We start from the raw sequence: 71425 nt of genomic DNA, 5'->3' as shown, positions 1-71425 counted from the left end.
ACAATCAGAGTCATGATCTGAATGCACTGTTGTGCCAAACACATATGCTTTTCTGAGAAGAGCTCTATAAATTTACTATAGGCTCTTGTCGGTGTTCCTTTCTTTTCTTATGTATTTAGTTCATTCATTTCCATTATTATTCACATGAGTACATGTGTAATATTATCTGTCTATCTAGCTATGAAAATATTCCAACAAATTATGAAACAAAGAACTGAAAAACACTTGAAACATATTTACAAATATGACTTGATACAATCTTTGGTTCATATGGTACTATGTCATGTCATATTTACTCTCACGTCGTGAGGCACTCTGTGTGAAACTTCAGAAAACTGTTCTTCTGTGCTGTGAAACAGAGGTGCACATTATACAGCAACTTTTGTGATCTTGTGCACCCAGGAATCCTGCATCTTCCCTTTCCTTGTTCAGTTCATTTCAGTTTTATTTATTTAACTCCAAGTCACAACAATAGTCACATAAAGGTGCTTTATATTGAAAAGTAAAGATTCTACAATAATACAGAGAAAACCCCAACAGTCAGATAATCCTCTATGAGCGAGCACTGGCAACAGCGGCAAGGAAAAGCAGGAATAAATCCCTTGCCTAACCCGACTCATGCAGGGGAGACATCTGCCCCAACTGGTTGGGGATGAGGGGTTGTCATATATTGTTTACTTGTATTGTCTAACCGGAGATCCTGATTTGGAATGGGAGCTGTGGGTCTCTTTTGAGATATCCCAATGTTGGGCTGCCATCAAGAAGTATCCCTTATTCCACAATGTTGCCCCGAGGAAAAGAAATCTGAAATTTTTTAACATGCAAAATAAAAGACTCTTTCTAAAACCTGAAAAGCTGCTTTCTACAGCTTCACACACACAAGTAATTTTTATTTAAACATTGATGCCATTTTAAATATGATTAGTAGGACAAATATTCTTACCTTCTTCTCACACCTTGTGGTCTTTTGACCATGTGTCAGAAACGGACATTCCACTTTTAAATCCAGCTTTATAGTCACTTTAAAATCTTAATGAACTGAAATGTGATATTTTTTAAAACACTGATTGGTTGGCACCATTTAAGTTGCACTTCTTCTATTTGCCGGTGGTACCTGCTGTCCAGTGGCCTGCCCTTCCACGATGCTGTCTCTTCTTCCAGAAATGAATTTAAAGTGCTTCTCATCACATGCAAGATCTTGAACAATCAGGCTCAGTCTTGTCTTAAAGACCTCACAGTACTGTATTACCCTAATTCAGCACTTTGCTCTCAGACTGATATACGTGTGGTTCTTAAGATATTTAAATGTAGAATGGGAAGCAGAGCCTTCAGCTTGCAGGCCTCTCTTCTGTGGAACCAGTTTCCAGTTTTGATTCAGACACCTTCTCTACTTTCACGATTAGGTTTAAAACGTTCCTCTATGACAAAGCAGATAGTTAGGCCTGGATCGAGTAACCCTGAATCTTCCCTTAGTCACACTGCAATAAGCCTCGGCTTTTGAGGGCTTCCCATGATGCACTGCATATTTCTTCTTCACTCACCTTTCACTCACTGTGTGACTGTGTTTACAGACCACTTTGCATTTAATCCTTTGTTATTATTAATGTTGCACTCTCTTCCACAGCGCGTCTTTTGTCTTGTCTTCCTCCTATTACTCCCAACTACTCGCGACAGATGGCTGTCCCTCCCTGAGCCTGGTTCTGCTGGAGGGTTCTTCCAGTTAAAAGGAAGTTTTTTCTTCCCATGGTTCCCAAGTGCTTGCTCATTTGTAGTGGATACTGTGTAGCTGTATGATATTATATCTTTACCAGGTACACTTTGGTTCAAATTTTTGGTTTTACTTTCACGGCTCAACCACCATTGGCTGTGGAAATAAAGTCCACATTTGGCTGACTATGGTGCAGTTTTCACAGTTAACACATATTCTGTTGTTTTAAATTTGCCTAAATGTTGTGCATTCAAAATGCAAGATGGACCCAGTTTTACCAGCTGCAAGATTTATGTGAGCTAGGGTCACATCAGTAAAACTAATTTATTATTGTAAATAAATACTGTCCAAAAATCTTGAATCCAACTCTCTTTCTTTATATTTCGCTTCAAATGTTCTTGTAAGTTCTTAAACTGGCCTTGAACAATAGTTCTCCAGGCTTTCTCAAGGTCTTTTTAAGCTTTTGTTTTGACACCGGCTTCTTTTTCCACTCTTTTTCATTCTAATACTTGTACCTGTGCATACCTACCACTTGCATCAAAATAAAAACTTTGTACCTCAATAATGACTTGTGAATTCATTTAAGAATGTATTTTTTAATTCTGTTATTTATTTAAACATTACTAAATTAATGTATTGTATAGTAACTTTATTTAAACTAGAAACAGAAAAAAAGCAATATTTCAAAATGAAATATCCCTACTTAATAATTACAAAATAGTAAATTAAATACCCTGAATAAAAATCTCATTTCAAATAACATTTTCAAATTTCAAATTAACTAACAGATTTTCAAAATCTTTTTTTTAATACAATTAATAAAATTACTAGCAAATGGATTGGCTTTTAGATTAACTAACCTAATTAACTAACTAACAGATTAACTATCAGAGTAGCTATCCCATTTAGCATTTCTGCGATTCCCGCAGTACTTGAAAAAGCAATGCAAATTAGTCACGCCGTGTGATTTAAGTGTCTCTCTGACTGGTAGTGGTGTGCGGATTAATATTGAAACATCACTTCCTCCAAAACCAGATATTTATGTTATAGAATCAATTATCATATTAAAATGTGGATATTTTGTGTTCACATAGTAATTAATGGCTGATAAAACAGGTCTGCAGCCAAAAAACTGCATTTTTGTTTCTTGTATATTTTTACCCACTGAAACTGGGAAAAATATTTTTTAAATTACATCCTGTGAGGTTTTCTTGCAAAACTCATGTTTTTAGTTTAATTAAGCTTAAAATTTCCCTTTTTCAAACTGAAATCTGGTATCCTATACTTGAGTCAAAAAACATATCCAATAATGATTTCTTATGTTATGTAAATATTTCTAAGAGCGAGACTCAAGAGAAATACAAATAGAAAATGCAAGGAATTGAGGTATTACAAAATTGTATGTTTTTTAATCCAAAAATTATCCCCATTTCCCTCCATCACACAAAACTTGAGGAATTTATGTGAAAAAAGCACAACAGCCAGCCATTGAGATTCCTTACCTTTCACTATGAACAAAATAAACCTGTTGGGACATGATCATCTGAGCTCCTCACACTGCCGTAACCCACATTGTAACCGGATGTGCACTACTGCAACTGGCCTGTTCAGTGCCATTCCTCCTGTGCATTTGTTCAGTTTAATTCAGTTTTATTTATATAACACCAAATTGCAACAAAAGTTGCCTAAATGCACTTAATATTGAAATATCTCAGCAAATTTCTGGAGGAAGACTGCTAAAACTTTGAATGGATGTGAGGGAATCTACAAAGAATGATGCAAAAACTAAACTTGACCAATCTTCTGTCTTAGTGCTCAACTGGACTTGATTCCTTTGTGTGCCGAACGGACACGTCTGTAGACATATACAATATGTAAAAGGTTACGTGGAGATATAAAATGCAAGATGCTCTGTGTGTATTCTCACACGGAAAGTTTAAACTTTAAGAAATAGAGCACTGGGTTTTTTGTAATGTGAACACAGACCTTCACAGGTAACTAAGCTGTTTGCTAAAATATGTCTATAGATGGTTCTGATGAATATGTTCAGCTTTTTACAGGTAGCTGCTTTGTAGTACAACAAGTGTTTCAAAGCACCTGACACTTTCTGTTGCAGTCCTGATCACTGTCTGTCATGCCATGTCCTGCACCACTTTCACTTACTTCTCTGGAGTGGAGATCCCAAAGTTTCCAACAAAGTGAATTTAAAGGCAGAAAATCATCCTACAGGTATAGAAAACAGAGTCTGGTTTAAACATTTCCCTAAGTCTCGACACTGAATGATAACCTGAACACACATAAGCAGGTTTTATCTTTGATCTAAAACAACTCTGAAACTCCTGAACAGCTTTGACTAAACATGTTTTAAACACAGAGTATCATTTAGTGTGTGGCTGTTTTTTACACTTACTCTTCTAGTTCACAGAGCTTCACTGAAAGCTGCAAGCTGTTATATAGAATAAATGAACACACATGATCATTTCACACAGTGGGTACATGCTTCATACTATATTTTAGGCTGGTGCTAACATCCAGCTCTACTTGAGTCGTTGAAAAACTGCATGACATGACAGAATAGAATTTGGTTTAGTTGACCTGATAATACTGGTTAGACACTTACAATAATTTTTATTTATTATTATGTGTTTAAACACAGCAGTGAGTCAGATCGGAGTCCTGATGAATACCTGAAATTATGTGACTTTGTAGCATTACTGTCACTTAGTATAGAGGAGAGAGGATCTACACCATAGGTACACCATAAATGCAAACCATATATACCTAATATCTTAGGTATTAGTAATTATTAGCCATCTGTTTGCAGTATACACAATTAAAAACACATTGAGAAAATTATAAATAAAACAAAAAAAGTAAGTTGAAAAAATTGTGTGTGTGAATAACTCCACGGCAGACCCATCCAGTTTCATGCTTTTCAGCATCTTTATTATCACGGTTGCTGTTTTACAATCAGCTGCAGCTTTCCAGCTTGCAGTCACACACAGTAACAACAACAACATTGGGACCTAGTTCAGTCTACCTTGGTGGGTGAAGCGTAACTGCTCATTCAGTCGAGGTGGGTCTGCCTCCTTTGCAGCGGCACCGCAGACTACGCCCTGCCACAGCGTGAAAGGAAGAAAAACACACTTCCTCATACCTAATATATTATTCAAATCATGCCTGACAATGAACAGAGTTATGTTATGGGTTTAAAGTTTGTTTCACCTCTCAACATGCTCTCTAAACTTATACATTTCCATCTCCATCTTTGATTACCCTGAGCTACTTGTCTACTTGTTTAAGAATATTTATTCTATAGCAGTTTAATATATAGGAGTTTTGACTTTGAGGCTTTCCTTTGACTTTGCCATCTCTCTCTTTGCTTTTTCCATTTCGATTTGAATAATTATATGGCCTGAAAGTAGCACTAAAGTAGATTTTAATAATAATCCCACTGATGGTGGATTCTGCTCTGTACAAACTCAGGGCCCTGGTACACAGGGCTTCCTCATCTGAATCACAGTCTGAAGACAATGAAGAGAGGAGAAGGCTCTTTGTCTTTGCTGTTCCTGCAGCAGGGCCTTTAAGGCTGGTCCAAACCTCTTCTCGCTCTCCCTTTGCAAGACACTTTAAACCCTTAAAGCGTGGGTCAAGCACAGTAGCTATCTGGAGCCACTCATGCTTGAGTGTAACTACAGATTGGGATAGGTCCTTTGTGAAGGCAATCTTAAATTTCACCCTGTAGTTTGAGTCATCATCAGAGACCTCCGTGATGTGATGCAGGTGGCAGAAAGCAGGTAAAACCGCTGAACATTAAACATATGTCTCACCTCCAAGAAGCTCAGTCACAAAACTGTAGACAGTTCAAGAAAGTAATTATTAATCTACACAATAACTGTTAACTATACAACTTTTTGATGAAACAGTAACAATAAGTTAAAAAATAGTTTTGTTTACCTGCCTGGCTCAAGGACAGTCGCCAGCTTTTTGAGTTTTATCAGCTCTGATGGAGTAACAACGACTAGATTGTGCCTTTATTTGTCTAAAGCAGCAAAAACAGCCTCTTGATTCTTTAGTTCACAGTAACAGGAAGCAAACATAGTTCCTCATATCTGACATATTATTCAAATCACTCCTGAGAAAGAACACATTTAAATGTAGTTTCACTTTTTATACTTAATATTTGGTCCAAGGAGTATACAGACTAAGGTTTCCAATACCAGCCTAGTATAACATGAAGATTACTTCAAACAATTGGACTCCAAAGATAGCCAACTAGAAAACATCTGAAATAAAACAGCTTAACTACCTACTAGGTTAAGCTGTTTTATTTCACTGGCAATTTCTTCATCTTCGCTACCATGATTTCATATGATAGAACCACAACCCCACCACAGTATAGTAGTGGTGTGTCTATTGTGTGAAAAAGGAGTAATATAAACTGGTTAGTTTAATTTCAGTAAAAATGGGACCTAAACTTGACCTGGAATACTCAATATTTGTCATGGTCCTGGGTCATGTGACCCAGTGTTTGTGAGTTTCATGATATTTTGTTATTCATCTGTATTCTAGTTTCTTTTCAGTTTGTCTAGTTACATTCTGTCAGACCTAGTTTGCAGTTATATTTTGTGGTTTATCGGATTCCCCTTGTGTCTCATCCCTGTGTTAATTCTCCCTTAGAGGTTAGTGAGTCTTATCTGTCATGTCTCCTGTCCGCTATGCAGACAGGAGACATGTGTGCTGTGTCCGAATTCAGGGGAAGGATACTCCGAAGGACACTACCTACCTACGTCACGTAGGTAGTGTCCTTCAACGGACGGGTAGTCGGGAAGTGAGCAGCTGTGGACAGCCCCCTTTTTTTTTTCTCCATACAAACGTTATTGACCAAACAATGAGTATACAACATATAAACGGCTGTGGACAGTCTGCCTTCATTCAAGTCCACCCTTAATTCCAGGTTTTCCGATTGCTAACGCCATGTGCGAAAACTAAAAAAATGGACCGATAAATGTTGATCCACCCGTGTACTGTTGTAATTCCCGAGGAGCTACAAAACCATTGTCGACGTTGCCGGCATGTTTGGTACCTTAGGCTCATCAGAGCTAGGCACATCCAGGTAAAATAATCCACCCAAAACCACACACATTTAGGAATTACTTATTTACCTTAGCTAGGGAAACCTGCAGTCAGCTGAGACTGAAGAAGTCACTTGGATGAGTAGCGAAATGTTTCTCCCACTGACGCGACGTCCAGATGAACAGAATCAACTGTTTTGGAATCACTTATGAAGTTTAACGGATAATGTCAATAACTGAATGATAGCTGGTCATTCGCACACATTCACCATATCATTAAGAAATATATAAAGTTAATGTCCTTGAAGCTGATAGGAGAACATGTAGTATTTATGCTCTATCATTCATTTGATCCTCTAACTTATTTGTGTGCATAGAATGGTAGTAAAAATGTCACAAAGCTGAAAACAGGCGTACTTATGAGTACACAAACAAGCTTAGTCACACAGATGAACTGTATATGTATGGAAGTAGAAGTATTGTCACAGTGCATTAGTATATTCCACAGAAGCTCAATAATCAGAATAATGCTTGGAATGCTTAAAATAAATGAAATCATACCCTTCCACTATAACTGTTCATGTTGTTCTCCATCTTTTCCTGAAGCAGACGATACCCTTATACTGCAGGATTAACCTGAGTGTCCCAGTCCTGGACCGTTTTTTCAACCAGGAGGATCCCAGGCCTGATTTTCAGCTATGGAGGGAGTCTCTGGCAGTGTTGCTAAATCACCTGAACCAGGATCAGCCGCATGGTTGGGGTGCCACAATTGAGACCCTGGTGTTCATATTCTGGTTGGCAAGTGGAGCATCCTACAGGGTGGTTGCAAGAGTGTTTGGGATGCCTCGTTCTACTGTCCACACCATTGTTCACTGCGTAACAGAAGAAGTGGTGGCCATTTGACACCAGGTCATCCACCTCCCAAAGACACTAGAGGACCTGGAGGTAGTGTCCCGTGGGTTTGCAGGGCTGGCACGTCACAGAGCCTTTCTGAAAGCGGTGGGTGCAATCGACGGCTGCCACATCCGCATCAAGTGTCCAAGCGGCCCTGATGGTCAGTGCTATAGAAACAGGAAACTGTTTCCATCTATCATCTTGCAGGCAGTTTGTGACCATCAGGGCTGCTTCATCGACACATAGGTGGGCTGGCCTGGGTTGGTGCTCGACTGTACAGACAGTCAGTCTACCCTCCTCCAGGGCATTTCATCCTCGCAGATGGAGGGTACCCATGCCTCCAATGTCCTCTCCCCCTCATCACTCCCAACAAGAGGCCAGTCCAAGGTATGGGAGCCCAGCGCTTTAACAGCCACCATTCCAGGGCACGCTCCATTATAGAGCGTGCTTTTGGAATGATGAAAACAAGGTTCAGGGCCATCTTCCTGCAAGCGCTGGAGGTGCACCACACCTTTGTACCTCACATAAGTGACCACCCAATACCATGTGAATATTCCAATCTATAATGTTTGAGCTAAAATAGTGTTTTGTTGCGAAATCAGTTTCACCCCAGTTCTTTTTATTCCTCAGGCATCCAGAGACGGCACCGGACTCAGTAGTCATTTTCACAAAAACCTTTATTCATCTTAATTTAAGCATGCATCTTCTAGAAGGGGAGATGTGCAAGGCCGGTGTCCCTCTGCAGATCTTCCACTCCTTTGTTTGTTACAGTCAGCTTTATAGAAGCGACCCCATCATAAAACCCCCATTGTGTGCTGCAAACTCTGTGTTTGTGTGTGTATGCACGAGCACATGAGTGCCTGTGTGTGCGCGTACCCGTGTGTATGTGTGAGTGCACGTGAGTGAGTGTGCATGTGGGTGTGTGAGTGTAACAGTCAAAGCACTGTGTGTGTGTGTGTCTCTGTGACTTCCTGCCGGTCATAAAAGTAATCTCCTCACCCAAGCTACACCAAATTCCTTTAGACAACACACAAAACAGAGTTAACATATTACAAACACTGAGACCCCCACTCTGCATCCACTAGGCCATTGGCCTCTTGTTGTCTTACATTTACAGATCAGGTGGAGAGTCTCCTGCAAACCTACTTCTAAGTTATAACAATTATGAGTTTCTATTAAAGGTACAAGCATCAGCAACCCCCAACTGTAGCTTCCTGTCTCCTTTTATGACAGGCAGACCCCCAGTGTCCATAAATTCCTTTCCCTCTAAACAATTACACACACTCTCAGGCCTACAGCTAGGCCAAACTGAAACACAGACCAATCCTTCCTTATTCCTCTGATCTAAACAAATTTAACACATCATATTATAATAATTATCTTCTTGTACTCACAGTCTATTATACACACACACACACACACATATATATACATATACACACACATTATATATATATATATATATATATATATATACATACACACACACATATGTGTGTGTGTGTCTGTGTTGTAACCACTACAGGTTGTAACTGCATGTGCCATCCTCCTCAACATCTGCCTCAGTGCTGGTGACATTGTGGCCCCAGAGGATGAGCCTCAGGAAGATGGAACAGAGGATGAGGAGGGGGAGGCTGGTTTAGATGCAGTCAGTAGTGCTCCTCCACTGTGTCAAACTGTCTGCTACAGAATTTCAAGTATTATACTAGTAGTAATATAGCATCCACCGTCTTCTGCTTGCATATCTCTGACATCTTAGTGGTGTGGCAGCTGTAGATTGAGCTGGCCCTGCAAACCCTGTGGATGGACAATGCAGTGGACAGTGGGAGGAAGCATCCTAAAGCTCTCTTTGCAGACCACCCTGTGTGATTCTCCACTTGCCAACCAGAAAAGACAAACCGCAGGTCTCAGTTGCAGCACTCCATCATGTCTGATCTGTCTTCAGCAGATCGAGCAACACTGACAGAGACTTCCTGTAATTTGCTGGAGTTGTAGAAGAAACGGTCCAGGAACAGGTCACTCAGGTTAATCCTGTTTGAACAAATATAAATAGCTGCAAATATTTTAGACCTACAATACTGTTGACGCACTACACGTTCTTTTTTTTGTTGTTGTTGTTCCTGATCATTTTGGAATCAAACGTTCCAAAATGGAGAAGAGCCTGTCGCTTCGCTACCTGCTCTCCTGTGCCCGTCTCTCCTCGACCTCACTTTGGTGCTGCATGTCCTCTTTGATGAGGTTGCGCAGCCCTTCATCCCGATCCCTCCTCCTCTTCCTCCCTGTAGTCGGTGGATGACTGTCTTCCTCATCAGTGTCAGGTTCCGCTAGGTTTTGGTCACCCACTGCTGTGCTTGGCACAGCAGTTTGGTGTCCTTGGGGAGGGAGGAAATTAGGACAGGAGGCCTAATGGAAGGCCTCTGTCCTATCACCTCATCCCATGAGGGCAAACCAGGGCCAAGTAGCAGCAGTGGGCTTCCCACTGACTCCCTCTCCTGACCCTGGATACTTGCAATCCTAAGGGCAGAGGAAATACAAAATGACAGTTGACAAATGACACCATAACAACTCTTAGTGAATGTACATTCACTAACTTGTGTCTTCACCACTTATCTTCTCCAGTATAGTCATGATCACACCCGAAAAATAAGAGAAGACAGAAACCTTGGCAACTATGTTGATCCCTAAATCCAAACATTTTCACAGCAGAACACCAGAGGAATACCGTCTGGACATCACAGGTTCTGTACAGCATGAGGGTTAATGAAACCGTACTCATAAATATGATGTTAATTTTTATGGGGATTATTTACATTACGCAATAACCATAGGCATATGCCCAAAGCCTAACAACACAACCGCTATACAGGTTCAACTTTGGTACCACCAGATTTTCAAATACTTACATTTGAATGTGAATTCCTCTCCCACTGTCACACCCGATTGGTCCGCCATTGTTCTGCTAAAAATTTCTTCTTCTGGTTTGGAATTTATGCAACAGATGGCCTGCAATGACTCCTGGGATATAGTGGGACACGAAGGATACATCGGACCCATCCTTCAAATTCGGGGAAAAGTAGGACGCATTTGTCGCCACATTTGGAGTACTCTTTGAATTTGGACAGCCTTCGTCGCATCGCTGTGACGTCATTGCCTCCAAATACGTCCTTCGGAACATCCTTCCACTGAATTCGGACACAGCTGTGGTCTCCTCGCCTGAGTCTGCTCCTGGGATCCACACACCCACACACAGTCTGCCCCCGCAAACCATACAATATTTGGTTTTTGAAAGACTTAAACATAAATATCAACCATAACACAATGTTCACAGAAACAACTTGCAAGGAATGTTGTGGAATTATTCACAGTAACAGGAAGCAAACATAGTTCCTCATATCTGACATATTATTCAAATCACTCCTGAGAAAGAACACATTTAAATGTAGTTTCACTTTTTATACTTAATATTTGGTCCAAGGAGTATACAGACTAAGGTTTCCAATACCAGCCTAGTATAACATGAAGATTACTTCAAACAATTGGACTCCAAAGATAGCCAACTAGAAAACATCTGAAATAAAACAGCTTAACTACCTACTAGGTTAAGCTGTTTTATTTCACTGGCAATTTCTTCATCTTCGCTACCATGATTTCATATGATAGAACCACAACCCCACCACAGTATAGTAGTGGTGTGTCTATTGTGTGAAAAAGGAGTAATATAAACTGGTTAGTTTAATTTCAGTAAAAATGGGACCTAAACTTGACCTGGAATACTCAATATTTGTCATGGTCCTGGGTCATGTGACCCAGTGTTTGTGAGTTTCATGATATTTTGTTATTCATCTGTATTCTAGTTTCTTTTCAGTTTGTCTAGTTACATTCTGTCAGACCTAGTTTGCAGTTATATTTTGTGGTTTATCAGATTCCCCTTGTGTCTCATCCCTGTGTTAATTCTCCCTTAGAGGTTAGTGAGTCTTATCTGTCATGTCTCCTGCAGACAGGAGACACCACAGGGGAGCTTCCCCTGTGGTGTCATTATGGTTCATTTGTGCCAGCTGTTCCCCAGGTGTCTCCATTTCCCCTGATAACCTCATGTGTGTATTTAAGTCCTGTGTTCCACCCCTCATGTCATGCCAGGTTTTAGGACTCTGTGCAGGTCATGTTTATGTTGCTTGTTCATGTATAAGTTCATAGTTCCTTTATGTTCCTTCACAAAGTCCTGTTCATAGTTCTCACAGTCCCCTTGTCATTGTCTTCCTAGTTTTCATAGTTAAGTCTCAGTTTTCTGAGTTTTCAGTGTTCCCCAGTTTAGGTTTCAGTTTAGTTTTGCCTCTGTGCTTACTGCCTTGTTTTGTTGACCTGATTATCAGCCGAAATAAAAGGCTTGCTTTTGTTCAAGTTAGTTGTGGTCTCCTCGCCTGAGTCTGCTCCTGGGATCCACTCACTCCGCAAACCATTACAATATTTGGTTTTTGAAAGACTTAAGAAACATAAATATCAACCATAACACAATGTTCACAGAAACAACTTCCAAGGAATGTTGTGGAATTATTCACAGTAACAGGAAGCAAACATAGTTCCTCATATCTGACATATTATTCAAATCACTCCTGAGAAAGAACACATTTAAATGTAGTTTCACTTTTTATACTTAATATTTGGTCCAAGGAGTATACAGACTAAGGTTTCCAATACCAGCCTAGTATAACATGAAGATTACTTCAAACAATTGGACTCCAAAGATAGCCAACTAGAAAACATCTGAAATAAAACAGCTTAACTACCTACTAGGTTAAGCTGTTTTATTTCACTGGCAATTTCTTCATCTTCGCTACCATGATTTCATATGATAGAACCACAACCCCACCACAGTATAGTAGTGGTGTGTCTATTGTGTGAAAAAGGAGTAATATAAACTGGTTAGTTTAATTTCAGTAAAAATGGGACCTAAACTTGACCTGGAATACTCAATATTTGTCATGGTCCTGGGTCATGTGACCCAGTGTTTGTGAGTTTCATGATATTTTGTTATTCATCTGTATTCTAGTTTCTTTTCAGTTTGTCTAGTTACATTCTGTCAGACCTAGTTTGCAGTTATATTTTGTGGTTTATCGGATTCCCCTTGTGTCTCATCCCTGTGTTAATTCTCCCTTAGAGGTTAGTGAGTCTTATCTGTCATGTCTCCTGCAGACAGGAGACACCACAGGGGAGCTTCCCCTGTGGTGTCATTATGGTTCATTTGTGCCAGCTGTTCCCCAGGTGTCTCCATTTCCCCTGATAACCTCATGTGTGTATTTAAGTCCTGTGTTCCACCCCTCATGTCATGCCAGGTTTTAGGACTCTGTGCAGGTCATGTTTATGTTGCTTGTTCATGTATAAGTTCATAGTTCCTTTATGTTCCTTCACAAAGTCCTGTTCATAGTTCTCACAGTCCCCTTGTCATTGTCTTCCTAGTTTTCATAGTTAAGTCTAAGTTTTCTGAGTTTTCAGTGTTCCCCAGTTTAGGTTTCAGTTTAGTTTTGCCTCTGTGCTTACTGCCTTGTTTTGTTGACCTGATTATCAGCCGAAATAAAAGGCTTGCTTTTTGTTCAAGTTAGTTGTGGTCTCCTCGCCTGAGTCTGCTCCTGGGATCCACTCACTCCGCAAACCATTACAATATTTGGTTTTTGAAAGACTTAAGAAACATAAATATCAACCATAACACAATGTTCACAGAAACAACTTCCAAGGAATGTTGTGGAATTATTCACAGTAACAGGAAGCAAACGTAGTTCCTCATATCTGACATATTATTCAAATCACTCCTGAACGTGAACAGATATAAACCCTGGGATAAACTCTTTAGTTTCACTTCCATTGGACATTGCTGGGGTGACTGTTTTTCCACCTTCAAAATCTTTATTTGAAGGTAATTTAACATCTTTAAAGATTTTACTCAGTAGAAGGTCTTCTAGAAAATTCTGTGTAAGTTATAGCCCAAAGAATATTCATAGAGGATTTTCAAGAAATTCTTGTTTTGTTTTTGTTGTTTAATTGTTTTTTGTAAATCTAACATGTTTGTTTTCTTTTTTCCATATTGTTTCAGTGACTGCCAATTTTTTCTCCCTTCATTAATACTTGATAACATACTGATTTCTCCTATATATTCCATAGGTCTTAAGGCTCATAGACTGAATGGTGTTATATTTGCATTGCACTGTGCTTTTGCCCAGTGACTTGATAATTGCTTCTGGTATTTGAAAGCTGTAGCATTGTCATATCTGACAGGACATTTTTCTTTGCTTAGGCACAGTTCGACCTTCCAAGTTGAACTGGCTGGAGCGGAGGATTAATCATTTTAGTCTGACTGTAAGTATTTTAAAGTATTTTAACAGAAAAGTACGACTACAAATATTAGAGCTTCAATGCTGAGTCCACTTGAGAGGATAGAAACAGTGAAGAGGTCTTAAGTCTCCACTGGAAAGCTGTAGTATTTAACCCCACTGATTTTTCAAAAGATTCATTTGGTAAACATGGGTTCTCTAAATGAACATCAGCAACATAAAAAAACATTTCCATATAAGCAGGGGTCATACAGCCCTGGCATCTACAGAAAAGACAGAAAGCGATATCAAAACAAAACAGAACTGTTGGCTTGTTTAGCATCACCAATAAAAACGCTGTAGGATTCATGCATATATTGATTATCTATGTTGAATAGAGACACAGTATACACATCAACACATAAATGAAATAGCCTGGGCCTTCCACGTCTCTTATGAGGTCAGGACATTTTTTTTAATGTCCTTCAAGAGGAGTCTGCGATCATTAAGTCATCCTGCTTTTTTCTTCCTTTTTTGTCTAGAAAACCAACACGTCCTGGCTGAAAAGATCAAAAATGGGAAACGAAGTACCAAGGGAATCTAACCCGGCTAATCACCTGACTTGCCAGGAGTGTTCTAAACCGCTGCAACCATGCTACAGCTTGGAGAAACATTCGATTAAAAACTTACATGTACACGTGTTTAATGGAGGGGAATACTACAGACTAGAAGGGCCGAATTATATATACTTCTGCACAACTTGCTTTCAAAAGCTTAAATAAGAGATGAGAAGAGGAGAGGAATAATAGAGGAGCGACAGAAAGAAAAACAGAATCAAAAACCACAAGAATCTCACCCACAAGCTAAAACAACAGCTTGAGAAAAAACAGATGCCACATTTCATAGGAATATGGGTTAAGAAAGGTGGGACTGAAAGGGTTTGATTCTCCCCAGACTTACTTCCTACATCTAAAAGAGTGCAAAAGGACTCGACATCCAGCCTTTTAGCTTAAAATGACAACATGAAACAATCACATGAACAGTACACATGATTCTAAATAAGAAAAATGTTATTCTTGCTATGTTGTAACTGTTAAACACACAATCATAATTTAGATGCAATTTTGCTGATTTTGCAATAAGAAAATATAATCTATGAAATGATTTGAAGAATAGGACTTTTACTGAGATTCCATATAGGGTACAAATATAGAGGACACTGATCTCAGAGAATCTCTGACTCTAATATGTATAATTTGAAGTTATATTGAGTATAATGTAACTAACAAGTATTTCTATTTAATTGATTAAATTGTGTTGAAATGGATGTTCATGTGAGACTGAACTAATAGTAAATCTAATTGAAGTAAAATCACAAACTGAATGATATATGAAGGAAATATATGGATATGCGATTTAAATTTCATGTCCATTGTTGTATATCATTACATAACTGAAACCGATTTAGAGTGCTTTATTTAGCCGTGGAGGGTAACAACTGAAAATATGAAATAAACACACATGTAAGCTAAGACTAGGCTAAAACAGCATTGTTGTTCGGCTTTTCATTTCGCCATCTGTTGATTCACTCGAAGAGCAAGTAACGTAATACGGGTCAAGTTATCACTTGGATATCAATCTTTTGTGATACACCGTCATATTTACATTATTTGTACAGTACGAATGATTTGCTTTGATACCTGGTCCAACTTAAGCTCTCCTCTGTCTGCCTGTCTGAACTTCTCCTACAGCAAACTCGCAGACAGCAGCTTCTCCCCCCTCACTCACGTGCGTAAGTGCTGTGCTCAGTCACCTAGTGCCTGAGCTCGGATCATACCAAAATTAGGGGGAATTTACAACTATGCGCTATGGGCTTCGAATATTGTGTGTAATTTTTGTTTTATACAGTTGTCAGTCAGGCCTCTAACTATGAAACAAATTACACTCCAAAAGACCCCATGCTTCTGAAAAAATGACCCAGGTTTAAGCCCAGTAAGCCAACCCCCCGCTCCACCAATATGCCCATTGTCCTCTCAATCTTTCTCTTCTTAAAGATCAGAACAAAATCAGCAGTAGGTTAATTAGATAAATATAATTCAAGTGATTTGTTTCTTGTGGGATTATTATGGTTATTTGTATGGCTCTTTCTTTGCTCCTGCTAAACTGCTTTAATAAATATCCTACAAAAAGTCAAAATTGTGGACATTCCCTTTAACCTTAAACTCTAACCCTAGAGTAATACAACGAGTGCTGATATAAAAGCTTTGAGATGCATTTGTCAGTATTATTATGTGTTATCTTTATGGTGCTAGCGTAAAGATATTGTGTAAAGGTTAGCATATTGTAGTACAACTGGTTACTATTTAAACGATGTCAGGACAGAAATATTTGCTTCTGTCACTATTTAAGTTTCTAGTTAATCAAATTACCAGTAAAATGATTAACCACAGCCACATTCACAATAAACATCCTGATTAGCTTCAATCTGTCTATAACAAATATGTGCTACTTCCAGTGCTTCATTTAAACTGTATGATACTCATACTGACCCAGGGACAATTTAAAATACAATCCTACCTGTCTGAACAAAGTCTGGCTCCTTTAATCCTGCATGAGAAACCCCAGGATCCTGGTTTATTGACCCCCTTTCCTGCTGGCACACCTGAGTAAGCTAAAAACTTAAAGTTTACATCATGCATCCAAATACATCATACATGATCAGTGCCTTAGGTTAACACTAAAAATTAAACAGTACCTGTCTGTGCTGAACATTTATAATTAGGATTTTAGTCAGGCTGCATCGGTTGAATCTGCTAATCGTAAATATCAGTATTTTTTTTATTCAGGTGTGGAGACGATTGAGATTATTCCTATATTTACCTGATGGCCCTGACAAATGTGTTGGGTACATGAAGGATGTGTCACAGTCTGGCTGAGGCAGACTGTACTCAGATTCAGAGGACTTTATTTATCCCTGAGGGGCAATTGAGAGACTGACCTTGCCGACCGTACATACAATACACAAACATCACATTGGGGAGACAGGTCAGGCTAGGTAGCTGGTCGTCAGCCACACGAGCAGCAACCTGGAACCGAACAATAGAAAATAAACAACATCAGGAAAGACAAGGAGAAAGAAGAACTCCCCCCAGACTGAGCTCCAACAGGGAGATCAGTTTGAGAACAGAAAATGATGAATGAACATGAAAAACTCTTAATACACCATAGAAACACATGACAAGCAACAGGAAAATAGACGAGACTAGACAAGGACACAAGAAGCTTAGCAGGGAAGATAAATGAAGGGAAAGGAGAAAAGTCCGACCGCCTTCGCCAAGAGTATGGAGTGAGGAAGAGGACCCAAATGTACAACAAAAACTTGAGTTTTAACAGAAAGCAATATATTTATTGTGGATGATGAATAAGTACAAAACAAAAGGCAAAATCAATGACAACGCTAAACAAAGCCCTAAAATGGGAGGAAACTAGAAAGTATCATGAAAAAATCCTAAACATGGAAACAAGAACACGGAAATACCTGGAAACATGTCGTGAACTTACCAGATGATCTGATGACAAATGACTGGAAACACACAGACTAAATGCACACATGAGGTGATCAGGGGAAGTAGAAACACATGGGGAAACAGCTGATATGAATGAACATAACGACGTCACAGGGCGACAGTAAAACCGAACACATTGAATGTAGGAACACAAGACCTCTTCAAAATAAAACATGACACATAATGAGACACAACACAAGACACGCAGCATGAAATACGTGAAAGGCAAGGGAGAGTTAACACACAGGCTGAAGACACAAGGGGGATCTAATAACAAAGAACTATAATGGTAACCTAGGCATAATTGAAATGAACTTAGAAAACCTAAAGGACTTAAACATAAAAATAAAACTCAAAACGCTGGGTCATAAGACCCAGGGTCGTGGGTAATGTACATCAAATCACACCTTAACTTACAGTTAAGGAATATATTCATGTTTAATTAAAAGAGGAACCAATGATTTTTTAAATAAATTTGTGATCAATTTTTTGAATATTGATTCCAATATGCTCTTTATGGAAATCTTATTTCAATTTCATTTTCCCTTTTTAGGTTGCCAGGGCAGCTCTTAAAAGTCACCGTCCACATGTGTCAGTGTGAACAAGAAGCACTCTGCTAATGTGTTTACCAGCAACATCCAGCAAGATTTAGACAGCATTTTCCATCTCCCTGCTGGAGTGTTTTGTGTGTCTATTATATATATAGGACAGTCAGATTTTTGTCAAGGGTTTTTGAAGCACCCTGTGCTGGAGGAACAGCCTCGCTTGCAGAGATAAGTCAGTTTTCAGAGGTCACCTAAAAACTCTCCCATCCTGGCTTTTATGTGTTAGATTTATCATCTGAAACATTAATATTTCAATGACTGTTGCTAATACCACGGCTTAATACACTACAGATTCCTGATGGGAAAATCAGTCCTATTCCTGGGCTTTGCTGACCTCTGTCTCTGTCAGAAAACAAAACCAGGATTACTGTAAATATTTCTGTGAACACCATGGACCCACACAGCATTTGATTCCAGTTGAACTGTTTCTTTTTTTTTTTACAAGTTGTCAACACAACTGTATTGTTAAAGGCCAAGCAAATGGTGCTATTGGTCGCTACGTAAGAAACAACAACAACAACAACAAACTTTATTTATATAGCACATTTAAAAACCAGTGGTGTACCAAAGTGCTTAACATGCAAGAGGGTAAGATGAAGTAACAGGGAAGGATGAGGGCTATGGCAAGGTACCAAAACGTGCTAGCAGGTTTAATGCAGGTTGAATTAAAACACACGAAGGCAAAAGAATTGCATATAAAAGCATAAAAGAAGGCTAAGTGTAGAGGATAAAACAGTCAAAAAAAATGAAAAATGAATTAAAAGTAATTAAGAATAAGCCGAAGATAAGAATAAGCGTTAAGCTAACTATCAAGCAAGCGTTAACTGGTAGAAAAGGCGAGGCTAAATAAGTGGGTTTTTAACCGCGATTTGAAGGAATGGATGGAATCAGACTCGCGTATAGCGATGGGGAGGTTGTTCCATAAATCGGGTGCAGCCAAGGCAAACGCGCGGTCACCTCTAGTCTTCAGCCGAGATCTAGGCAGTACCAAGAGTGACTGGGAAGATGATCTTAATGCTCTAGTAGGGGTGTATGATCTAAGTAGCTCAATGAGGTAGCTTGGCGCTATATTGTTAATAATTCGGAAGGTAAGCAGCAAGATTTTGAATTGAATGCGGTACTTAACGGGAAGCCAATGCAGATCAGCAAGGACAGGGGTAATAGAGACACGCCGCCCACTACCAGTAAGGAGACGAGCAGCGGCATTCTGAACAATTTGGAGTCTATGGAGGAGAGTAGAGTCTAGACCGAAGTAAAGTGAGTTGCAATAATCCAACCTAGATGTCACAAAGGCGTGGATAAGCTTTCCAAGGTCCCTATGTGGAACATAATGTCTGGCCTTGCTAATAAGACGCAATTGATGGAAACAAGATTTAACAACAGAAGACACGTGTTTATCGAACTTAAAAGAGCTATACAAAAATACACCCAGGTCACTAACAGTGTCGGTGAGGAAACTGTTAAAGGAACCGAGGGCGTCACGGAGTTGGCTACGGGGGACTCTACTGTCAAACACGATAATTTCCGTTTTCCTGTCGTTTAGAATAAGAGAGTTACCTGCGAGCCAATTTTTGACCTCACGCATGCACTCGCGAAAGCCGTACAAAGACATAGAGGGATCATCAGTTAGCTTGAAATACATCTGTATGTCGTCGGCATAACAATGATGTGCGATGTTATACTTCTCAAAGATTGCGCCTAAGGCGAGCATATACAGTGAGAAGAGCAGGGGGCCAAGGACAGATCCTTGGGGCACGCTGCAGGAGACAGGTGCAGCAGAGGAGAAATAAGGGCCAAAATTGATTGAGAAGGACCTATTAGAGAGGTATGACTTAAACCAATCTAGGGCGGCACCTCCAATGCCAACTGTGTGTTCAAGCCTCGCTAATAGGATGTTATGATCTACCATATCAAAGGCCGAGGATAGATCTAGTAGGACCAAGACTGAAGAACGTCCGGAGTCAGCAATCAGAAGGAGATCATTGAGGACTCTGAGCAAGGCCGTTTCAGTACTATAACAGGGTTTGTAAGCAGACTGAAATTTATCATAAATGGCATTCGTATCCAAATACGGCTGGAGTTGTGAAAGAACGATCCTCTCCAGTATTTTGGACAGGAATGGAAGCTTAGAGATCGGCCTATAGTTCCCAAGATAGTTATGATCAAGGTTCCTTTTTTTAAGAACGGGCTGGACAACAGCGTGTTTGAAGGCTAAAGGAACAGAGCCTGCAAGTAGAGATATATTCATTAGAGATAGGATGCTGGGTCCAATTACGCTGAAGCAATCCTTAACTAAACGAGATGGAAGGATATCATAAGCAGGAGAGGTGTCCTTTGATTGGTCAATAAGGTGCTTGAGAGTATGGAGTGACACCTGCTCAAACTGCTGAAATGATGATGAACAACCAGGGGTGGGAATAAAACTCGACACTGAAGGGAGTGAGGACTTAAGATGTAAAACTTTACGAATAAAATGAGTTAAAAAATTTTCACAGAGAGAAGGAGAGCACGCCAGTGGCATTTCAGGACAGGGGTTAACCAATGAATTGAAAACATTAAAGAGGGATCGGGGGTTGTGACCATGAGTAAGAATAATTTTAGATAGGAAGGCAGCTTTGGCCATTTTAGCAGCAAGTTGAAATTGCAACCGGCTGGCACGCAAGATATCATAAGAAACCTGGAGTCTATCTTTCTTCCATCTTCTCTCATCCCGGTGGCACACACGTCGCAAGGCATGTGTAGAAGCGTTTAGCCAGCATTGGGAAAAGGATCTAGGGTGCTTCATTTTAACAGGGGCAACTGTATTGAGGATGGAGGAGCATGTGGAAGAAAAGGTGCTAGCAAAGTCATCAATCGTGGAAGCCAGGGAACAGTCAGGAATGGAAGAGGCAAGTTTCGAAAGAGACATTGAAAAATTCTCCACAGTTCCAGAATTAATTATACGTGTAGGGCGTAGGAGAGCATCAGGGTGAAGTTCAGAAGTACATAAGTTAACATCAAAGATAACAGGAAAGTGATCAGAAATCCCAACATTGCTTATATCCTTAATGCTAATTTCCAAGCCATATGAAAAAAACAGATCGAGGGTGTGGCCCCTTGCATGGGTTGGTTGATTAACCCACTGGGCAAGATTAAAAGAGTCCGTTAATGCAAGGAAGTCTTTGGCTAATGGATCGTCGTTACAGCAGATATGAATGTTAAAATCACCCATAATAAGCACACAGTCATATTTAAAAATAACTGAACCAAGAAGATCAGCAAATTCGTGAATAAAAGTCTTATTATATTTAGGTGGCCAGTAAACCAAAACAATTAGAGAAGTTCGCGAGGCGGTCATCTCCAGAAGTTGAGCCTCGTAACTGATGTAGGAAGAACAGGGTAGCTGTCGGACTTTGTATTTACATTTAGAGACCGAGGCTAAGCCACCACCTCTGCCGGTAAGCCTCGGAGAGCTAAAAAAGACACAGTCCGGGGGGAGAAGCTCAGAAAAAGGAAGCGACTCACCAGGGCGAATCCAGGTCTCCGTCAGAAAGAGATCATCGAGGCTTGTGGTGGAGAAAAAGTCGTTTAACACAAAGGTCTTATTTACCAGCGACCTGACGTTGAAAAGAGCCATCCGTGTCCAGGGCGGTTTTCACAGTTGAACCATGATAATGATGTAATGATGTTATTTGCATTACTTTGCAATGTTCTCTGTGTTATTAATCTACTTCTGCTCATTTCTGGTAATGTTATCAATTTTCTCCTTCTTATTTCCATTAATGCTATAAATTTTCTACTGCTGATTTACATGAGCGACATACTGAGTTACAACGAGGAGGGGTTGGTTCTTGTTATAAGGCGCTGTTTGAAAGACCAAAGCATGTCATCTGCTCTACTTTTGGGGTAAGAAGTCTGTCTTCAAATTCTTCATTTATTCTTTATTCTGGCAGTGGATCCTGATAAAGCAGTTTCCACATGTATTTTTTTCAGCACTTTTCAGATGAAGTTATTGTAGTTAAAGTGCTTACCTTTTCTTGGATGGATGCTTTAGCTTCCTCTTTTAGATGAGCTGAGTTGGCAGTTGAAGCAGAAATGGGATATGAGCTGCTATTTACTTATTTTTATTTTTTCCCCTTAAAGCTAAAATAATTTCAATGATAACAATTTAGCCTACTTTATCACTCTATTTCTGTCTGGTTAAGGTTATATGTTTAGTTTCCTTTTTCTGGTTAGGATTAAATTGTTATAAATGTATTTGTTGACACAGATTTTTCTGTTCTGAAACTTTTTTGTGTTTTTTTTAATCAAAGATTTACAAACTGTTCAAGCGACTCTTGAAAGACTGGTAAGTATATTTATTCAACTGTTACAACCATGTTCCTAGAGATTGCTGGACAGAGCTTTTTTTCAGATTTTTTTTAATATAAGTTCATTTTCACAAATATTTCAATATCTTAAAGCAAATAGAGCTGCACAACATGACATCAAGTAAATAAATGTCTGAACAAAGAGGAAGTGATTGTGTAATGTGTATACTGTAATATGTATGTAATATGCACTACAGCATCATGGACTGTGGGTCTTAACTTGTGATTTGTGCAGTGAAAAACAGTGAGGTTATGACTGACCTGTTGGCTTCTCCTGTGTATTTGCTGATCAGCCGATCAGAAACTGTACCATCAGCTGCATAGCCAACAACCGTAGCTGGAAATTTCACACTGTCATATAGATGCAGGGTGGAGCACAAGCTCTAACAATGTCTGACTTGGCTTCCGAACATAGGCTGTATTAACTGAGGATGACAAAAAAGTACCAGTCACTTTGTTTCTGTTTCAACATTAGTCCCCCCTAATGTAGATGACGGTCTCGTCTGGCAGCTTTTACAATCAGAGTCATGATCTGAATGCACTGTTGTGCCAAACACATATGCTTTTCTGAGAAGAGCTCTATAAATTTACTATAGGCTCTTGTCGGTGTTCCTTTCTTTTCTTATGTATTTAGTTCATTCATTTCCATTATTATTCACATGAGTACATGTGTAATATTATCTGTCTATCTAGCTATGAAAATATTCCAACAAATTATGAAACAAAGAACTGAAAAACACTTGAAACATATTTACAAATATGACTTGATACAATCTTTGGTTCATATGGTACTATGTCATGTCATATTTACTCTCATGTCGTGAGGCACTCTGTGTGAAACTTCAGAAAACTGTTCTTCTGTGCTGTGAAACAGAGGTGCACATTATACAGCAACTTTTGTGATCTTGTGCACCCAGGAATCCTGCATCTTCCCTTTCCTTGTTCAGTTCATTTCAGTTTTATTTATTTAACGCCAAGTCACAACAATAGTCACCTTGAGGTGCTTTATATTGAAATGTAAAGATTCTACAATAATACAGAGAAAACCCCAACAATCAGATAATCCTCTATGAGCGAGCACTGGCAACAGTGGGAAGGAAAAGCAGGAATAAATCATTTGTCCAACCCGACTCATGCAAGGGAGACATCTGCCCCAACTGGTTGGGGATGATGGGGTTGTCATATATTGTTTACTTGTATTGTCTAACCGGAGATCCTGATTTGGAATGGGAGCTGTGGGTCTCTTTTGAGATATCCAAATGTTGGGCTGCCATCAAGAAGTATCCCTTATTGCACAATGTTGCCCTGAGGAAAAGAAAAAAAAACATTTTTTTAACGTGCAAAATAAAAGACACTTTCTAAAACCTGAAAAGCTGCTTTCTACAGCTTCACACACACAAGTAATTTTTATTTAAACATTGATGCCATTTTAAATATGATTAGTAGGACAAATATTCTTACATTCTTCTCACACCTTGTGGTCTTTTGACCATGTGTCAGAAAAGGACATTCCACTTTTAAATCAAGCTTGATAGTGACTTAAAAATCTTAATGAATGGAAATGTGATATTTTTTAAAACACTGATTGGTTGGCACCATTTAAGTTGCACTTCTTCTATTTGCCGGTGGTACCTGCTGTCCAGTGGCCTGCCCTTCCACGATGCTGTCTCTTCTTCCACACTCTAAGAAATAAAATGTTGTATTTACTCCACCCAGTTATGTCAACCGGTTCCACACAACTGGGTTAGTGAAATATAAAATGTATGATACATTTAATTTGATCAACAAATTTTAAGTAAATCTGATAAATCTACTCACCCAAAACACGCTCTACTGAAAATATAGGATTAAATCACTTTAACAGAATTGCAACTTACTCTATTTAAGTTTGTAAATTAAAAAAAATCGAACACAAGTTTATTCAGTTAACCTAACTTTAACAACACTTTGTGTAAAACTTGGTGAAGCACACTTTGAGCAATTCAAATGCTTCTAGATCTTTTTTCCTAAACAACCTTTACATATATTTAAGTGCATTTTAAGTGCAGGAAGACAAGATACAGAATGTCATGTTAAACTCAAATGATTAAAACTGGAAAGTGTTGTGATTCCAACATTTTTAACATTAACATGCCTTAATTTAAACTTGATTGGGCTACAATGAAAAGCCCACAATACAGCCCTGCAAACAGCAGGTAGAAATTACTTTTGTGTCATTTTTGTCCATATTTAGAAAAATAACCTTTGCTTCAAAACTTAAACTGAAGTCCAAAGTTAGGAGCAGTCTTTTTCAGTGTAGTTGGATGTTGGTAAAGGTTCAAGAACAAAGAACGCAGAAAAGTGAAAGGCCTTGCAGAAGTTCTTGTGGCAATTCAAACTGAACAGTTTATGAAGTGCAAGGAGAAGGGTTCGAGAACCTTAAAGTTCAGTGTCCTCTATAGTTCAGTGCAGGCTGTTTCACTCAAGCAGTTTGTTTTTCAGAACCTGCACCTTCATGGATAGGTTGTTCCCATCCAACTCCATCAGCACCTTCTGAAGAAATTCAAATGTGTATTTCAGGTGCTTTGGGTAGCTCAGATTTAGACTGTAGATTAGTCCAAGCAGGAGGGCACAACCCTTTGCCACATCACTAAGAGCTTGCAGCACAGTGCATCCTTCTATGATGACACCAATGTCCTCAGGTGTATCTGCAGAGTTTGCTCCTTCATGTCTGACAACATAGACTCCCAAAGTCAGCTGCTCCGTTTCTCTGCTTGCTCCAAGATCCACGTCCTTTAAATAAAAATAAAAGAAAAAGACAAGTTAATTGCATACATATACATATGGACAAGTAAGTCCACCTTCCATTTCCAATCCCAAATTAAAAAAAGGAAAATAACTGATCGTTTTAAGTAGACACAGATAGTTTTTAGAACGCATTCCTGTCGAACATCAACGCTGGGATTCTGGTGGAGATAAGAACTCAATATGAGAGAAGTTTCCTATTTTGGTTCCTTTCAACCTCTTTACAAAACAAAGTCAAAAATATTAACACATAATCCAGATAAGTGATTAAGCAATGTTTCATAACTCACATCAGTGACGTGCAGTGAGGCTCATGATTGGTAAGGCACTGACTCCTCTGAGTCAGATAAACAAATATATGAACTCAAAAATCGAAGCTTTTCAATTTTGACATTACGTGAAAGCTTTCATTTTTGCTTTAATCAATTCTAGATTGTTCAACAATATATTTAATAATTGTGCCCCTAAAAATATTAAAATTAAATAGAAGATTAGAACTGGGCAATATGGACTTAAAATCCTATCATGACATTTTGTGGTATTTTTTGCGATAACAATAAGTCTGTGAAGGTTCTCAGTCATCCAGGTCATCGTAGTCTAAGGCGCTTGGAAAGAAAAGTGAAGCTTCTTCAGTGAAGAAGCTTCTCGGATGAGAGATGAAACGTCTTCAAGCAACTTAAAGAAGTCCAGACGCTTTTCTTTCCAAGCTTCTTAACAATAAGAGTTACAATAAAAGATCATAATAGTATTTTTGCCTATAAATCTATCAATGCAGCCTCACAAATACAAATACTGCAAATTAAATTTAGCAAATGTGCTATTTAGACAAACCAGCAGTTATTTATCTTGTTGAATTGATGATAAGTTTGACATTAATGGAAGTAATAGTCTCAACTAAATTATCATATATTTTTTTAGAGGTTTGAAAGCAGTCTATCATTTGTGTGTTATCACAATATTGATAAACGATGCAATAAGTGCCCAGCCCTACAGAAGATGCATTAAAATTTATTTAGGTTTGGTGTGTCTCATTTTTTGTGTGTAGTAAATAAATTGGTCAAATGACCTGGAAACAATTATAGAAAAATCATTCATTTTACATCAATTTATTAATTTATAAATAGGATATCCATTGAAATAAAATTGGTGCGTCTCATTGCTTAGGACTGATTTGGTGTCAGTTTGTCCTTTGTGAAATTTACTGATGTTCCCCAAGTGCGCTGCTTTATCCACTGTGTCAATGGTGCTCTCAGTGTAATGTGATTACACTGTGAATCCATATACGTGTACCTTTTATACATGTTGCCTTTAGGGTTCAGCACTGCCCTCCATCAGCCTCACTCCATGCATTTTTGCAGCACATTTATGACCAATAACATTAAACACGTAACACACATTCGTCAAATAAATTAGGTAGTCTGCATCAAGTCATCATCTGTATTACATGTGTAATCAAACATGTACGTTGGCGATTTAGAGAAACAGCAGTGGGATTGCGCATGTGTGTGTCCGTGGTGAGACACAGCATCATCATTGCCTCCTCTCAGCTTTTTACCTTGAATTTGAACAGAAAATCCGCAATGACAGCAATTTTGACCATAAAAATATTGAAATCACACAGAAAGCAAATTTAAAATCTAGTGTACAAATTTAATTTCTCTTTTGTTAGTATTTTACTTCTCATTAAGGTGTCTCACTTGACTGCATGTCACTGATTCACATGTATCTACAAAATATTCAAATATACACATATTCAGTTGAAAAAAAAATCTGATTAATGACAGACACAGAAGTTGAAGAAGCATTCAAATAATTTCAGAGCTCAATCAAGGTCAACTAAAATACATACCCCATCCATGGCTGCCATGATTAAGTTGATATTGCGTTTAGCTGTTCCCCCCTTCTTTTTGAACACTCTAAGAAGGTGGTCAGCGTAGTGGTCCAGCTTGGCCATGAAAGTCGACAACAAAGGGACCATGGTGATGCGAGCGAACTCTGCAACAACCTGAAACATTAAAAATTACAACTACAGAGTATTCTCTATTAATTTTATTAGAGGCCACATGCGAGAATGTTACAACTTTCAGTCAAACACATTTTGTATCTTTTAAAATTAACAATTTACAGTACTTTGTTCTTCTTCAAATACAAGTTCTTATGAAAATGACTTGCAATAACAAAGTTAGTAAGAATTACCTCAGTCTCTGAAAACAGGGCAGGCCATCTGTTTTTGACCCCTGCAATGAATGGCATGTCTTTGATGATTTCCTGTCTTCGGTAGCGATGATAGCCAATGGAAACTGATACAAGGAGTTAAATGCATTATATATAACAGTATTACACATTATTCTGCACTTCAATGACAACAGATGAACGCATGTCTTATACTTTACAAATCAAACTGTTAATCGCCTAAATCCCAGCGTTTGACACTAAACCAGAAATCTACGGTGGCCCTGAGAGGCCAAACGGACTGCAACTTCAGAAAACACTTGCAAAAAGAAAAATGCTGCAAAAAGAAAAATGCTGCAAAAAGAAAACTGCTGCAAAAAGAAAAACACTTGCAAAAAGAAAAATGCTGCAAAAAGAAAAATGCTGCAAAAAGAAAAACGCTGCAAAAGCACACACAACACAACGGAAATGTTTCTGGGGAGACAATAACCGGACGGACCAGTTGCACGAACCAAAACATGTATGTATGGCTGTATCCCAATTCAGGGTCTGTGTCCCAATTCAGGGTCTGCAGCCTTGAAGTACGCAGCCTTAACGGTCCTCAAGGGCCGCGTACTCAAAGACCGCTGAGGCCGGAAGTGCGAGGCTTGTAGGCTTGTGAAATGGGACGGTCTAGCCTCCGTTGCGCTGTCCAGGTTGCCTAGCAACCATGATACTAACAGCTGGAAACGTCTCATACAGCTTTGTTTGACAGAAATGAAGGAGAACATATTTTGTTCATTTGTTTCTACATGAGCTTTGTGTGATTTGATAAGTATCTGAGGCTGAGACCACAGGACTGTAAAACATGATTGTTGGGCTTCATTTCTGTACTGAACAGTCATTTAAGATTAGCGAGTAAATAACAATTAGCTAATGTTGTTCATGAGACTAAAGTCATCTCACTTTGGTAATGTAAATATAATATGGCCAATATTATATTAATCCTTATTAGTTATTACAGCAGTGAACATGAACTCTGTACCAAACACTGAGCTTCAGTAAAGATTCAAGTTGCATTTATTTATATTTCTTATCACCTTAAATCTTCACTTAAAGACAAGTATCTTTGAGAGTGTATCTATAGATGTATTATATATAAGAGACAAATATTGTTCGTTTAATATGTTGGCATTACTAAATTTGGCTCAATGCTTACATATATGTGTAAAAAAGCAAATGTACGAGCTGTGAAAACTGTTTCTGATAGAATGAGGAGTAGACTGATATATTAAATATTCCTTTATTGGGTGAGAAAATCAGACCATGTCATAACTGCTTTAAGTCATACAGAATAGATATCAGAGCCTTAAACAGGCTGACGTCTGCTAAATGGGTCAAACTGGGCAGAAAGTATACAAACACATAACATCCTTATAAAATATGATGTAACACTATAGATCAACTTACCTCAGAATATATAAAGCATATAAACAATTACAACAATATGATGCAACAAACACAGCAGTACTACTAATCCAAAATACTCAAAGCTTCATAGAACTGAAACAAACATTTATTTTTAGGTCCATTCTGCTGCTGATACATACTTTAGGTTTCTGAATATTAAACTTGTTTCTGCCTTTCATAGTGTGTAACTTGAAGGCCCTGAGTACTTTCTCCCACACTGAAAACACTGGAATGATAATATTATTTGAAAATTACCTAATAAGACTGATTCAGGACAGACAATTAGTTATTTTAAACTTTTCTAGCAGTCCTTCACAAACAGGGAACAGTGTCTATTCTCTCCATCTGTCAGCTGCTGCTGGCTCTTCCTCCTCCTCTTCCTCACACACTGCTGAGTTTGTCCTGGTGGATCATCAGGGGTGCAAAGCCTCACAGATGATGTGCAGCAGTGGGTCCCTCAGTCTGTCCTCACTCTGGACACTTGCAGTTGTCACACATGGAAATCAAATGTGTGATAAGCTGCAGGATTCAAACACAAGTGCAACATGTTCATACTTTTATTCCACAATCAGAGAGAAAGAAACAGAGAGAGAGTGCAGGACAGACAGACAGGTGACAGTCTCAGGTGTATACACTGCTACAAAACAGCACAAGAGAAGGAGGATTTAGTGTTTGTGTTATTACGAGTGCTAAACAAGAAGAGTTCCCAGATGGTACAGTGGACACGTGTGACTGCTGTGATTAAAGCATCTTTCTTTCAGCTTAACGAGTGAACCGTCAGCTCGTTCAAACACACGTTAAAGTCCGTTTGGCTCGACACCACCGAACAGAGGCAGCAATATAACATAGCTAACATTAACAGTACAGTGAATCCTGCTTGTGCCGTGATATTCAGGACTGCAAACCGAGCAGCATCACTGACTTTCAGCCTGTTGTGTTTGTGGATATATGACTGACTTTAATTATCCACAAAATCATCAGATTCTCTGTAAGATTAAGGTCGACTATCGAACGGCGTATAAAGTAAAGGCTTTAAAACAAAGTAAACGCTGAAAGTACAAACATCGCTAATGTCACATAACATGTGGCCAACAGTAATGTTTTAATGTTCTTCATTATTAAACATTTGCACATAAATAAGTGACATAATATTCAGTACTTACTTTTGAAAGTTTACTCTTTGGCCGCTCCGCTTCCACTTCTTTGAAGTGTCTCCCAGTCCCAGTGCACTTGTTAGCATGTTTTGGTTCGTGCAACTGGTCCGTCCGGTTATTGTCTCCCCAGAAACATTTCCGTTGTGTTGTGTGTGCTTTTGCAGTGTTTTTCTTTTTGCAAGTGTTTTTCTTTTTGCAGCATTTTTCTTTTTGCAGCGTTTTTCTTTTTGCAGCATTTTTCTTTTTGCAAGTGTTTTTCTTTTTGCAGCATTTTTCTTTTTGCAGCATTTTTCTTTTTGCAAGTGTTTTTCTTTTTGCAGCATTTTTCTTTTTGCAGCGTTTTTCTTTTTGCAGCATTTTTCTTTTTGCAAGTGTTTTTCTTTTTGCAGCGTTTTTCTTTTTGCAGCATTTTTCTTTTTGCAGCATTTTTCTTTTTGCAAGTGTTTTCTTAAGTTGCAGTCCGTTTGGCCTCTCAGGGCCACCGTAGAAATCAACATGGAGTCGAATTCTTTCAAACAATGTAGCAACTTAATTGAGGCACATTTCTAAAATACACTATACATTCATTTCATTCTTCAAACTACAGGATCGCTGGCGCTCCCGGTGGCCATTACTGATGTCAGGGAGCAGGTGCGGTAGATGTTGGGAGTAATTTTAAAACTGTAGGTCTTAGTAGGCAAGTCTCACCTTAACAGGAATCGCAAAAGATTTTGGAAAATTACACCGCAGCAGGTTCAACAATATTTGTTAAATGTCTTCATACTTCTAACACGTGAGAGAGGTATACAAGCTAGAGTGTTAAAAAATTTACCAGGCATCATTTATTTTAAAAAAAAATGCAAAAGTATTCCCAAAAGTGTCAGATGTTTATCAGTTAGTATACATTAATCAAATTTGTCATCCTTAAATTGTTGTACTTACCAAATAATCCTCAGATGGCGATGGATTCTATCCAGGATACTAAGCATATGCAAGTCTCAGCTGAAAATGGCGATGATCAAACTTCCACACTGCACATGTGCAAACTCAGAAGTACGGAGAGCCTATTAGGACAATCCTCTTTAAATTAAAGTGCTCTTCATTTTAAATGAACTTTGTACGTTGGATTTAATTTACTGCATTTTGTTGTATTGAAATATTATGTTGTTAATTAAATTCAAAAACACATACTTGTGTTTAAAGTTAAAAATCAATTGGTGGCATTAGTTTTAACATAAAACATTTACATAATGCTACCAACATCAGTGTGTCATTCCTTAGAGTGCAGAAATGAATTTAAAGTGCTTCTCATCACATGCAAGATCTTGAACAATCAGGCTCAGTCTTATCTTAAAGACCTCACAGTACTGTATTACCCTAATTGAGCACTTTGCTCTCAGACTGATCGTATACGTGTGGTTCTTAAGATATTTAAATGTAGAATGGGAAGCAGAGCCTTCAGCTTTCAGGCCTCTCTTCTGTGGAACCAGTTTCCAGTTTTGATTCAGACACCTTCTCTACCTTCACGATTAGGTTTAAAACTTTCCTCTATGACAAAGCAGATAGTTAGGCCTGGATCGAGTAACCCTGAATTTTCCCTTAGTCACACTGCAATAAGCCTCGGCTTTTGAGGGCTTCCCATGATGCACTGCGTATTTCTTCTTATTCACCTTTCACTCACTGTGTGACTACAGACCACTTTGCATTTAATCATTAGTTATTATTAATCTCGCACTCTCTTCCACAGCACGTCTTTTGTCCTGTCTTTCTCCTATTACTCCCAACTACTCGCAACAGATGACGCTCCCTCCCTGAGCCTGGAAGGAACTTCCTGGAAGTTTTTCCTTCCCATGGTTGCCAAGTGCTTGCTCATGGGGATCATCTGATTGTTGTGGGGCAACTGTTTTTGTGATTTGGCACTAGTGTATTCATCTCTGTGCTTGTCCTGGCCCCAATGATCTCAGTGCAGCGTTTGATGAAGTTTTAAAGAGCTGTTATGTTAAACATCGTTCTAATAAATTTTTCATTTTTCAGAAACAAACTAAATCCACAATTAGGGCTGCCACAAACGATTATTTTGATAGTCACCGATTATTTTTGTGATTAGTCGACTAACCAGATCATGCATCCATTGGACGTAAAACGTACAGCTTATTGCACCAGCATGCATCTGCTCTTATATAACTATCATTAGCTTATAGCTTTAAGTGTTTAAGGTATGTGCTAACTAAAAATAAAGACAAGATGATTGTTTGTTAAATTTTAATGAAATTTGCAGATTGTTTCGGTGAAGTTTAATAAACTCCTTGCTATCTAAAATATAACGGGACACCGGAGTATATTCTCGAGCATCTCATGCTTCTGATAATCAGTTGTCTGCTTGACATTTATTCAGCTGTGTAAAAACTATAACTTTAATCTCAGCCAAACCGATTTACTCAGGAACAAATAAAATACTAAAAAAAAAAGCCAAACAATAACATTTTTAAGTTATCTAAGTGACTTATATATATTTAACCTGAGTAGCGAAAGACGGCGGTGGGTTTGAAAACGATTTGCCGGAAGTCCGGTGTGCTCACCGGCTCTAGTGAGTCTTGCCCCCGGCTAGCTATCGAGCTAGAGGGTAACAGACGTCTCCGAAAACGTCGGAGCACTTTTGAAAGTATGTGATGTCTTGATAAATTGAGCAGATATTTGAGGTTTACGCAGTTACATTCTCGCCTGAAAATATGTTAAACGTTTATTTTGTGACCCCGAAAGAATAATAAGAGTAATATTAAAACTAACTAGCTGCCGCCATTGTTGGAAAATGAGCTGGGCTGCGCTGGGCCGCGCTATGAATTCTGGGACAGAGCTACTTCTTCTTCTTCGGGGTTTAACGGCAGCTGGCATCCTTGTACATGCAGTGCTGCCATCTTCTGTTTCAGTCTGTTATTACACTCTTAAATCCTACTACTTATTCCTGCGTCTTTTGTGATCTTACAAAGCTTCAAATGACGCGTCGACTATTAAATCAGTCGTCGACGATTTTGATAGTCGACGTAATCGTGACTAGTCGACTAATCGTGGCAGCCCTATCCACAATCAAGAATGGGGAACCAAGTACCAAAGGAGAGTAACATGGGCTCCTGCCTCAGATGCTGCAAATGTCCTTAAATCCTGCCTCCATGCAAATCGTTTGATGACTTATATAAATGTGTTATTCATGGCCGACACGTATATGTGTATAATGGAAGGCAATATTACCGACCAGTTGGTTATGATGACGCGTGTGAGTTTGATTGTTGCTTTAATAAGCAATAAGCAAAGGGTTTTCTTTGTTTTGTTTTTTTCAGACTGTACATTACAGAAAAAGTTAAATCCTAACTGCTTGCTTTGCCATTGTGGCTCAATGTTAACTGTAAAATTAAGACAGGTGCTGTTTTTGCTTATTTGTTTTTATTTCAGTGACTTTGTGACTAGTTACTTAGTGAGTTTTGTAATATCTGAATATAGTACATTGTATAACATAACAGAATACTTAGAAATGCTGTTAAAAAATAGCAACAAAAAATGTTCTGTCTGTTCTGGCAAAAATCCTCATGTTTTGCAAAATCAGATAAATTGATATTTCTAATTTACCTTTTTTTTTTTAAAGCCAAAGCACAAAGAGAACACAAAGACTCACAGAATGCTGTAATAACGTTTTTTCTCAGACTACATGACTGATTACTCTCAGAGCAATTTGAATTCATGAACTGTCAATAGACTATCTGAGTGTCCTCTTTAGTGCTTTCACAGAGGCAAAACACACATCTCCTGTATTCAGTTTCAGAATGTGAAAAACTATCTGGTAAATAAACCCAGTAGGCATTTTCCCAGCAAAATTACAAAACCGGTATCAAAATACAGAATCACACTTTCACTGGAAAAAAGTGTGTGAGTAACGACTTTTAATAACAAAATAAACAAACAAAATAATGACAGTGAAGGAAAGCAAATTCTTCTGACATCTTTATCATTTAAGTTTTTACTGATATTTTAGAGTTAATTAATAAGGAAAACTATTTGTAACTTATTACACATTCTTAGACAATTTAAAAAAATAACACATTCTGTTGTTTTAAATTAGCCTAAATGTTGTTCATTCAAAATGCAAGATGGACCCAGTTTTACCAGCTGCAAGATTTATTTGAGCTAGGGTCATTAAAAGTACATCAGTAAAACTAATTTATTCTTGTAAATAAATACTGTCCAAAAATCTTGAATCCAACTCTCTTTCTTTATATTTTGCTTCAAATTTTCTTGTAATTTCATAATCTGGCCTTGAACAATAGGTCTTTTAAAGTTTTTGTTTGGACACCTTTTTCATTCTAATCCTTGTACCGGTGCATACCTACCATATGCATCAAAATAAAAACTTTGTATCTCAATAATGACTTTTGAATTCATTTAAGAATTTATGTTTTAATTATGTTATTTATTTAAACATTACTAAATAAATGTGTTGTACAATAATTTAATTAAAACTATAAACAACAAACAAATAAGTATTTCAAAATGAAATATCTGTACCTATTATTACTAAATAGTAAATTAAATACCCTGAATAAAAGCCTAATTTCATACAATAACATTTTCAAATTACCAATTAAATAACAGATTTTCTAAAATCTTTTTTTTGAATTGGCAAATGAACTGGCTTTTAGATTAACTACCGGATTAGCTCCTACACTAGCTAACAGATTAGCTATCCCATCTCTCTGATTGGCAGTGGTGTGCGGATTAATACTGAAATATCACTTCCTCCAATACCAGATATTTATGTTCTAGAATTGATTCTCATATTAAAATGTTGATGTTTTAAAAAGTTGGGAGTGTCTAAAAAGTTGGTAGGAACTACTACTTCTTCCGTCTGTCAATGGTATGTGAAATACTGCTGTATAAATGCATAACGGCTCACGTGTGCTCACTCACTCAGTTGATAATAATGGCTGATAACACAGGTTTGCAACCAAAGAACTGCGTAGGATTTTTTTTTGATTGAGTTTCTTATAGTTTTTTACTCACTGAAACCTCAAAATATTTTTAAAACTCCATCACGTCAGGCTTTCTTTCAAAACTTTTAAACAAATTTTTAAAAGTAAGGTTGAGACTTTTTAGTTTAATTAAGCGTTTAACTCCTAATGTTTTGCAAATGAAAATTGTAAGTGACGGAGGTAAATTGGCATAATTTTTGGATTCAGCACCCTAAAAAACAGAATTTTCCAAAGATACGATAAGAATACGATGATGAGTTTATGATATGTGGACCTAAAGGGGAGGATAGGTACAGGTGCTGCTAGGGCAAGGCCGACGTTGCTTGCTTTCTTTTGGTGCTGCAGGATGGAACAATACAGGTACAGAGGGAGAAAACGTGGAGCTGTTGGCGACGTGTGGCACTGTTGCTGAATTTTGGAAAGAGACTCAGGTCAAGGGTTAGGTTTTTGTGCTGATGTTTAAACAATGGGAATTCATATCAATGGGAACTCATATCAATTCAATTGGCAGTCCTGAGTTGAGGTAATAGTTATATTAGTTATGTAGTAATAGGTATGTAATAGTTATATATAATAATATAATTGCTATTCGAAGAGCAAAATAAGGAAATAATTTTGAAAATGAGGAGTGGAATCACCATTTTAAATAAATCTTTGATTTTTGAAATAATTTACTTACGTTGCTTTTTTAAAAATGTATTTTTAAAAAAAATTATGAACATTTCTTTTTTAAAAATGTGATTTTAATAGAAAGTTTAATCAAGCATTTATTAATGGATTAATAATTTATTTTGAAATATGTATTTATAAATATTTTATATATTTTTATTTTAAATTAAATTATTAAAGGTGAAGGAAAATCTTAACCTTGTTCAGGAAATCTAAAATAAATTGAAATGCGCACAAACAAGTTGTCTTTGTGAGGTTTTATTTTCCTTTGCAAAGGGGTCAATCAATACAGAGTAATACAGAGTCAGAAAGGCTTTTGACCAAGAAGAAGTACAAACAGAAATGATCTACCCACTATCGTCACAGAGTACAATCAGAACATTTCGTACAAAAGATAACTTGTACAATTGAGGATATTCTGTATTAAAAGAGTATATAGAGATTGTTGTAAATAAACATTGTGGAAGAGTCTTAAATCACACTTATTTCTTCATATTTTGCTACCCAGGAGAAAGACTGTCGTATAGTTTTATAAAGTAGTTTGGAGCAATAGTTCTCTAGGCTCTGTGAAGCTCTTTCATTGCCTTGGAAATGAATGCATGGCCTTATATTGGCATTTTCCTGCACTTTCAATCCAGTTATTGTACCTGACTGCTTTCAGAATTATGTTTTTCATTTGTTTGTTAAGCCACTTAACACTGACCTATGAATCAACTTAGCAAATCTGTATCTTTAGGCACTTTACTACAATGGCAGCATGTTGCAAAAGTACACAATTTGTTCCCATTTCTGAATCTATATTACAAAAACTAACAATACAACTGGACTGACATAAAATATTTTTTGCACCTAAAATGTTATTCTCAAGGAGCTATTAGCTGAAAACCAATAAGAGCACAATACACACCATGCACGTTGCATGAAAAATCAAGGTCCTGGTCCCGGTTCCGATGCCATTACCGCAAGCACTTTTGCAGTGTTGTATTACATATTTTTACTTAAAGGTCAACAAGAGCCCATGTGAATTTAATGAAGAACTAGATGCATCTGATGCAGGGACAGGAGTGGGGTTTTCACAGTTTTTTGTAAAATTCCATATTCTTGTGCCTTTTTTCAATCACTGTCTAAACTAATCAGAGTGTAACTAGTAAATGGGATTCCCAAGTGCAGCATCATCTTCAACACTACCATAGACACTGGTCTATGGTAGTGTTGATACTTGAATAGCTCTACTCAGGACTGCAGACCAAAGCAAACATCACCTTAGGACCATGGCCTGTACCTATGACTCTGGTAATAGAGTTTGGTTGTCCTCAAAAGATATTCCATTAAAAATGGAATACACTGTGCACAACATGGAATCTGTCAATGTCTGGGATACACGTTACTGTTTCAGTTTAAGTATCATGCCACAGCTGATAGCAAATGTTAACATAAAAAGATAGCTAGTAAGTGAGGATGAGCAGGTGTGTTCACACCGAACGCGATGGACGCGAACAAAACGCCCCAAACGCCCCTAATTTGACGCGTGCACATTCGCACCTCAACGCGTGTCCAAGAAAAATCCATAGCGCGTCAAAATATCATATTTTGACGCGTGTGAACCGGAAATGTGGGAGGAATGTGGGAGGAAGTTGTGCCAGACTGGTATCTTTGCAAGATGGCAGCTGTCGAGCTAACGCTTGAAGAGAGAGTCTCCCTTCTCTATGTACTGTGGAGAGCAGAGCAGCGGCGTAAAAGACGTCCTCGCCGTACCTGGGTCCATCAGGTCCTCCAGAGGCGTGAGCAGTTTGGTGAGTTTCACCATTTGCTCCAGGAGCTGCGCCTGGATGACGGCCGATTCCAGCGATATCACCGGCCAGTTTGAGGACCTGCTTTCCCGCGTCGGTCCCAGAATCGCCTGCCTAGACACCAATTACAGGCGCTCAATCCCACCTGCAGAGCGCCTGTCCATCTGCCTGAGGTTAGTAAAAGTATTTAATACGGTAGTCCTTTATTGATACCTGTGCTAATATGCTAAACCATCCATTTATACACTGCTAACATGGATGTGCTATGCTAACAGTGAATGCTGTCGGTGTTTACTGATAGCAAACTGTGGTACGGAGATATTTCTAGTGATACTCAGGTCTCATCAAGTCCCGATTTAATTCGATTTATGCTGTTATCAGTGTTTGCAATGATAGCATGGCTGTGGTGTCACATCAATGTATGCGCTCGCTGATATCAAACTGTAGCATTAGGACCACTGAGTTAACCTTTGTAGTGATACTCACTCCTTTTTATTTAGACCTGGTTTAATTCTGGTATAGTTGAATATTTGTATATAATCCCTGCAGCTGTCAGACTCTATAACAGGGGTCACCAGCCTTTATTAAAACAGAGTTAGATAAAACTGAACAGTTTGGTTCATCTTTAGTTACATGGTTCTATCTTGATAAGCTATGTCTTATCACAGATTAATTTTTCAAAAATATTAATGATTTAAGCAAGAAAAGGGCTACATGTCAACATACAACTCTTTATTTTTATTAATTTCTTACTTCATTCCTACCTGATTGACATGTTTAGGAATTATGAGTGATTGGCTCACTGTAGTTGTGAAAGTTGCTACCAATCAAATTATATGTTAAAGTTAAAACAAAACACAACTGTTTTAGATATTATCTAATATACATTTTGTAATTATCCTTATAATTACAAAATGTTTTATGTAAGATTTAAGTTTTGTGATTTAAATCTGACATCACAAAAGTATTTTGGAATTTGAATAATGTATTTTGTAACTGCAGTACACATAATACTAATTTTGAACAATTTTGTCCAGGTTCCTTGTCACCGGGGACTCCTTCATGACCAAGCGTTCAGTTACAGAGTCGGCGTGTCCACGGTGAGCCAGATCACCCCCCAGGTAGCGACGGCCATCTGGGACTGTCTAGTGGACGACTTCATGGCTGTGCCTTCACCTGGAGACTGGCGGTCCATCAGAGGGATTCCAGGAGCACTGGAACTTTCCTCTCTGCTGTGGAGCTCTGGATGGGAAGCACGTCCAGACAAAGGCACCCCATATATCATATAGGAGACACACACAATGATATACACTAAATATTTATTCCATTTCTTTTTTGTGGTTCCCAAATTTATGCACCTGCTTGATTTTGTTTAAACAATTATTGCACACTTTTTGTAAATCCAGTAAACTTCTTTTCACTTCTCAAATATCACTGTGTGTGTCTCCTGTATGATATATTTAACTGACATTTTTTATTGTAACAACCAACGACTTATACAGGAAAATAATGTCTATTAACAAGGTTTCCCAAACTTTTGCATCCCACTGTATTAGTATATTTTGTCATTAGTATAATATGAAATAAATTCTACATGTGTCAAGTCGTGTGCCAACATTTGCTGTGTAGTAGAACTGAGACATTAGTCATTATAAAAATTTATTTGAAATAATATTAAAATTCTCAAACAGAAAAACATTAAACATAAATATATAAAATATAAGTATTTACAGAGAGACAGGAATAAAAAGGACCCAGCTGCTCTCCAGAGCAGGAACAAGGCTGAGGAGGAAATGCTCCATTGGAGACTGGTGTGGACTCTTCAGGGACTCCAGGATGGCCAGCTCCACCGCCGACGGACCGTCCTGGGACCAGTCCCTCATCTGCCTCGGAGCTGTCCTCCTCTGTGGGCCTGTAAAACAGCACAAAACACAAAGAAATGAGAAGGCTGCTACTAGATTTTAATTTCAACATTGAAAAAAACAAAAACAGGATATAATCAGATTGGTTGTAGATATTTAGTAAAGGTGATCACAAGGCAATCCCACCGACTAAAAAGGTATCAGTGCTTGCTTTACATACCTGTGGGTGCAGCAGCAGGAGCTCAGGGACTGGGGAGCCAGGAGAAGCAACAGGGGACGCTCTGCTGCAGAATCAGTTGGCTCTATCAATACAGTATTAAATGTTAACATGTTGAATATAATCAGAGAAAGTATATACAGTGGTCCCTCATTTATTGCAGCAGGGGTTCTCAGAATAACTAGCCCCTGGTCACGCACTTTATACACTGTTTTCCCCACACACATGAACATTAGTCACAGTTCTCACAATTGATTCTCAAAGTGCAAACCTTTGTAGATTGCAAAACGTAAAAGTATTATTAAGCCGCGGTTTGTCTTCATCTGCCTGCCACTTTCGTGCGCCTTTTTCCCTCGCGGTGCAGGTGTCTATTTCCGAATGAGGGTCATAGTTATGGGTGTTTTTGTGCTGTTTTTTCTATTGGACGTGATGGTTATCAAAACCAAACATGATAAATTTGGCAAGCGCAGGAGACACGACACGGAGGAGATTTGTCAATCAGGCTGCAGAATGCAATGCTGTACGGTGCAAAAAAAAGAAAAGAAAAAGAAAATCAGCGAAAAAGCGAAGCAGTGGCGGATGAGCGGGACCACTGTGTGCTGTTTATTAATAAACAAAATATATTCCTATATGACAACATGCATAAAAGCAGAACGGTATTTGTACGTCAGTGGGAAAATAGCGGTGGCTTGCTAGCTTTTGTGTGGCTTCCCCGGGTCAGCGAAAACTTTCAAAAGAGAAATGAATGAACTTACCAGGTTGCCCGATCTCTTTACATATCTTCCTCCAAGCTCGTCCTTTATATTCCTGTCTGTACAGAAAGCAGCTGGTGTCGTACAGCTCCGTGTTGTTTGCTACAGCGCTGATTAGCCTTCCCCCCATTGAAGTATGAAGGGCTTTGGCTGGATCTGCCCCTTTGACCTAGGTCACAGCCACGTCACCAGGCTCCTGATTGGTTGTCGCGGCGCGATTTGACGCTGGAGTTCAGATTTTTCCAACTCGAGCGGTAGACGCGAAATGCGCGTATGCACAAAATGCAACACAAAAACTCACGCGCGTGGTTTTTTTCGCGAGTCAAACGCTCCAAACGCGCTAGACTGACGCGATTTTCTGGCGTTTTGGCGTTTTCGCGACGCAAATCTGCTTCCGAATTTTCGCGGGAGCCGCAATCGCGGGTCATCGCGCCTTTCCATTGACTTTACATGTAAACCTGACGCTCTGGCCGCCTCTATCGCGTTCGGTGTGAACACACCGTCAGGATTAAAGAAAGGTGAGATAGAGTCAACATTACATTGTTATTGTTTTTTTCTGTAACAGTTCCTCTCATTGAATTCACAGAGTTGGTTTCAATAATTTCCTGTTTATACCACTGTTATGGCACAAATAATCAGAATCAACAGGGACAACTTCAGCTCTACAAAAAAATACTTGTAACAGGCACTTTTAGTTACTTTGTTGTGACTGCTGAAAAATGAAAGAAGGAACTCTACCAGTTCTCTTTTCAAGGAATGACAATAAAATCCACACCAAGACCTAATGCGTGCGAGCATCGGCAGAGAGCACTGCATTGTTCCTGACAACAGATAAAGGTACAATCCTGGTTTCAAATTCAATGTTTTGCAGGCTCAGACAGGCACATACTTTTCTGCCACTCCTTACTTCCTCATTCATTAGTTCCTCAGTTAGCACATGTTTTCTGTAGATCAACAACAGCACAGTGCAACAGTGCACAGTCCTGAGTTTCAGGAGTTGCACAAATTGGACATACAAATTGGACTCTCTAGAAAGCAGAGTCCAATTTGTATGTTTCCCTGAGAGTCTCCCCATTGACAAACAGTCTGAACACACACAAGCATATTTTATGTATGATCTACAACAGCTCTGAAACTCCAGAACAGCTTCAAAGATCTGTTATACACAGAGTACCCTAACTAACCCTAACATAGATCTTTTTTTTCTAGGAAAACAAAACCAAAGTCAAAAATAACAAAAACAACCAAGAGATGCTATAACAATAAATAAATAAATGACAAAAAATGAACTGAACTGGAGATTTTAGTCTTAAAGCTGAAAGCTGAAGCTATAGCATGTTCCAACTACACTTTTCACATGCAGTATATTCTAAATAAACGAAACTAAGACCAAAGGAAAACATAATAAAAAAAAAAGTAAAATAATTTTGAAAGAATAAATAACAATAAACATACAGAAATAAACACACACAAAAATATTCTTTTTTTTATAAAAAATGAAAGTTTTGATTCACTTTCATATTTTTTAGCACCATGTTTTTAAAACTTACATAGTGGTACACACTCTTAATAATTTATAACAGCTACTATTGACTAGTTACTAATTATTTTACATTTTATTTTGCTGTAATTTAGTGATGATGTATCTGTCGCAACATTTTTTTCCACTGCATTCAGGCACTGTTCTAAACTTTTCCCAGAGAAAAATAAATGACTATAACTGATGATACATTACAGCAAATAAGGTTTTAGCAATTTAGATACGATTCATGCATGTCCAGTATAAACTGTTTGGGGTCCAGCACTGAACCCTGTTGAACCCCACAGGTAACCTTCAGTAAATCGAAATCAAAGTTAAAATAGTTAAATACTACAGTATCAATTAGTACAGACATCTGTCATCAAAGTAACTGTTTACCTTTGTAAATGTTAGATAGCTAACATTTTTAGAATTTTTCTATTTTAATCCTAAATAAATGAAATAAATTTATTTAAAAATGTACTAAAAAAACACTTTACTGCTCTCACCTCTCTATGCAGAACTTTAGTTTAAAGTGTGCACAGACGATCTGAATATTAGTTCAGGTTATGCTGAGTGCATGTGTCAAGTGTTCAAACCGACTGAAACAGACATTTGAGAGCTCACAAACACACAGTAGTTTTACATATTTGTCAATGTGACTTTTCATTTGGTAATGACACTAATTACTGTGAGTTTCATTTGGAATAAGCTTCATCAAGAGATGAATCACATTGACTGAATAGTGAACAGATTCACCTTTGGCTTTTCATTCAGATGACATAATTGTTCTGTCTGGCACACGGGAAGAAGCTTCTGATGGTTTTCAGCCAGCCCTCTGTAAAGGAGAAACACGGCATCAGGTCAGATCAGAGTCCTGACCAAGACCAAGATCAAATGACTGTGTGTAGTTAGTATGAAGGACAGAGGATAATAGACACTCACATTCAGAGCTGTTTTTCCTGTTTCCTGAAAACGTCTTTGCTGAAAACAATTACTTTGTACTAAATATAGTTATTACTTAGGACTGTAGTTTTATTCTCTATGATTTCATCTGCAAAAAAAAAACTCTTCCCACTTCATGACTGTTACTGGAGATTAATGCTTCAGTGGGAAATCTGCACAATTGCAACTGCAAACCATTCTGAAATGCTATGAGGTAACCCATTTTGTAACCTGATGTGCTCTTCCCTACAAATGTAACTACCTGTTGCATCAACACAGCTCACAACTGCTGTCACTTTGCACTTTTGTAGTTTACTACACAGGTTCTAAGATTCGTGATAGCCTGCATTCTTCTGTCTCTCACACTGCTTTTCATTTCCTGTATAACTCATCAGTTCTTCAGAGTTTTTTTATGTGAAGACAGACCTTCATAGACAACTTACTAATATGCTTAAATGTGACTGTAGATGTTTCTTTGAAACAAAGCAAGTTAACACACTAAGACATCATCAGGATCTTACAAGCTCACATCCTCTAATACTGACCTTTGACCCAGAGTGCCACTACTTTCTGTTTCAGTGCCTTTCCATGCGTGTCATACATGGTGCATATGTAAACACCTCCATCTTCAGAGCGAGGACCTAACAAAGTTAGGCTGGCGTTTCCTGTGTTCCATGGATCTTTCCTCATCTCTGTGCGGTCTGTGTGAGTTGTGTCTTTACTTTTCCGATCCTTCTCATACACAACCTTCATTTCGTCTTCTTGGATATGTTTCCACTCCACTTTGGCGGTCTCTGTATTCCTCAGTTTTTTGGATATGAAGGGTAGCAGGACAGACTCTGCTCCCTCTGTCACATCAACAACTTTGAGCTGGCAGACTGAGGGAACAGAGCAGAACATGAGCTGTGCCAAACAGAAACTGTAAATCACATTAAAAACAAACATTTGAAGTATAGTTGAGACGAAAATCAGTGTTTAAAATGTTTTTAAAAATCTGATTGAGAAATGTCTTGATGCATTTTCAATCATCCAGGAAAGTAAATCTCCAAAAGTTGATTCTGTTCATCTGGACGTAGCGTTTTGTGGGAGAAACGTTTCGTCACTCATCCAAGTGACTTCTTCAGTCTCAGCTGACTGCAGGTTTCCCCAATCTTATAAACAGTACATTTGCATAATGACCATTGATCAACAACCACTGACCAAAAGCCACTGATCAATGGCCATGAGTACCATTCACAGAGAGTTGGGGAATGGCTGCAAGTCATGAGAATTTGCATGGTTATGATTAAAGAACTGACCTCCCAGCCCATTGTTCCTTCAGTGGGCTGGTTTCAGTCATTATGCAAATGTACTGTTTATAAGATTGGGGAAACCTGCAGTAAGCTGAGACTGAAGAAGTCACTTGGATGAGTGACAAAACGTTTCCCCCACAATATGCTACGTCCAGATGAACAGAATCAACTTTTGGAGACTGATTGAGGAATAATTGTCATTAAGTCAAGTTATTTTGTGTTCCACTATTCAGACAAAAGATAATTGAGAGGTTTCACAGAGGTATATAAAGAGGAAACTGCACAAGACATCAACACTAATTTAAAAACATTAGAAATGAGACGAAGCTACTTCTGGATATTCTCTCACTCACAAGGGGTTGCCTTTAATTTTTCATTTGGCAGGTTTGAGATGCCAGGAATATCCACACGGAGAACTCAGATAGCACACCAAGAATCCAGACAAACTCCACTCAGGTGTTTCCACTCTACCCTAATTAGTCCTCATTGTATCTGTATGTAGACATAGCTCCAGCATACCTTTGTCTTTTGTCAGAATTTCTGTATTGTCCTCCTCGGGTTTCTAATCCTTGTTTTGTTCATTGTTTTTTTTTACCCTCGTGTTCTTTTGGACTTCTTTTGGCTTTTTGGATTTCAATGCTCTTTGAATTTGACTTTAATAAAGGTTACAATACCTTTCTTTTTGTTCTTTTGACATGAGGTTTAAATCCTGCATTGGGGGTCTTCATTGAGAGAAATGTGATTTAATGGCACTGAGAGGTCAGTAGCTTTTTTCTGGTTGATTGCACACGCATGTTTTAGGTCTGTACGGGGAGCCTGATGGAGGAGAAGTGTTTGAGGCAACCTGACTCTTTCACTTCTCTGTTACCATCTCGGCAACACTGTTTAATAAAACTGGTAAGTTGAACAGATGCAGGCTCCAGCTTTCAAAAAAACATCTATTAGGAATCACTTATTTCCATGATGTACAGAGTTTAAGCCGTAGTACATTTACTTTTGATAATTGATGTCCTTTTTATACAATTTTATGTGTATTGGGGTGTTTTCATGGTGTTTTATTGTTAGAAATGGTTTTAAATAAATCAAAATTAAATAAATAATTACATGACAACTATAAAGTTAATAGCATTTTATAATTCTGCAGCCAAGAAGAAGTGCAGAAAGCACCATTTCTGGCAGTCTTCCTATAAGTGTCACCACACACCGCTGCTGGACAGGCAGAAGGAATGCTGCTCAGGCTGATTCAGCTCTGCTGCCAGAAGGACAGATACAGATTCATACCACACATTTTTATAACACACCTGTCCAACAGAGACAGGTGTGTTATAGGTTTACTCTGTCAAGTTATCAATAATAATTTTCCAAAAGTATTTCTGGGGAAAATAGTAAAAAATTCATCTTATTTTTTTATATCCAGTCAGAACATGTAGTAGCTGGGGCTTCTGTAGAAACTTTGCTCAGTGACATCAAATGTAAAACTGAAACTGTAAGCACCGCTCCTTTAGGAGCAGGCCAGGTATTCAGCATTTGTTACTATAGTGATCTATAAAGGGCCACCCACCCACTCACACACTACTACACCCACCTGCTGTTTTCTTCATCCTTTGATATACAAGACACATGAAAATACTAATGGCAATAGCCAGGACAAGCACCGGAACCAGGACTGCTGGGAGAACTTTGGGCCAGATTGGAGGAGGAGGAGGACGCTCTGTAATGAACACAAACACAACCTGAACATGATGCTGAATGTTTTGAAGAATTCATTAATAATTAATATGAATTCACTGATAATAACAATGCTAATTGAAATGAATTCTAGTATGACCTCTGCTTCAAATGGATTTAAGATTTTTAAATCTTATTTTGATTGTTTTTATAATGAATTCTGCTGATGAAATCACAGTTATATGTTGGTTTATCCTTTTTAAACAGAAGTCTGACCTTGGATACGTTCACACTGCAGGCGAAAGCGCATCAAATTAGACTTTTCTGACCCCATGCGACCCATATCCGATCATGGTATGACAGTTTGAACAGCACAAATCCGATATTTTCAAATCCGATCTGGGTCACTTTCGTATGTGGTACTGAATCCGATACATATCCGATGTTTTAGAAAGCGACTGCTGTTTGAATGGTCATGTCGCATTAAATCCGCCTTTTACATCACTGACACAAGACAGACGCCAGTTATCAGCGCCTGGCTATTTAATCTGCAGATTCTGACAGAAATCTGCAACTATCCTTTGAAGCACCGCTCCTCTCTAAAACAGCAATAAGGATAATTATTAGGCCATATGTAAATAACAAAATAACTTTATTACTTAAAGCAAAATTGGGAAACGTAAAGTCCGAAACAAGTCTTTATATTAAGGGCCATCAGTCAAACAATACTGTTTGGTCTGGGTCTAAACAGAGCGCGTTGTGTGTGACGTCTTCTTTTACGCTTTGAGGGCCGTGAATGGTTCACACTAGAGCGCGTTTGCTGTCACATTTTATTTGTAGTGTAAACAACCAGACAAAAAAATCGGATTTGATCAAAAAATTGGAATTGAGCATTAAGACCTGCAGTGTGAACGTAGCCTTTGATCTTCTCTGGTTATGTTGACCGTTCCTGAAAGCCTTTCATCTTTGTAATGTTGGATGGTCACTTTTCTCTCTGGTCACTCTCTAAGGGGAATCTACAGCACTGACCTTTGACCTTTAGTTGCACTTCAGTCTGGTTCTGTTTTTCTCCAACCTTGCGTACGGTGCAGGTGTAGAGTCCACTGTCAGAGAATGTAGGTTTTCTCAGAGTGAGGCTGAGGTCTCCGGTCTTCAGGGCGTCCTTTTGAATGGATGTTCTGTTGACGTATTGTTTATTTTGCTCTGTAAGATAATCACCTTCCTCTGTGCGAACATGGATGATTGAAGGATTCAGGTCATCGCGTCCCCACACAACTACACCCTCTTCAGCTGGAACGGGAAGCTGGCAGAGCAGAAGGACAGACTCCTCCCCCTCATACACCTCGACTCCTGAGGCATACTGGGAAACTGAGGACGCAGAAAGAGGTTAAATCAATCTGAGTTCCATACTAAACAAACAATGTGAGCCGGTGTAGAATTATCTGTAGCTCAATTGTGCAAACACATGAAAAGAAAGTCCAGCTTTCCTGTTTCTATTCTGAAATTTAAGAAACTACAAAACGAAAACGGTAGTGGGTGAACTTCTGTCCTGAGTTCCTGAGGCTAAAAAACAGACTGGAGATCAGTTTCTGAAAGCAGATCTGAGTTTTGTCATAGTTAGGGGTGGATCAGGTGACACTGACTCATTCCTTAGTTATGAGGTCAGGCGGCTGGAGGCTTCCCATTTTTCCTCCTTTCCCATTATTTTCATTCCCCGTGCATTTATACACCACTACAGGATGTCATTACCCTTGTCTTTTCTCTCCCTTTTTTGTTGTTGTTTTTCTTCCTTCACACAGTCACCAAGTGCTGGTCATAGGGGATCATCTGACTGTTGAGGTTTTGATTCTAATACTGTAGGTTCTTTACAATATTAAGCTCCTTGACATGATTGTTGTTCTGAACTAGTGGTATATAAATAGGACAGAATTTAAATGAATTATTTTAATGTTTAAAAAACAAGTGGAAAAGTAGATACAGCTGAACTGAACCAGAATTGCAAAACTAGATTACAAAACTAAGACAGAACCTATAGAAATAAGCTAGAAAATATCTACTAAAAACAAAACTTAAAAAACATAACAATATACTAACTATGAATCAAGCAGGAATTAGTCAACAACAAACAGAACTCTTAGGTCCATAACTCAAAGATGGAGGACCATGACAATGTCACTTATTCAATATAACTATAGTATAAATCCTCAGAGGTATACACACAGTGTGAAAACTCTGTCAGCACATGTAAAAACATGCAGGAGGAGCACAGTAAATCGAGTAAAATAAGGAAATTTCCTGCCTCAGAGCCGCAGCGTGACATGACAGTAAGTACTATTAGTCAATATACAGCGATTCTCTGATGTTCATGCATTTTCTTTTGTGACCTTTAGATGAACAGAAATGTTAGTTATTGATTATAAATATAAATACAATTAATTTAATAAACATTAATAAACTAATGCTATGCTTTATACTGACATATAGAGAACACAGTCTGTTCAGGACCAAGTCTTCTGCCTAATATCATAATGTTCCACATGCATTGTAATTTAATGAAATATATTTTCAAGTAGCCTAATAAATGTGTCACTGCATGTACATCATCATCATCTGTCAAGTAAGAGAAGCAAAGTACAATTCAGTAGGCCAGGTTTCAACAGCATTGATGCTTATTGATGACCTGGGGTCGCCAGTTTCACAGCGGCAGGGGAAACCCAGTACAAAATGCATGCACGCAGTCAAGCAGTGGACTGGCAGGATTTTAATAGGCTACCGACTTTAATAAATACCCAGTATGACACTGCACAATACCGGTACATTGGCATGTGCGTATCTACCCAAATGACACAGTTACTGTGTAATGCGGATGTGTCCGACGCAGATCATGTTTTGTTCTTCTGCACTCTGCGCAAGTAATCAACCCATATTTGAACGCAGAGCAGTCCTGCTTCCACCAGAGGTATCAGTTATATCTGTGTTGATATCTCTGTGAAAAGCGGTGGAATTTAAATATTTACCCAACTGTAAGTGGGGGAGAGGGATGACAGAGAGACAGAGAGGTATTGAGGGAAGAATGAAAAACGTAAGAAAACACGCACACGGGAGGAAGCCGAAAGCAGCGATTAAGAACTGATACAGATGCTCACACAGACGATTTCATGTTCTTAACTTCATACTGGCATTTTAACAAGTTATATCTGAGTAATCTTAAGTTGTTACTGTGGTGAAATAACGTGAACTGGACGTGAAGAATCGCCACACTCGGTGCGTGTGTGCGCCAAGTGAGTATTTCAACTGTTGACTGATCAAACTGACAGAAACAGAAAGAGGAATAAAGGTGATGTTACCGAGCAGAAGGGAGACAAGCAGCACGATTATCCTCATCCTCCTGGACGACTCCAGTTTAATCTGACTGACCGAAGAACCAGATTAAAGTGACCGAGAGGAAGAAAACAGATGAACAGACCTCCTTCACCTTGCACTAGTTTATCGCCCTTCCCACAATGAATCCACCTTTACTTTCGGATTGAACCGGAAGTCTGATGCTTTCACAATACAATACATTTTTTAAATTATGTATTAAGTAATTTCACTAAAGAATGTTCTGGGCTTTTATAAAGCCAGTGAATTCACCGCATCATTATATTTGACCGATTCTTAGTATTGTTATTCTAACTGTTTGATGTTTAGTAAAGACGCTGGATTCGTGATTCTTTCTATTTACTGTAACTGAGGAGACATTGCATGCAAACAGCATGACTCAGGGCTGGGGACCCGGCACAGTCCTGTCTTAGACATTTTTACTGGTGCATGCGCAGTGCACTATTTGCTTCGAACAGGTATGGGAAACCCCCGTTTTACAATAACACTGGTGAGATGTTCTTTCTTTAGCTTAGGACTGTATGACTAACAACATCTTCAGCATAATGCATTAACAATAGATTCTAGTTTATAGCCTTATAGCTTGAAAATAATCATTCACTTCAAACCTGAAACTCTTTCACTGGTAAGAACATAATCAGCATTTCACTTTGTCATCATCAAGTTACATGTAGTTTCCATGAATAGCAATAGCATTTTTAAACAGTCCATCTTCTACGCCTTAGTGTTCATACGTGGAGTTTTGGCTTGCAAACTCTCCCAGATCATCTAATGTAATAACTGCCAGCCAGCTGAGAGGACTGTTCAGCCATCTACAAGCCTTTTTTGTACACCATCTGGAAGTTGTACCTTTGCAGTCTCAGCGTCATACGCTGCAGTCTGGCTGGAGCTGACTGTATGGGCTTGTTTAGGATTGTGACTAATGGCTGATGATCAGTTTAGATTTGGAGCTGTGACGTTTTCTAATGTGTGGGCATCTCATTAATTGCTTTGGTCTTCGCTGGATCAGGCTTTAAGCCTTTGCCTGTGAAAACATGTCCAACATAACAGGCTTCTTTGAGTAGGATTTGCACTTTAGGGGGTTAAGTCCCAGTTTGACTTCCCTCGCACGGTTGAGTACCATTCTGAGATTCTGTTAATGCTCTTTCATATCTCTTCCACCAGTGATTATGTCGTCAACGATGACAGCACAGGGGTATCCAGCAAAGATCTGCTCTACTGCACTCTGGAACACCTCACTGGTTGAGTTGATTCCATATGGCATTCTGAGAAAGCAGAATCTGCCAAATGGAGAGTGGAAAGTTGTGAACATGGATGACTTGAAGTCAAGCGTTATCTGCCAAGAGGAGCATTTCACATCCTGGACAGAAAAGACTGTGAAGTTAGGCATTTGTGCGCCCACTGCCTCTATGGTACGCATAGGGTGATGCAGGCGTTTCAGAGCTTTATTTAAATCTCTTTGATCAATGCAGTCTAATGTCATCTGAATTTTAGAGTAGAGGTTGTACATCTTGATCCACTACAAAGAATTGCAGAGGGTATTCCTTGTCTCCAGAGTGACACGAGCGTTTAGCTGTGCCAGCTGTGCCAGCTGTTTGATTTCCTTACCTCCATATGCCTCCAGTTTGGTTTTGTGTGATGGCAGGAGTTTTCCATCTTGTTTCAGTTGTACAAAAAGAACGGCTGGAATGTCATTACATTTAGCGCCGCTCTATTGGTTTTCTGTTAATATGCACAGCGGTGAATATGTCATTCCTATACAGAAAACAGGGATTCACAGAGTCTACATTGACCCCATTCACAAAGAACATTTCCTCATCACTGCTGGGCGCTTGCATCTCAACACTGTTTACAGATCTCTTTTTAAATCCCCTTGTTTGTGATGACTTGCATCATTTCTGGAAGTGATTCCATTTTTTGCATTTATGACATTACTGCCATATGCTGGGCATTTATCTCTTTTTGCCATGTGGCTTCCTCCACAGTTGTTACAGTTAGTTATTGCATGTGCAGCACTCTGTTCTGATTGTGTTGAATGCTATTCCTTTCCTTACACAGTTTCCAGGTCTACACTAACCATACATTTAGTTACATACAGAAATACATCTTTATCGTATGTATTTCTCCTCTTTGTTATTTATTCCTGCACAGCTGGCTTGGATCACCCATAATTTCGTTGTACATGTACAATGACAATAAAGGTCTATTCTATTCTATTCTATTCTATTCTATTCTACATTTAACATTTAAATATGAATAAACATATACTGATATGGAGTCAGTTCATTAAAAGTCACTTATTTTCTCCTTCATAGTTTCAGTCGAGTGTTTAACGGTGGGTTAAAAGTTGCCTCTTTCAGTTCCGTGATCACACTTACAGAAAACAGGGTCACAATGACACAGACGTGTTATTAGGAGTCATTCTTTATTCCCACTACACTTCATAAACACTTTTTCTTTCCAGTTTTATACTGAATACTGAAACGTCTGCATTTGTTGAAACCATGACTCATTCAACCAGTAGAGGCTTGTTTTTAACATTTACTGAGCAGCAACCTTCAAAATATATGCCGGGTGTTCACAGTAGAATTAAAGTTATTAGGTGGCACTGGATTCAGCTGTAGGTTGTACTGTGCAAACACTGACCTTCTAGTTTATAGTTGGGTTTCTGTGAATGTTTTTATAGTCAAAGTTGTTTTTATATCTACTATTTATTGTGTTATTGTGTTCTTCTCATTCTCCCAAATAATTGATAAGTACTGAAAAAACCGTGAGAGTGACACAACATTTTCTTGTTTGAAGCTGATGGTCAGCTGAGTTCTTCCGCTGTGGAGTTTCCCATCTTCTTGTTCCTGGTCCTGTGTGTGTGTGGGTTCCCTCAAGATACTCAGTCTTTCTCCCCCAGTCCAAAGACATGTATATAAGGATAACTGCATGAATGGCTGTGGGCCTCTCTGAGAAAGAAGAGAAGAAGAAAAAAGAAAAGAAGAAGAAGAAAATGGCAGCTGACAAACCGTATCCATGCAAACTCTACATAAATGCAGGTGTAAACATAGCAGGTTACAGAAACAACAGAAGTAAGATCCAAAGTGTGAGTAACACTGTTTGTGTGGGCTGAATAACTTCACCACACCATGAATATGAAACTGAGCCGAGCAACAACTTCTGCACCTCATTTCTGCTTTTCAGATCTTAACATCTGTTTTAGGAACCCATCATCACACTGAGCCACTTCAGTGCACATCATCACTGAACACATTGTGATGTTTTTTAAACCCACCTGAACTAAAGAACTTGGTTTGTTATGTGCAGAAAAAGAGATCCTGTCAATTAAGACAGAGACAGACAGTGAAAGTAACAGACTGACACTGGACCAACTACAGCAAAATGAAAGCAAACACTGAAAAAAGGAGCAATAAGGAGAATCAGAAGTGGCGAGGACGTTGATTTTAGTGGCTTTAAAAACAAATGGTGTTAGCAGTCATTACCAGTGATTTTGTGGTTCTGTGGTTCCACCTCTGCTGCTTCCATGAATAGCAGAGCGGGTTTGTGGCTTTCTCCTGTGTTGATGTTGTTCTGTAAGTGGGCCATGACTATCAGGTTCAGAGCTAACGGGTGGTCATTCATGCTTTTTACTGCTGCAATCATTGTACATGTCTTAAGGCACACTGGCACCAAAGCCTGGGAGAGTGAGATGTTATCTGAGTTTATGAGCACACTCTCTTATATTATTCTGGCCTGCTGCTTCATGGGGGCTGCTGCACTGCAGTGGCCTCGTCTTCACGCCCTCCAAAGCTATTAGCCTGCTATTTGTTGTATTTAGTGTGAAAATAAGATCCTTTTAATTTAATTCATTCGAACAAACAGATTTCACACTTTTGTGTTATGAGTTTCACCAAGTCCTCCAAATTTGGTGTTTCAAGTAAATGTGTACCACTGTGGACAGTAGAGGGCAGCAGAGTGCCTACCATGGGACTGCAATAATGATATGACTGTATAAGCTTGCCTTTCTGACCAAACTGATCAGCTGATTGGCAGCACGTTTCATCTAATCATTATTTCTCCTTTTTTAAGGGACCTTAATCTTTTTTCATATCCAGTGTTATAATTGCACTGAACTGTTCTGACCTGCACTGAACTGTTTCCAATATGCTGGATGATAGTCTCTATTAGGTATGTCCTTATGAAGTTATATTGGTTATTCATTTTATCTATTTATTTTCATTTTTTGACTTATTGTCATGACAGGTTATTGTCATGCACGTGAGTAGATGGACAAAGTTTGCTGACCTCAGCTGGCCAGTGGCTTCAAACCCAGGACTTTCTTGCTGTGAGGCAATGGTGCTAACCACACACCACACACCATTGTTAAGGCCTGTGAGCTGGTTGTAACAGTGCAAAGAGAAAATATTCAGTCAATGATCATGAGTAGAACAAAATGCAGATTTAGGGCAGAGACATGGACACAAGCTTCAGTTTTGGAGGAAATCACAACATTTACTTGTATTTCTGTAATACCTTTAATCCCAGTGATGCAGAAAGACTAAAATGAGAGGGTTCTGCACCCTTGTGGAGAGGTGACTGGGAGGTCCCAAACTCTCTGCTCAAAGCTGTTCTCTCCCAAAGACGATGATACTGGCGTAAGAATACTGGACATTTCTTTAAATTACTGCTAAACTCTAACACAACTCATTGAAACATGTTATATTTTATCTGCACAACAATGTCGTTTTGTGACTTTTCTGTAGTTTTGTGTTCCTGGTTTTGGAAGAATACAAAAGTTTCTAAAACAGATGGACGACTTCTGTAAAATATTTTTTCATTTGTGATCGACTAATTAACTTTTTTTTTCTTTTTGTTCCTTTTTATTTTTATTTTCAATTAATTATTTAATAAGAACCTTAATTCAGAAACTTGGTGGGAGACGTTTAGGAGACCTAAAAGAAAATGGATTTCCTCCAAAACCACAAAATTACAGGTTATCGTTGCTAACATCCTTTATTTTTACAGCAACTTCAATACATGTCCCCACCACTATTTACTCTCCTTATTTTGACAGTTAAAGACATCAAAAAGTCTCACCATCTGTAGTCTTGTTAGTCTGTTCAGTGATGTTCTTTGCAATCTTTATGGAAAACTGAATTAAGCCGATGACCTGAACCAAAGCATTTGTTTTTTCCTTTTTTAAATTGATATTTCTGTAAATATTTGCTTTTATTTGCTGTGATGACCCAGTGTCAGTCTGTTAGTCTCACTGTCCACCTGTGTTTTTATACTCTGTATAGAACAAATACAGTTGCGCAGGGTCACCTGATGCTGTCTGACCGTTATCCAGTTTTTTAATGTTAAAGAGGGATCACAGAGTGAGTATATGATATCCTGCTGTGGTTTAAAAATGCTGCAGTGTGTTTTTACAGGGTTCAGTGTTGATGGTGTTGAAGTGACTATAAGTGAGTGCGGTCAAAACAGATGACAATCTGAAAAGCAGAAGTGAGGATGAGGAGCCTGTCCTCAGGTCAGCTGCTTTTTTGGCTTTTCCAGTAGAAACGTGAGATTGAGGAATTCAGAGACTGAGCGATGGGAAAGTTGGGGAGCACTGAGGTAAAACTAGTCAATCTGAATGAGGATTTTTCTTTTCTTTCTTTTCTTTTTTTAATCATCTTTCTATTTCTTTTCTTGTTCTTTCTTTTCTCACTCAAGTAAAGGCAATATGTATCATTTATAGATGGTTTATCACCTGTTTGTCTGACATAAGACATTGTTCTGATTGGATATTATTCCTATTGGTCATGTGACCTATCACAGTTGATTTAAGATGGTACTGCCCTGTGCTTCATGATGGCTGCAGCCCCTGGATTTTGACAAACCTTATTACCGATGAAGAGTAGGTGTGCTCGAAATGTCTGAGAAGATGCAATAAACAAGGAAACTGGAGTTCTGCAGTGAGCGAACTGTTATTTCTTTTCTATTCCCACAAACTTAACCTGCAGTTAACGACCCGTTTCAGCCACAAATATGATACTTTATGGAAAAAAAGATTAAATAACAATTCAGTTTGATTTATATGACAACAATACTCTTCTCAAGGTGTTTTCATGGTAAGGTAAAGACTCTACAGCACACAGTGATAAGCCAATCTCATTTTAACAGCACTCCTTTTAAAGTGTGGAAGAAGAACTTTGAGCAGAAGTTTAACAGAACGAGACTCAAACGATCATCTAGGGGGTGAAAGAGAATCTAGAAAGTTGCATTTGCTTCCTGGTAGTCAGATATCGGTGGAATCTGTGTCTCCAGATGCACTTTAGAAATGAGCAACTGTGTCACAGCTTTATTAAATGCTGCCTGTAAATGGGTTTTTTTGGGGGGTTTTTTGCTGCCTGTAAATGTTAAACTGGGAACCAAATGTCTGATTCACACAGCCTCCTCCAGCAAATGTTGAAATGTGTCTGAAAACCATTTAAAGTGACAACATCATGAAGCTGGTTAAGATTCTGCAGAACAAGTCAGCCTCCTTTCAGGAAATATGAAACAAATGCACGTTTACGTAAAAGGGTTCGTTTTTAAACCCTGAAAGAGAAAGTATTCCTAAATCCTAAATGATGACCCCTTATGAATATTAAAGGGTTTGAATTTATGAATTAATGAGATGTATTTTCATGTATTGAAACTTTACATTCATATAATGTCTTTATACTAAATACTGACACAGGTGATCATAAATACAATAACCATACAGTATGAACTTCAGTTTCTTGTAAAGCATTTAAAGTCTTGTAAAGTTAAAAGTTGTGATGGACTCAAAGCATTTAAAGGTCTGTTGTCTTCTCCTCACAGATGTTCACGGATGGCAGCAAAAAATCTTTTTGTGTTTCAGTGTAAAAAAGTGTTTATGTGCTAAAGAAATAAATATTAAAAATAACACATAATGCAGTTTGTTTTTCTCAGAGGTTATTAAAGCAGTGATGAGTGAGCCTGCCATTTTACCCACACTGAGGTCACACAGGAAGCTGTGTTAGTGTGGTGCTGATTTCTGATGCTGCAGATATTTGAAGCTTTAAACTGCACTCAGAGGTGATGTGAACGGGTTTCCTAAAAGTTTCTGAGCTCTGACAGTGAAACAGAAGCATGGAGCTCAACCTGAGGACCTTCATCTTCTTCATTGGTAACTATTTTGTGAACATGTCTGATGTTATCTGCTCACAGAAAATAAAAGGTGAGCTTCAGTGTGGGTGCGGTTTTAGAGCCTCAGCGAATAAATGTGAGCGGAGCTCTTACTGAGGGAATCGTGTTGGTGCTTCATCGAGGACAGACACAGAAATGGACTTAAAAAGTTTTATGTGATGGGTTCTCGATGATATTAAGTTATATACTTGTGATTAGTTCCAGGTAAAAAGATAATTGATTAGATATGAGGTAGTGCGGTTCAGCCTTCAGCTAAACGTACTCGTGTTTATTGCTGAAGTGAAACAATATGGTGGACGGGTTGAGTTTCATACCTGTACCCTAACACAACCTGCTCACATTCACACACGTAGCAGAGGAGCGGCTTCTTCATGAACACACGGAGGGCTGACGCTAAATAATGTTCTGTGTTCTGCTGTGTGTCCCACACAGACGTCAGGGTTATACAGAACATTAGTTTATGATTACCATCATTATAAGATATATGGTTTTATCTACATTACATAGATGCAAGAAGGAAATTCTCATATCTGTTAATGTGCATGTTAGCTGAAGCTGAAGCACTCAAGGCCAAAATAATTAAAATCTTTAAAAGAGAAACATGGTGCAAAGTGAGCACAAACCTTCAAAATGAATTAAATATCTTTATGTGAGAGCATCCAGATAAATTATAATGAAAAACATTGCACATTGACTAAAAGTGAACGAAAGCTTCAACAATACCAATACTTTGTGTTTGTGGCTGACCTGCACCCAAACGAGTTGCTCACTCTTCGACATCTTTTCAATCCTCTCCCGTTTATCCTCCTGTTTGACTTTCTTTCTCTTACCGAGAGAGCCTCTCTTTATTTCCACCAAAGAGTTTAAGCTCATTGAAATTTAGGAACAACAATCTATAAACAAGGCTGGTATGTTTGTATTAAGTGACTGCTTGACTGCTTGACACATAATGCTCAGATATGTAACAGAGTTTTGAGGGGATACATGTCTTCTCTCTGCATTTTGGAAATGAATGTGTGATTTGTGATTATTTCTCTTAGGGGTTTTGTGTAAAAGATAAGTTAGTGTTTATCTGGTCTGCTCATTGATATTCTGAAATAAAGCTTCAAAGAGAAAGATTTTATTTCAAATTAAAAAAACAATCAGTGGATTTAAATGCTTCCTTGAAAAGTATCTCTTCTACAGTTGTTTCGCAGTTTTGGTGGGCATTGGTGTTGACCTCAGCTCTGTCTGAAATGAGCCATGTTACTTCCTCTTCTTTTAAGATTACATGTTCATTTTCTGGTTAGTTGCTCCTTGTAAGCAGAAGCTTTGTGTGCCTGAGACGACCACAGTGGATATCCACTCTCTGAAATTTTGAGTTGTTGTATTATTGACTAATTTTTAATACAAGGGAAACTGCTGAAGCTTAACAATTAATTTGCTTATGTTTTAAGGAATAAAACATTTTCTGGTTAAAGTATAATAATGCATTTGATGCTGACTTCTTTCTTTTACTTTTTCTTTTATTTGTTCTTTTTTGCCTGTCCTGTCCGGCAGTGTAGCGATCAGAATTGTTGTCTGAAGGTTAAACAAAATGTCCAAGTGGAGCATTATTGCTTTTGCTATACTAGTGATATGCGTACTTTATTAGACTTTTATAAACATTTTTTTATTTTGAGTTATTACAGCCCAAATAGACAATACCGGGAAAAGGAAAGAAGAGAGAAAGAGAAGTTGGGGAGAAAATTAAGAAGAGGGAGAGAAAAATAGAGAAGAAGAGGGAGAGAGAGAGAGAGAGAGAGAGAGAGAGAGAGAAACACTGAAAAAAAAACAAGAAAAAAAAACAAAACAGCAGGGAAACCACAGAGACAACCAACATATGCATACGTAGCAGTAAATAATAAATATTAAATGTTACTGAGCAGCACACAGTATAAATGACACATGACATGTTTAGAGGCAGCAGCCGACCAAGATACTGTGCATCTGTAAGTACCTGTTTAGACAGCTGTGTGTGTGTGTGCTAATAAGGTTTCTCCAAGTATTTAATGGTAGGTGTGGGAAGCCCCAGCCCTGCTCCCCAGGACATAAAGCAGGCACGGAGGAGACCCAGACCCCAGACTTCCATAGGTCCCCCAGAGCACAAGAGCCCCAGGAGGACCTGGAAGGGGGTCACCAATAGTGCAGAAACTACAGGGGGCCCACAACAACCCCGGGCTGGCTCCTAAAGTCTGCATGCCAAATATCCTAACAAGATACTAACCCCAAGTTGCTCTCTGATGCATCCGTCAGAGTATGAATGTGTGTGAATATTAGCTAGAAAGCATTTAAAGCATAGAAAAAATGCTTGTGTGAATGTGGCAGGTTGTATAAAGCACTTTGAGTGCTCAGTTAGAGTAGACTTTATGTAAGAATCAGTCCATCTACCAAATCAGTCCGAGGTGGGTGCGGGCACAGGCCACAGGCAGGTAGTGTGGTGGGGGTAAATAGGCCTGACAACAACTACTATAACAAGAGAGAGATTGATCTAATGTGGCAGCAGAGGCTGTATCAAGACTAATATGGTCCAACAAAGGATTTTAATTTTGATGGTTGATAGTGGGAGATTTCGCCAGTGTTTCACATCATCTTCTATTGTTCTCTGGACTGGAAGGAGAATAAATCTGACAGCCTGGGGGAAATGATAACACAGATGAATGCGATGCTTCCCACTTCTAAAGGATAGCGCTGTCCTCCTGAGACATTTAAGGAACTGAGAGAACCTTTAACATGGAGCACTGATACTGAGGTCACAGAGAGGAGGAAATAAAAGTCCCAGTAAATCCCTAGATCTGCTAACAGGGAAGTGGGGAAGCTGAAGTTGTTTATCTGCTCAGTGTGGAGTTAAATCTTCATTAAGACACCATGAAAACTTCATCTGTCTCTCTGCTACTCGGTGAGTCAAACACAGAGTTTCTATCTTAGTCATTTATTAATTAATTCAGTATAGATCCAGCACATATGAATAATGGAAAACACATAATTTCAGAGACAGATTAAAGTCTCCTTGAGATTAGTTGAACTTCTCTCTCATACTATCTGTTTGAGTTTGAGGGTCACTCTGTCTCTAAAACACAGAAATATGTTTGTTTTTAGTTAATACTGCTTTGAAAAACATCTAACATTCACTATAACTTTAAGAGGCACATTTTATCTTCAATTTTCTACATTTCTGTTACTGTTATACTGTTGCCTCACAGCAAGAAGGTCATGCATTTGAATCAGCCATCTGACGGGGTCTTTCTGTGTGGAGTCTGTATGTTCTCCATGTTTTGTGGGTTTTCTCCGAGTACTCCAGATTGTCCCACCATCCAAGGGCATGCATGGGGTTAACTAGTGATTCTAAATTGCCTGTATAGGCTGGTATAGGCTCCGGCACTCCCACAACCCTGAAATGGATAAGTCGATTAGAATGAATAGATGGATAAAATTTTCCAGCACCTAGTGACATGGTGATGTCATCAATTAGGCTGCAGTGTTAAGTCATACTTTACCTGACTCACATGTTATGGGAAGGTGAAAGAAACTTTGTTGTTGGGATATATAAAGTTGTGTTTGTATTTGTTTTAGTTGTATTTGTATGAGCAAAATTATGTAAGAATTCAGTTAAGTATTAAACCGAAGTTAGACGAAAGACAGTTTTTGTTAAGACAAATGTTGTAACTTTGGTCATTACAGTCACAAGGAAAGATGTAAGGTCTGAAAAAAATGAAGTGAAAGTTTGGCCTTAAGGAAAAAAACAGAAAACATGTGAATCGGATTTGGTAAGCTTTCACCGACAGGGAAGAAGCTTATCTAAGACAAGGGTCAGGACTTTCTGAAGACCTTTACCATCAAGCTTTTTACAGTTAATTAAACCTAGATATGAAACATTTTAGATGACTGAAAGAAATAATAAAGAAAGATGTTAGCAAACAACAGAAGCTAATGGAAACCACAGTGCACACTCAAAAACATCGGCGTAACTTTGTGCTGAACATTGGGGTTACATATTAAACATGCAACTATTTTGCTGGTAATACCTGAAACGAGTAAAGAAAATCAACAGCCTATTTATGCAAGATAATTCATATTTTTATTGGGGGTGTTATATTAGTTAGGGGAATTACGCCCCTGCTCAAAAAGGAAAAAAGTCAAAGTAAAAATGAATCTATTTTTCAGATTGTGAAAGTGACCAGAGGTGGCAAAAGTAGAGACATTCTGTACTTAAGTAGTACAGATACTAGTATTAAAAATATTCTAGTAAAAGCTGAAGTACTGATTCAACTTCTTTACTCAAGTAAAAGTGAAAAAGTACACATTCTTTTTAGAGTTATTTTTCTGCAAAGCTAACCAAATGTTGCTATGTTAAGGTAATAATAAAATAATATTAGTAGATGGGAATACAAACTTTATTTTAGTCTAAATTTTAATTCTAATAAATATTCTCAGCTTGAGTCAGTTAAGGTGAACATGAAAATAAAAATTTGCTCTGTTTTCTGTTCCTACTTTGTAGAGGGTGACTTTGCCTCTAAACAGAAATTGTGTACAGTCAGGGGTTAAAGTGAGATACAGCAGATGGGAAAACCCCAAAATCGGTTGAAATGTCTTAGTGTGCAGAAAAGAATCATAACTTACAATAATTTCTATTGCGAATTCGGTAGATTTTATAAATGTACAGGCTGTGATCAGCTGACCTGCTGCTGCTCTGAGGTTTACTTCTCTTTGTGGATTTACACAACTAAATTTATCAAGATGAAAGCAGATGTTTCCTGAGGTGTCCATCCTCTACACTGGAAGTATACTGTTTATATGTACTAACTTTATACTAGACCATGAGCATCACAGCCAATGTGCCCCATCACACAGTACAGCAAACAACCTGTTTATCCTGCACTAACCTGCAGAGTATTTTTTATCTGATTTAAAAAACATTTAACATTGATCACTCCCACATCTAATGCAAAAACCTGACCCTAATTTCTGTTTCCTTACAAGTTTTAACTGAATTATTAAACTGTTAATCTACTGTTAAACTGCTGTGCTTCTCTGATCATGTCCAGTTCAAACTAGTAAAGTGTGTACAACATAAACAGTCAGGTTATCAGGGCTTAACTGTGCCAGCAAAGTGTATTCTTGTGAAATTATAACTAAATGTCAATACAGTTCAATAAAATCTAATGTATACAGCTCCAAAACACAAGAATCAAGGTGCTTTACATTGTAAGATGAAGGTTCTTCAATTATACTGAGAAAACATCAGATGACCGTCTATGAGCAAGTGTGGGGAAGGAGACGGGACCAAAGACATGCTGTGGAGGAGCCAGAGAGTAATAATAACTAATGAATAAATAAGCGAGGAGAAAAAAGATGACTCGAGAAGAAAACCTCACCATGATCGTTGGGGTTTTCTCTGTCAGTAGGTGACTGTTTTGGTATTATATAAATAAAATGTAACTGAATTGAATAGTCATCCCACAGCTGTATTATTACCCACAGCAATTTTAATAACTACTAAAATTTACTTAGACTCCTCTCTCTCTGACCTTTGACCTTATTTGACTGTCTTCATGTTGCAGGTGTGTGTGTGCTGCTGCTGTCTGCACCGACTGTTTCTGCAGGTGAGTTTATGGAAGTGAAATTATTCAGTGGCACTCGACCAATAATACAAATACATTTAGTCCGTCTGTGTTTCTGTCTGTCCTCCAGTCTCTCTGTATGTCAGCCCAAACCATCAGCAGTTCTTCAAAGGAGACCGTTATGTCTCCCTGAGTTGTGTCGATGATGGTCAGACAGCTGATGGATGGAGAGTAAAGAGGACCAGAGGAGTATCCACTGAGGGCTGTAGTACAGCTGCAGACTTTAGAAGGTTTAATAATTCCTTCTGTGTTCTGGATCTCTCCGTCTCATCTGGTGGAAGTTTCTGGTGTGAAAACTCATCTGGACAGAAGAGCGATGAAGTCTCCATCGCTGTTTCAGGTACAGAAAGCGATCTGTTCCCATCTGTCTTGCTGTCTCTGTATGACTCTGCTTTGTGGACCTCTGTCTCTAAATGACTCTGTTTGTCTCTGCTGGTCAGAAAAACAGTTGATCCTGGAGATCCCAGCGCTTCCAGTGAACACAGGAAGTAATGTCACTCTGCTCTGCAAACCCAGAAATGGTTCAGCAAAAAAATCGTATTTCTTCAGAGATAAAGTCAAACTTGGAGATGGACCTGAAGGAAAATGGATTCTCCATAATGTGCAGCAGTCTGATGAAGGGCTCTACTCGTGTTCTACTCTTATTCATCAGTCTCCCCAAAGCAGGCTGAAGGTCAAAGGTCAGAGCAGCGACATCACTCCTGCTTTAAAGATATGAGTCGGGGGCAAAAAAAATCTAAAACTAATCCCTCTCTCTCTTTACTCCAGGAAGTGAGAAACTTAAAATAAGAAAAGCATTCATTCACAAGCATAAACTAAACTGCTGACCTGATAATAAACTGAACCATCTTCATCGTGTCTCTTGCAGAGCCTCCTCCTCCCCCTCACACAACCATAATGTACACTCCTTCACCCTCACCCTCACCCTCGCCTTCTGGTAATACTGAGCCTTCGGCCTCTTCCTCTCTTCGTCCTCGTTCACCCTCTGTGTCTGTACTAAGACTCTTCTGCCACCTGCTGGTTTTCTGTCCATACTTCATCTCTACCATCCTGCTGCTGTTGATCTGCTGCAGCAGGAAATGAGGTACACTCTCTTATCTAGATTTCAACACATACGCCAATCATCCACTTCAGTTCTCCATCCTGATTTCTTAACTCTGCCCACAGGTAACAAACATGATGCATCCATGGAGATGACCGAGGAAGAGGATTGAAGCTGCAACATTTTCAGTGTTTCAGTGATTTCTTTTTTAATCTGTTGCATTGATGCGTGTGGGGTTTTTTAAGGTTCATGATTACACTAAAAAATCAAACATTTGTGAAATATGAACAAACTGGGCTAATATAAGTGTATTTATGTTTGTTAAATGATTATTGGTTGTATTTGTATTAAAGGAAATTCAGATCAGCACATTACCTTTTTTAAACACCTGCCATATGAAACACTTGTAGTTTGTAGAATCATGATCTGATTGCTGTTGTGCAAAACACATTTGCTTTTCCAAGAGAAGCTACTCTCTGTAGGCTCCTTTTATTAATATTTTTATTGTATTTATTAATTATTTTTATATTATCTGTGTGAATATTATGCTGGAGCAGACAGGAGGAGAAGGCCAGGTTGGCAAAAGATAGAAGGAAAAAGAGGAACAGACAAAAAAAAGGGACAGAAAGAAAGAGAAAAGAAGTGGGGTGGGGGATGAAACAAGCAGACATGCTGGTCTCCAATTGCTGCATCTGTAGCAAAGCACACTTATACGCAGTGCCTGAAAGAGAAAACAGGGAGAGCCAGAGGCAGAGAAGAAAGAACCAGGACACTCCGGCCATCCGGGGTCCCCCATGAGTGCTGAAAACCAAAGGCCACACATCGCTATTACAACTGTGCCTCCACCCCAGCAGGGGGAAGATGGAGGCACCAGACAGAGCTCCCACAGCCAAGAGCAGGAGAGGCAGGGCAGTGATGACCAACGAGGAGCAACAGAACACAGATAAACTGTTAATTTGGTTATAAATTCAGCTTTTATAGTTCAGAAACAGTGCTCATACATTATATTATATGACTACTGTTTTGAACTATGAATGTTAAATACACTATTTTCGTATCTCATAAACCCATATTTTATTTATATTTTAAGAAAAAAAAATTTCAATGACAACAAGAGCTCTGAAAAACATTGCGATTAGCGCAACAGAAGGCTGAAGAAATAAGTAGCAACAAACAGAAACAGCTGGAGGAACATTTTGTATCTCATCAGGTTACATAGCAACAGGTAAGTATCATTGCATTGTTTTTATTTATATTTTGAACATCTTGTATGGAATTGTGGTTGTAGTTGTTTGTGACTCTTATGTTTATATTTGAGCTTGTCTTGTTGTAAAATGAATACGGGACCAATGAGGTGCTTTCTCGAAAAGAATAAAAAGGACCTAAAATTAATGGTGAAGTCTTGATGTAGTTCACCATAAATATCTCTGAACACTTGGACTCCACAGTATAATACATGTACTTAGCGTGAGGCATGTGCAGGAAATCATGTATATTGTGTCAGGGCTTCAAGACAAACAGAACAGCAAAAAACAAACAAAAAAACATAACAGATGGACTGACACCTCCACGCCCTCTAAAGTCATCATAAAGGCTGATTTTTTAAATGCACAGTAAGCAAAGCAAGGAAGAAGTTTGGGATTAGACAAAGTCATTACAAGTTTTCTTTAATCTGAACTGTAAATTTGAAGGAGTCTGGAAACTAATACCTTACTTATGTTAGTAGTTTACAGTTCAATTCTTCAATTATTCTTGTAAAACAAGGACACAGTATCGTGTGTAGTAGAGAGGAGAGTAAGTAAAATTTATTTACATTTTGTAACTTTTTACAAATAAACTGCCTCACAATTATACAAGAAAGAAAAGGATAACATATCATAAAGATATAATACAACATAAAATACCAAGCTTTGAACAAAACTGTGTTCTGCTGCTCTTTTAAACAGTTAGCAGAATCTGTACAGCATGAATGAGTTCTAATATTTCAGTCCAGAGGGAGCACATGAAGCAGACAAGGAATCTGACCCAAAACAGACCCCTGAGGTATCCCAGAAGGAACAACTGTTGTTTCAGAGATAACTGAATTCATAAAAACACTAAAAGATCTCCCAGATAGATATGACATGAGCCATTTTAAAACATCACCAGTAAACCCAAACATGTCCTTAAGCCTGTTTATCATTAGCTTAATTATAAAACAGTGCAAAGACTTATTGCACTCAGACTTTAAAAACACTGGTACGTGAGGAATATTGTGAGAGAAAAAATTGTTAATTGTATCAAACAAGACTTTAAGAGTTTTTTTTCTGAAGCAATAAGATGTGAAAAATACTCTATTCTGGCATTTTTTGACCTGTCATTTAGTGATGAAACTGATTCTTTAACATGTAACTCATGAAGCTGGAGCTTGGAAGCCTTCCACAAATGTTCCAACTTGTACAAATACCTCCTAAAATAATAAATATGTTCATTTTTCCAAGTACAAAAACTTGAATATTGGACAATTCTTTGTTTTAGGGGTCCTGGTGGGTCAAAAGTAGACTTACATTCATTGTTAAAGGACAAAATAAATGTATGAACGTCACTATGAGTCATGTTGGCACCAAAAAAGGCAGGGACCCTCTCAGCAGGATTGTGATTTATAATCCACCTTTGAATCATCAATTTATGAAGTGAAGGATCCAGAACAAATGACAGACTAAAAAATATACACTTGTGGTCTGTCACATGTACATTTTTCACACATACATCGTTTGTTTTTAAACCCAGGGAGAAAGACCCAAGATCCAGCGTGTGGCCTTTTATATGTGTGGAGCCAGAAACATGGTGCTTAAAGTTCAAAGACTCAGCAGCTGAGTTACAGGATCCATCGATATGAAGGTTAAAATATCTCAGTATTACAACCTTCCCCAATGTAATGATAAATGATGAAAGGTTGCCAAATTCAGCTGAAAATACTCTGGCAACACCAGGAGGTCGGTAGACTGAAATACAATAAAAGGTTTTCAAAAAACCGACCCTAATCATCTGTAACTTAAATGAAGAAATAGAGTCTGACTTCATCAGCCTGCATGTGAGTCTGTGCTGGTACACAGCAGAAAGTCCTCTGCCACATCCCCAAAGACACCCAGTTACAATGACGGAAATGCCAGCTGTGCAGATCTCCTCAAAATAAACATGATCAACGTCCTGCTGTGATGTCTCAGTCAGGAGTATGAAGTCTGGAGACTCCTTGATGAAGAGATCATTTAGAATAAGTGGTTTGTCTATAATGGAGAGAGCATCAAGCAGAGAAATTGGTGATGGCTGGTCAGCACCCTCAACAGATGACTGCAGCATCACTTTGATTAAACAGCTGTGCACATCTGTGTAAGTGCCACATTGGACAGTGAGTCCCGAACCAGGTGAAGCTATCATCGATGTCAGGACATCAATCCTGCTAGCAAAATGGAGGAGAGATGGCGAACATGAGGTCCGCATTCTCAGGCATCATCAGTAGTCCCTGAGCAATTTTTTTTTGCTCTTATCTGGTTTCCTGAAAAAACAAGAGTTATTAACATGTTAGTGACTGTAGGTGCTGTGCAGAGGGAGCAGATTTGACACTGGTTAGATGGTACTTACGTGCTTTCACAAATCCTGTTGTCACAAGGCAAATTACTATTATTAGGAAAAGCACAACAGATGAAATAAAAAAATAACGATGTCTTGATGCGCTTTCACAGACAACATCTCTGGTTGAGCTTCCTTCTTCAACTTTAATCTGGCTCTCAGAGCAACTGTGGCAAAAAAGAAATAAAATATAAATAAATCATTATTATCAGTGTTTATTTGTGTTTGCACTGTAAAGATGTTTGTAACAATGTGACCATCAATATTAACTGTTTAACTGTCCTGTCGTATGTCTGTGGCTCAGATATGCAGGACAAACATGTCCTGGAATGTAGCTGGTTCCACTTTAATATCTAGTTACCTGTAACTACCCAGTACTCTATCTGCGATTACCCAGTTCTCATCATTTTACTAACATTTTATTGGCATGTCATAATTCAATTTTCACACCAATCATGTAAATAATCATTATTGCAATATCTATAGAAACACAGTCAACAGTCAAAGTTTTTTAAACCTTTATTTTGTCTTTGTGGCAAAATAATTAAACTAAATGTAGCAAGACTGTGTAAAACAAATACTTAGACAATTATTTATCACTATGTGACTTTCACACTATAGAAAGTCACATAGTGATATTTTTATTAAAATCATGATTATCATCAGTACATAGTTACTGAGACGCCACATTATTATTGGTAATTAATAATTGATAATATACGACTGTATATACAGACAAGAGAACATGACCACATGGTGTTGCTATAGCAATGATATTCTGGTATGACACTAAATCACATGGAAATTTATGTTGGTATTACTGCAGGCAATGTGATGTGACACAGCCCAGAATATGAGAGATTCCATTAAGACACTGATGATCAATAGCTGAATATATAATACACCTTTAGAGGGATTTGAATATAAATTATGACCTATGTTTTCCAACCTGTGCACTTCACACCGTCCTTGGAAAAAAAGCCTGGCTGACAGTCTTCACACACTGTGTCACTTCTGCTGGTTCCTGAAAGAAACACATTCGTTGTTACACACAATCCAGAAAAAAAAACTAAAATCACAGTTTATCAGCTCATCTAAAAAATAGACTTAGACTTAAAACTTTCTTACCAGGTTCTTTTATCCTCTGACCAGCTTCACACTGTGAATGTTTCTCTGCCAAACTACATCCGTTACTGTCTCTCAAACCTTTGCAGTAATATCCATTTAAAACGTCACACACTGTGTCAGTTGTTGCTGTACAGTTCTGCTTGACAAAGAGACCATGACCTAAAAAAACAAAACAAAAAACATTAGTGTAAAATGATGTTTCTGTAATTTACTTTTAAATGAAAGCTTTATTTTTTTTTTCAATCTAAATTTGACAAAGGATTTCTTATCTGACTGTACCTGTGTCACAGGCAGTGCAGGGGAAACAATTATACAGGCCGTTGGGTTGGTTCATAAAGGTCCCCAGCTCACAAGAACGGCACTGAGTTCCTGAATATGCTGTGCAGTCTCTCTGAACAACTCTACCTGTTCAACATAACACAACATTTATGTCAGACTTTTAGCATTTAACACAGAGTGAATCTACAGTTGTGCAGTTGTAGTGTTGGGTGTTATATACAGTAAGTCAAGCAGCTACAACATTACAGATCTACAAATTCAATGTGGCCCAGTTTCCTGATCCAGTATCACGGCAAAACGTGTAACAGACACATCGGTCCACTGTGTCCCTTTCATGCTTTACCTCTCCAAAGCGTGAAATGGACACTTATGCAGAAGCTGCAGTAACAGTGGAGGGAAATATTTTATTTCAAGTAACATGAAAATAATCATGTTTAAACAGACATTATTAACACATTTACATGTACATCTTTCTTAATTGTTTTAAGAACCATGGAATGTACTTCATAGGTTTCTTGGTCACTACCGACTTCTTGCCTTTACATATATTGTCTCCCATTGCTGGTGATGCAACTTGTGCTTCATTTTACTGCTTGTGATAAATAATAATAAAAATAATAAAACACATATTTCTTCTTTTAAATTTAACTGAGATGCAGGAAGTCAATATTAATCACCTGAATACAACATAAAATATCTAATAATAGACAGGGCGGCTCTACACTGGGGCAAGAGGGGGCAACGCCCCCTTAAACAAACGTCCTGCCCCATTAAATCAAACTTTCAGAAACTGAGAAAGAAAAAAAAATAGATTACCCACAAACTGAATATGGACAAGATTTACTACAGCATCTGAAAAATGCACTGGAAAAGGCACAAATGTCATGGTTTCACCTCTTGTTCGCTCTTTCCCTTCGTGCTCCGTTTTTGCACAAGCTCACACAAAACTCAGCAGAAAACCCCCTCTCACCCTCCCCCCAGCTAAACATCCAATCACTGTTAGTATATAAATGACCCATTGATAGGTTTCTCAGTAGGCAGAGCAGAGCAAAATGAAGCAGCAAATCTCTGTCATCAAAATTACAGCGACTCGTCAGATAATTAACAACTAAAAAATACATCTATTTTAGTCAAGCTCAGCGATTTTAGTAAAACTCATTTACTTTTCACCCCAGCTTCCAGCAGCCCGCAAAGGGAAAGTTAATGCTGTGTGATAGGTCCTAACCTCCTAACACAGGCAGACTATGCTTACAGGATGTGACGTTACAACTCTAGTGAAATATTAATGTGTCATATATTTGTCCAAGATGTATTTCTTTGTTATGGTAAATAAAATTAAAATCATGAGTGGTGACTTCTATAACTTTCAGTATGTAATTTGGCATTTTCTACTGTTGTAGGCTGAAAATAAATACATAATATAATTTCATTCAGTTTAAAGGTTTATTTGCAACATGCAAAAACAGAGAAAATTGAAAGTTACAAATGTTTTGTGCATGAAACAAATTCAGACGTGGTGCAGATGTGTGTGTCACAAGTTAATCTGGCTGTAGGCTAAGGCACTTGGCCACAGGTGGCGATAGTTGACTCGACTCCATTTGAGTGTACACAAAGTAAACTGCACGCTTTAGTTACGAAGCGAAAACGCTGAAGTCGGAGTAATAAAACATACGAGGGGAACGACAGCGAAGACAAGATTCTCCAGATCGATTACTCTTGCTGTCCTGTGAACAGCATTTCGTCTACTTTTGTCTATCGTGTCATTTCAAAGACGAAACCAAAACGGATCAAATATCAATGTCCCCTTATCGATATGTGGTTTGGGGGGGGGGGTCCTTCTTCTATATAGCTATTGTGTTTCAGAATGACCTGCTTTGGAGGTTTGTGCACATTTGCAGTCATCGATCGCTTTTCTTCCTACCTTCGTTGCACATCGGGCAGCACCATCCATCATTTGTTTTATATTCCTTTGTTCGACACGATAACACGGGCACCATGAAGACGGCGGCATATCCTACAGGAAAACACAAGAATATTATTAATGTCCTGGGATAGACCTATAGCTCAGTTAGCTCACAACCTAAGCTAAAGGCTGTGTCGTATACACGAAACTGCTGCTGTACTTACCGAAGATAAGCAACGCAGACAGCATGATATCACATCCTAACACGCTGCTCTGTAATACATTTGTAGACTTTATTTCACTAAAGTACTATACAAATCTAACAGAAACAGCTAAAATGCGTTACGCTTTCGGTTGTGATGTGGGCGTAACAGGAAGAAAACTTAGGGAAGAAAGAGCCAAAGTCCATCCCACACTGACGATTCTCGTGACTTTTGTCGACAAACTGAAGATATTTTACTTATCTTTTACAAGGATCATCTTCGTTTAGACAGAGACAATAAAACAGAAAGAGTTTGAAGGAAATCGTAGGATTTAATGTTTAATTTGTACACATTCCTGCGATTGTTTTACTCCTGAACCCGATGAATATTTACGAGTAACACGAGACAGACTGAGGATCGCGGAAGTATTCGTAGCCGAAGATTTTACTAATGAATAATGAAGCTGGGATTTTTATTTGAACCTGTACCTGGATTCGTATTTGCCACTGTGAAATAAAAAGTAAATAATTTATAGCCACGTAGATGGTTACCATTAATTAATAATATTTAGGTTTTAAGAGTAATTATTTAAGAGGGATTCGTTTGGTGAAACGTAATCGCCAGATGATGAGACGTCGTGGTGTATTCACTGAAAAGAGTTGAAAATCCAACGATGGATTGGATAAAAGAGCACAAGAAGTATAAAACAGTTCAGTACTATCATTACTTCAAGTATAAATAGATAAGACAAGTAAAAACAAAAAAAAACAAGTGAGTGTCTTTATATAGAATTGGCTGAAAATTACTTGTAGCCAGTCACTGGTATTCTGGTATTCACTGGTATTATTAAGCCGCATCAGTACAAAGCAGTGATTGGAGAAAACCAGCAGTTTCAACAACTACGTTATCTTTCAGGACATCCTAAAGCCTCTCTGTCTCCAAGAGTCTCCTCTTCCATTTGATTAATCTTCTTTGTATGTAGACTCAAATAATTTGTGACCTCATAATGATCAACACGGCAGTGCTTTGCTTACACTGAATCTTGGAAATGTGAGGATGCAAGAAATGAAATAAAACCAGCTGTCTGTGATACCAACTAACGTGTTAACTTTTTAAAATGATGTAAACTTTTTAGAAAACGTGTCCGTGAATCTGATGAAGAACTACTGTACGTCTGCTGTACACAAGTTTGTTGAAGGTTTTCTTTATTGTCTCTATACAGTCAACCTGTTTATAAAATATTCCCCATAAATACATTACAAGGGTAAATATGAACTTGTATCTACACAA

The 71425-nt window shown here is 38.4% G+C and overlaps 5 protein-coding genes and 1 long non-coding RNA gene across 11 annotated transcripts in view; 3 read left to right on the top strand and 3 right to left on the bottom strand.

The window, feature by feature from the left end:
- Positions 1-13534: 13534 nt before the first annotated feature.
- On the top strand, positions 13535-16162 carry LOC146367853 (uncharacterized). The gene is made up of 3 exons (XR_014797642.1): positions 13535-13585; positions 13964-14025; positions 14522-16162. It is a non-coding gene; the product is annotated as an uncharacterized LOC146367853 (long non-coding RNA).
- Positions 16163-22472: 6310 nt separating this feature from the next.
- Positions 22473-34494, bottom strand: LOC146367852 (uncharacterized). Of its 4 annotated transcripts, none has more exons than XR_014797637.1 (4): positions 27480-34494; positions 27133-27288; positions 24132-25271; positions 22473-23804 (listed from the first exon to the last, which is right to left on the bottom strand). XR_014797637.1 is itself a non-coding variant. In XM_084913165.1 (4 exons), exons 2-4 carry the CDS (start codon positions 27534-27536, stop codon positions 24957-24959), a joined length of 528 nt encoding a protein of 175 aa, XP_084769291.1. In that variant the 5' UTR covers positions 27537-29423; positions 30068-34494; the 3' UTR covers positions 22473-24956. The 4 variants fall into 4 exon arrangements, 2 of the variants coding, with proteins under 2 accessions (XP_084769291.1, XP_084769290.1); XM_084913165.1 differs by having other exon boundaries at positions 22473-25271; positions 27480-29423; positions 30068-34494; XR_014797638.1 differs by having other exon boundaries at positions 22473-25444.
- Positions 34495-37011: 2517 nt separating this feature from the next.
- LOC146367851 (uncharacterized) lies at positions 37012-38949 on the top strand. Its single transcript, XM_084913008.1, has 2 exons — positions 37012-37687; positions 38552-38949. Exons 1-2 carry the CDS (start codon positions 37431-37433, stop codon positions 38616-38618), a joined length of 324 nt encoding a protein of 107 aa, XP_084769134.1. The 5' UTR covers positions 37012-37430; the 3' UTR covers positions 38619-38949.
- A 97-nt stretch (positions 38950-39046) lies between these two features.
- On the bottom strand, positions 39047-49268 carry LOC146367850 (uncharacterized). Its single transcript, XM_084913007.1, has 6 exons — positions 49117-49268; positions 46799-47137; positions 45687-45812; positions 43355-43687; positions 39597-42702; positions 39047-39426 (listed from the first exon to the last, which is right to left on the bottom strand). Exons 1-5 carry the CDS (start codon positions 49151-49153, stop codon positions 42638-42640), a joined length of 900 nt encoding a protein of 299 aa, XP_084769133.1. The 5' UTR covers positions 49154-49268; the 3' UTR covers positions 39047-39426; positions 39597-42637.
- Positions 49269-59134: 9866 nt separating this feature from the next.
- LOC146367849 (uncharacterized) lies at positions 59135-63379 on the top strand. Its single transcript, XM_084912058.1, has 6 exons — positions 59135-59249; positions 61912-61953; positions 62042-62311; positions 62412-62651; positions 62840-63055; positions 63139-63379. Exons 1-5 carry the CDS (start codon positions 59219-59221, stop codon positions 63052-63054), a joined length of 798 nt encoding a protein of 265 aa, XP_084768184.1. The 5' UTR covers positions 59135-59218; the 3' UTR covers position 63055; positions 63139-63379.
- A 683-nt stretch (positions 63380-64062) lies between these two features.
- The window catches only part of LOC146367848 (tumor necrosis factor receptor superfamily member 14-like), a 7949-nt gene continuing 586 nt past the window's right edge, over positions 64063-71425 (bottom strand). Inside the window, exons 1-7 of one of the 3 annotated variants that reach the window (XM_084912059.1) lie at positions 70157-71425; positions 69951-70043; positions 68030-68155; positions 67751-67909; positions 67562-67646; positions 66635-66789; positions 64063-66548 (exon numbers count right to left, since the gene is read on the bottom strand). The exon at positions 70157-71425 is cut by the window's right edge and continues 586 nt beyond it. In XM_084912059.1, the coding sequence (XP_084768185.1) occupies positions 66496-66548; positions 66635-66789; positions 67562-67646; positions 67751-67909; positions 68030-68155; positions 69951-70043; positions 70157-70181 (696 nt within the window). In that variant the 5' untranslated portion in view covers positions 70182-71425 and the 3' untranslated portion in view covers positions 64063-66495. Of the gene's footprint in view, positions 66549-66634; positions 66790-67557; positions 67647-67750; positions 67910-68029; positions 68156-69950; positions 70044-70156 lie in introns of those variants that run through there. The other 2 variants (XM_084912060.1, XM_084912061.1) reach the window with 2 other exon arrangements.

The sequence above is a fragment of the Perissodus microlepis genome, chromosome 18, assembly GCF_051167445.1.
Source record: "Perissodus microlepis isolate ML-2025 ecotype Zambia chromosome 18, ASM5116744v1, whole genome shotgun sequence".
Taxonomy (NCBI): Eukaryota; Metazoa; Chordata; class Actinopteri; order Cichliformes; family Cichlidae; genus Perissodus; species Perissodus microlepis.
Note: the sequence above shows the minus strand (reverse complement) of the source record. Positions and strands in the feature narration are given on the sequence as shown.

Bases quoted from the DNA above. Each gene is read 5' to 3' on its own strand.
- LOC146367852 (XM_084913164.1), bottom strand. From the start codon at position 27,536: ATGCCATTCATTGCAGGGGTCAAAAACAGATGGCCTGCCCTGTTTTCA. The intron at 27,289-27,479 runs GTAATTCTTACT...TTAATGTTTCAG, and splicing joins CCCTGTTTTCAGAGACTGAG to GTTGTTGCAGAGTTCGCTCG. The intron at 25,272-27,132 runs GTATGTATTTTA...TTTTATTTAAAG, and splicing joins TCATGGCAGCCATGGATGGG to GACGTGGATCTTGGAGCAAG.
- LOC146367851 (XM_084913008.1), top strand. From the start codon at position 37,431: ATGTACTGTGGAGAGCAGAGCAGCGGCGTAAAAGACGTCCTCGCCGTA. The intron at 37,688-38,551 runs GTTAGTAAAAGT...AATTTTGTCCAG, and splicing joins CGCCTGTCCATCTGCCTGAG to GTTCCTTGTCACCGGGGACT.
- LOC146367850 (XM_084913007.1), bottom strand. From the start codon at position 49,153: ATGAGGATAATCGTGCTGCTTGTCTCCCTTCTGCTCG. The intron at 47,138-49,116 runs GTAACATCACCT...CTGCGTCCTCAG, and splicing joins GCTTGTCTCCCTTCTGCTCG to TTTCCCAGTATGCCTCAGGA. The intron at 43,688-45,686 runs GTGGGTGTAGTA...CTGTTCCCTCAG, and splicing joins AAGGATGAAGAAAACAGCAG to TCTGCCAGCTCAAAGTTGTT.
- LOC146367849 (XM_084912058.1), top strand. From the start codon at position 59,219: ATGAAAACTTCATCTGTCTCTCTGCTACTCG. The intron at 59,250-61,911 runs GTGAGTCAAACA...TTCATGTTGCAG, and splicing joins ATCTGTCTCTCTGCTACTCG to GTGTGTGTGTGCTGCTGCTG. The intron at 61,954-62,041 runs GTGAGTTTATGG...TCTGTCCTCCAG, and splicing joins TGCACCGACTGTTTCTGCAG to TCTCTCTGTATGTCAGCCCA.